The sequence below is a fragment of the Trachemys scripta genome, chromosome 4 (genome assembly GCF_013100865.1).
Source record: "Trachemys scripta elegans isolate TJP31775 chromosome 4, CAS_Tse_1.0, whole genome shotgun sequence".
Taxonomy (NCBI): Eukaryota; Metazoa; Chordata; order Testudines; family Emydidae; genus Trachemys; species Trachemys scripta.
Window position 1 is genome coordinate 55,393,263 of NC_048301.1, and position 72,089 is coordinate 55,465,351.

The following is a 72,089-nucleotide window of genomic DNA, read 5'->3' on the forward strand; positions in this document are numbered from 1 at the left end:
GCAGAGCTCTCCAGCAGTGATGGCCGTGCAATCTCAGAATAGAAAGAGGGCCCCAGCATGGACTGATCGGGAAGTCTTGGATCTGATCGCTGTGTGGGGCGATGAGTCCGTGCTTTCCGAGCTGCGCTCCAAGAAACCGAATGCAAAGATCTACGAGAAGATCTCTAAAGACATGTCAGAGAGAGGATACAGCCGGGATGCAATGCAGTGCCGCGTGAAAATCAAGGAGCTGAGACAAGGCTACCAGAAGACCAAAGAGGCAAACGGACGCTCCGGATCCCATCCCCAGACATCCCGTTTCTACGAGGCACTGCATTCCCTCCTAGGTGCGGCCGCCACCACTACCCCACCACTGACCGTGGACTGTGAGGATGGGATATTGTCCACGGCCGGTTCCTCGGACATGTTAGCGGACGGGGAAGATGAGGAAGGAGATGAGGAGGACGAGGCAGTCGACAGCGCTCACAACGCTGATTTCCCCGACAGCCAGGATCTCTTCATCACCCTTACAGAGATCCCCTACCAACCGTCCCCAGCCGTTACCCCGGACACAGAATCTGGGGAAGGATCAGCCAGTAAGTGTTGTAAACATCTAAACATTTATTTTTAACAGAACAGGAATATTAACAATAACAAAAATGGGTTTCTCATGATTAGTTTGCCCTAGGCGCTTAACGGTTCAGTCCTGGGCAGTGCAACTATTGAAAAAAAATCTAACAATGTCCGGTTTTGCATGATTGTCCTGCCCAAGCCGCTCTACTGTTTAGTCACTGCTAGTGCAGCTAGAGTAAAATGAGGTCTATATGTCCGGGGATAGAGCAGAAATCCTCCTGTGACATCTCGATGAAGCTCTCCTGGAGGTAATTGGAAAGCCGTTGCATCAGGTTCCTGGGGAGAGCGGCCTTATTGGGTCCTCCGTATTATGACACGTTGCCACGCCACGAGACAATCAAGTACTCGGGAATCATTGCTCTGCACAGCAGGGCGGCATACGGCCCTGGTCTTTGGAGGCTTTCCCGGAGCATTCTCTCTTTCTCGCTGTCAGAGATCCTCATGAGGGTGATGTCGCTCATGGTGACCTGCTTTGAATTAGGTAGGGGAATGTTAGTGTTGGGACTGCTTGCCCGTTCCTTTACAGAACTGTAACCGCTGGTTTGCAGCCACGCGGTGGAGGCGGGAGAGGGGCAGCCTACAGGGATCGTTCCTGGGGACAGCCGCGAGGGGGTGGGACAGGGGCAGAGTTCCTGCTTGCCGGATTGCTGGCAGCAGGGACTGACATTGCTTTCAATGTGAAATGAGGCCATTTCTAATATTAAAGTTTTAAGCTGCCACAAGTCTACGGCTTACCATGTCTGCCTGCAACAGGAATTCCGTTGTCCTGCCCCGCTTCTCAAATGTGCTGTGCAAGACCCCAGGCACTGAATGCGAAGGCCGAGAATTCGACCTTGTGCTGAGTGCGCATGTGATAGGTGCTGTACATGGTCTTGTTCACAGAGAAAGACTATGTTCTTTGTTCACAACTACATTTATCTTTCTGAGGAATTCACTCCCTTTTCCCCATTCCCACAGCCACATCTGCGACTGTCTCACAACCTAGCCTGGCATCACACTCCAGAGGCTAGCGCAAATTAGGCGTAGGAAGAAGAGGACACAGGAGGACATGTTCTCGGAGCTTATGGCCTGCTCCCGAGCCCAGGCAGCACAGCAGACCCAGTGGCGGGAGAACTTGTCCCAAATGCACCAAGCAAACATGGATCGGGAGGAGAGGTGGCGGCAGGAAGACCAGCAGGCGACTCAAACGCTGCTTGGACTACTGAGGGAGCAAACGGACACGCTCCGGTGCCTTGTGGATGTTCTGCAGGAACGGAGGCAGGAGGACAGAGCCCCACTGCAGTCTATCTCTAACCGCCCTCCCCCGCCACCAAGTCCCATACCCACCTCACCCAAAGCCCAAAGAAGGAGGGGCGGCAGAGTCCATGCTAACACTCACTCCACCCCTGCAGAGAGCTCTAGTAGTAGAAGGCTCTCATTCCCCAAAATTTGACAAGTTCTTTCCTTCCCGCCTGACACAAGCCCCCATCCAAGTTTCACCTCCCAGTTCCAAGTGTAGTTGATAATAAAAAATACGTTTCTGTTAATTACTGTTTCCATCATGTTCTTTTGGAGGAGGAGGGGAAAGGGGGTTGGTAATTGGACAGGACAGTCACCTTTGGCAGGGTACATAGGCGGGGGCAGGTACAGCAGCAGGGCACATACACAGTGCAGTGACTAGTTACCCTGGTCAGTCTGGGAGGTGGTTTTCATGTTATGTGGTGGGGGGGTGGGTTGCTCTGTGACTTTGTGGCGGGGGAGGGCAGTTACAGATCTTAAGCGGCGGTCCTTATGCAGGATCACAGAGCCACGCAGCAGGGGATCTGTAACCGTCCTCCCTCTGCCACAAAGTCACATAGCCCCCCCATACACACAGTCCCGATCAGGAGGGGTGACAGGCTCCGTTGAAACAACCAGCCCACCACAGCGGAGCCTGTCAGTCCTTGAGTTTAGAAGCTTCATTTGCGTCACTACACTACACCCACTCCCCACCACAGTCTGCATCCCAGTTTTAAAACATTCCCGCGAAAACAGTAATAAAGACAACGGTGTTCATTAACAAACTAGAAGTGATTTTATTTCTAAACGTGTGTTGGAAGGGGGTGAAGGGGGTATGTAACTGGAGAGGATAGTCAACATTAACTGGGTAAAGAAACGGGGGCAGGTTCAGCTTCTCTGTACACAAACTTAAAAGTCACAAGTTACCCTGCTCACTCAGGAACCTAGCTTTCAAAGCCTCCCGGATGCACAGCGCGTCCCGCTGGTCTCTTCTAATTGCCCGGCTGTCTGGCTGTGCGTAATCAGAAGCCAGGCTATTTGCCTCAACCTCCCACCCCGCCATAAAGGTCTCCCCCTTGCTCTCACAGAGATTGTGGAGCACACAGCAAGCTGCTATAACAATGGGGATATTGGTTTCACTGAGATCACAGCGAGTCAGTAAGCTTCTCCAGCTCCCCTTGAGACGGCCAAAAGCACACTCCACCACCATTCTGCACTTGCTCAGCCGGTAGTTGAAGAGTTCTTTTTCACTGTCCAGGGCGCCAGTATAGGGCTTCATGAGCCATGGCATTAGCGGGTAGGCTGGGTCCCCGAGGATGACTATAGGCATCTCCACATCCCCAACAGTTATTTTGTGGTCCGGGAAGTAAATACCTTGCTGCAACCGTCTAAACAGATCAGAGTTCCTGAAAACACGAGCGTCATGAACCTTGCCAGGCCATCCGACGTAGATGTTGGTAAAACGTCCCCTGTGGTCCACCAGTGCTTGCAGCACCATGGAAAAGTAGCCCTTTCTGTTAATGTACTGGCTGGCCTGGTGGTCCGGTGCCAGGATAGGGATGTGAGTTCCATCTATGGCCCCACCGCAGTTTGGGAATCCCATCGCTGCGAAGCCATCTATGATCGCCTCCACGTTTCCCAGGGTCACTACCTTTGGCAGCAGTACATCAACAATTGCCTTGGCTACTTGCATCACAACAACCCCCACGGTAGATTTGCCCACGCCAAAGTGGTTCGCCACTGACCGGTAGCTGTCTGGCGTCGCAAGCTTCCAGAGGGCTATGGCCACTCGCTTCTGGACAGTCAGGGCTGCTCGCATCCGGGTGTCATTGAGCTTCAGGGCAGGGGACAGCAACTCACAAAGTTCAAGGAAAGTTCCCTTCCGCATGCGAAAGTTTCGCAGCCACTGGGATTCATCCCAGGCCTGCAGCACTATGCGGTCCCACCACTCAGTGCTTGTTTCCCGTGCCCAGAATCGCCATTCCACGGCATCAACATGACCCATTGCCACCGTGATGTCCTCGGTGCTGGGTCCCGTGCTTTCTGAGAGATCTGTGCTACTCTCAGACTTCAGGCCCTCACCGCGGTGCCGTAGCCTCCTCGCCTTACTTATCTGCATCTGCCTCAGGGAAAGGTGGATGATAAGCTGAGAGGCATTGAGAGCGGCCACAACTGCAGCGATGGTCGCAGCGTGCTCCATGCTCGCAGTGCTGTGGCGTCCGCGCTGTCACTGACTAGAAAAGTGCGCGAACTGATTTCCTGCCGGCGCTTTCAGGGAGGGAGGGCGGGAGTGATGGACGGATGACGACAGTTACCCAAAAGCACCCTCGACACATTTTTTTTCCCCAGCAGGCATTGGGGGCTCGACCCAGAATTCCAATGGGCAGCGGGGACTGCGGGAACTGTGGGATAGCTGCCCACAGTGCACTGCTTCCAATGTCGACGCTTGCCCCATTAGTGTGGACTCACAAAGTCGGATTACTGTCCTTAGTGTGGACACACACATTCGACTTTGCAATATCGATTCCAAAAATTCGAGTTAAGTAAAATCGAACTACTCTTGTAGTGTAGACATACCCTTAGTGACCTCATTGGCATAACCAACCCCAAAGGAGAGGAGTGTGGAGTCCTTATTCACATGAGTGTTCCCACCAAATTCAAAGAGATTACTCATGTGAGTAACTGCTTGCCAGTGGGAGCAAGGGGTTCACATTCTGGGCCAAATTTTTCAGTTATAATTGGTCATTTCTACATTTACTTGTCACAGAACCTTCATTGAAAAGTATTACAATATCTGATGTTCACCAGTATGGCAGCCCACTGTAAGTCTATAGCCATTTTTTTCATTCTCTTTTGATAATAGCCTAACATTTGTGAAACATACTTTTGGGGCAGGGCTCTTCTGCTGCTTAGGTGCTGCTCTCAGCTGCTGCTCTGACTTGCTAGTAGACCATACTTCAACTCAAGATTGCCAGAGTGCACCACAGTCTAGCTAAGGTTATATTTTAGCTGCTCCATTACCACTAATAGAAATGCCAACTGTAATTGAAAATAATAATAATAATAATTGGCAATACATTGATGCATTTCACCCCAGACCTGAAAAAGAGCTCTGGGTAAGCTCAAAAGTTTGTCTCTCTCATCAACAGAAGTTGGTCCAATAAAAGATATTACCTCACCTACCTTGTCTCTCTAATAACTTGGTATCAACACAACTACCAGAATACTGCATAACAATGTATTTATAATAAGAAGGTCCTCCAATATTTCAGATTGCTGAGCTTTGTTAAAGAGATATCAGTTTTGTTTGTTCATTTGCACAGCACCATTCACCTCTGCACTACAGTTCCTATGGCATTACCCCCTCACTTACTGTTTTATTTTTGTTTTCAAATTTAAACATTGCTACAGAATTGCAGTGGTCTGCTAGTAGTAATAGACAGGAGAGGCTGAAGCAAATGCATGTCTTAAGTAAACAAAAGGCCGCAGTAGAATGAAAATGACTATGATGGGTGCTGATGATGTTTGGCTTCTTGCAGTACACCAACATATGCTGCAGACTGGTTGGCATACATGGGCTGTTGGATTTAGAAGCTTGTTGTTGAGTTAGGAGGATCCGGTATCCCCACTGCTGGCTCTGTCTGGTTAGTGAGAAGCAGGGACAAGGAAAACAAGAAATTCCCATGCTGATTACTGATGTTGTTGAACATGCAGTCTCTGTCCTTGCTATCTCTACAGTTGCTGCTGTGATTATAGCATTTGTCCCTGCAACCTTTCCTGCTCAAAACAGTTTCCTCTACAATAGTCTTGGGCAGGCTTTCCCTGTTGGCTCGTGTTCCCCGAGGTGTTGCTCCTTTCAGACACTGTTGACATGCATGAGCCAAGTCTTTTGTTGTATTTCCTGTGTAAAAATATAAACCCTGTAACAGAGTTTGTGCCACGTGTTATCCCCTGGTGGAGTTCACTGCTGTAGGAGGTCATTGATTCAAACTCTGTAGCTGGTTTTTCAAAGGATGAATAATTATATCACCATTATTAACACATGCATTTATTCAGGTTGAGATAAAGGTAAGCAGATCTCATGCTCAGCATAGAAGGTGATCCCCTGCCTACACGGGTGAGAAAGGACAATATTGCTCAATCTGAGTGTGAGGATTACGGGGTAGGGTTGGCCACCTTTGAATACATATATACTGGTTACTGCAGAATGCAGAAGATGGTACCTGCAAGAAATATATGCTGGAACAGACCTGATTTGCTTGAGTGCTGTTTGGGAGTTATGTGTGTCCAGAATTCTAAAACAAGAAGGAAGTGTGTGGGCTTTTCATTTTCATCTTTATATTGCACTTGTATGTTGATTACTAACATTTCAATAAAAATATTTAAAAGCACACTGTGCCCACGAAATGGCTGACAGATGGAGAGGCAAATAGAGTCCTGCATGATTTCAAGTTTTAAGTGATTTATCTTGCTCAGGCTACATATTTAGTGCAGCTAACCTCTTCAGTTAGACTGATACAGTCATTGTTTCAGTGCTTGTCCAAATAGCCTTTTATGTTGCAATCAAGTAACAGATATAAGATTGACAAGTTACAAAGAAAAGGAGCTTTCAGTCAACAAACAGACTAAAATCCATTATTGTGGAGTGTACACTGTGTCCTGGACCTGTAAACACATCTTCATTGATCCCGTAGAAAGATAGAAATATCTCCCCTTGTATGGTTCAATCAAGCCCCTTTTCACAAAGGCAAAGTGCAAACAATATTGAAAAAGCAGAAAGAGACTGACATTACAGTCAAACAGTAAATAATGGTTGGGCTCAGGAAACCTATCTATAACACTTCAAACTCCTGTCAGCTCAAATGAAATGTATAACCTCTCTGTTACAACCCTAAGAAAGATCAAAACACAGGTACCGTACATTCCTCTTATTGTCATCCCCTCTTTACCAACTGACCAAATCAATAAGAAAAAGAATATCATTTTTTAGTTTTGCATTTTTATGAGTGTCTTGAGGCGGGATAAATCCTTGTGAGAAAGCTCTGCTCTTTGAATGTCTTTTTATTCACATTCTATTTTTAAAAATATCTGCCAAAAAGTGTTCGGGGTATTGTTAGACAAAGTTTTGTGAAGTATCCAGTGTTGTGGTTCTGCAAAGATAAAGGCAGAGAGGACAGCAGATTTGATGATAGATTGTCCTTTATATTGATTTTTTAAAATTTGCTTAACATTGTGTGATATAGCCAGAGAGAGTTCCATTTATTAGTAATAAAGTGTATTCTATTACTTGTAAATATTTAGAAAATATATCACCCAAAATCCACCCAGAGCATGGAATTCACCCCAGTGCAAAGGGCCAGCACTGATACGTTTATTAATAAAGGCTATTTCATTTCCTACTTTAATCTGATGACATGATATTGCAAAACTCTAGATCAGCATTCTTTCTAGACTGGAGTTCTCATATGGTGTGACCTTCCTTCCCCACAGTTATAAAAACGATGTCTTTATTTTGTTTCTTCCTCAAAAAGTAGGAATAATGGGATTACCTTGTATTAAGGTCTCTTCACATAGGGATTCTGCAAGCTCATTCAGTGTAGATGGGGTTTCTGCTAATTTCTATATAGAAGTACTCTAGATTTTTGATGGTTAGATGGTCTGCAAGGTATATGGGTTAGCCAAAGCATTTCCCCATGGACAACAGGGGACTTCCTACCTTCTTTAAGGCCCTGATGCAGCAAAGCACTTACACATGTGCTTAACTTTAAGCACACAAATAGTCCTATTGAAGTGCTTAAATTTCATACTGAATTTACAGCCTATATCTCTGAATCTCTGCTAAATGGACCATATTTAGCCCTAATTTAAGTGGGAGCAACTGCATTGACTTTTCTGGAGTTATGATTATTTACATCAGGACGCACTGTCAAACCACATCTCTTCCACCATATGTAAAAAGTGGTGTTGTGAGGCTATCCCCATGGTTAGAGAAGTTGTGAGATTTAATTAATGTTTTTAGAGTGCTTTGAAAATATGAAGGGGTAAAGTATCAATATTACTTAGAAGTCTCATATTATTAGCTAATGTAGTTCTACTCTGAAAATTGACTACATAAAAATGGCACCTTCTTACTCAGCTGGTCTGCTTCTGATGTCTATTCAAAGTCACATTTCCTTACGTCACTGATTTTAAAATACGTTTTTACTACTTATTACTCCTGTTGCCACTGCAAAGTCAATCTAACTCTGGAACACTGACCTGGATCCCATTTTACCTCGCACACAATCAACAGAGTTGTTAGTTTTGTTCTCCCTGCAGAAACTTTTATTGTTGGAAATTCTGAAGCCTTAACGAACCCAGCTGAACTTTCACATCCCAGGGTGAGTTTGTGGATCTTAGAACAAATTTCATTTCACTTGTAAACTGAGCAGCTTTGATCTGGGAGAAAGGAAACAAAGAGTAGGGTTAGACAGGCAGTTTACAACAAGGCAGAAGGTTAAGCGGGGTGCCCGAAGACTCTTTAGTAGGATCAATTTAATATATTTATTTATGATTTGAAAAAGGGGGAAAACAGTGAGATGGCACAATTTTCAGGTGACACAAAAGGTTAATTAAGACTAGAGAAGAATGTGAGGACTTCAGGGGGACCTAGCAAAGTTAGATAAATAGGCATCACAAACACTGACAAATTATTGCTGACAAATTCAAAGGAATAGTTTTTGTCCTAATTTTGCACATTCTTATGCTATAAATTAACTGTAACAACTAAGGGAAAAGATCGGCACATCAATGTTGGCAGTATAATGAAAATCTCTGTCTGCATTACATATGCACAGGTGTTTGGTGCAATGTTGTACACTGATATTTTAGTATCAGGGGGTAGCCATGTTAGTCTGTATCTACAAAAACAACGCCTGCATCTGTAACTTTCACTCTGTGCATCCGAAGAAGTGAGGTTTTTACCCACGAAAGCTTATGCCCAAATAAATCTGTTAGTCTTCAAGGTGCCACCAGACTGATATTTTAGGTCAGAAAATGGCTGATGTAGAGTTTGTATGCACTGTTAGGATGGTCTTGAACCCCTCAAATGGGCCCTAGAAGATCTGGGTTCAGTTCCCAGCTCTGTCGAGAACTTCCCCTGTGACCATGAGCAAATCACTTAATCTCTGTCTACCACAGCTCCTCATCTGTAAAATTAGAATAATAATCTTTCCTTTCTGCTAATGTGTGTCTGTCTTCTCTATTTAGATTGTAAACTCTTTGGGACAGGGTCTTTCTGCTACTCTGTGTTTGCGCAGTGCCTAGCACAATAGGCTACTGATCTTAGTGTAGTAAGAGTAATGATTAGTTAAAAATGCAGTCAAAAGGTTTGGATGTTTAAGAAATGGAATAGAAAATAATACCTAAAATACTTTGATGTATTACATACTGTAGGACAACCATATGTCCCTTGGTACTTGGTAGCATTATTTACTCAAAGAATTATGTGTCTATGGCCTATTGTCCTGTAGTTTCTTTGAGGTCAGCGTTTTTTCCTGTTATATATACATGTAATTCCCAAGGTCGCAACCAATGGTAGTTGTATGTTCACATCACGGGGATACGGAGTATATCTTTAGCAGGTGTAGCAGGCATTCTGTGAAGCTTTAAGGGCACTGTGACAGGGAGGCTTGCCCCATAAGGGCTGGAGACATGGGGCAAGTCAACCTTAATTACTGAAGGATCTGCTCCAGCACACCTGTGCTGTTTTAACAGCCTTGAGTTGGTCTTCTGGAGGGCAGTTGATGCACCCTTTAAAGGGAAGCTACAGAGAGTGGGGAGTTCTGGAGACTGTGGTGAGTAAGAAGCAGGCTCCTGATACTAGGGGAGTTGAGAAGTCAGAGCCAGGAGCCGAGCTCCAGCCAGGTAAAGCCTGAGAGTGACTGCTGAATTGGGACATGGTTCTCGGAAGAAGAGCTAAGGATTATCTGTGTAAAGGGAAAGAGACACTGAGCTGGGATTGGGGCCTGGAAAGCCAGTGTGTAAGAACTAAATAAACTGGACCCAGGAGGGAATGTTTTAATTACCCTGGACTAAGTGAGTTATTAAGGGGCCCTTAATATTAAGGTGTTATTAAGCAGAACAGAAGCGAGGGGTGAAGATGGCATTTGGCCATAAGTGTTTAGGAGACGGCTAACCCTATTACAAAACACATCTAGTGAAAACACAATAGCTAACTTGAATGAGCACTACGGACAGGAAATGATGTCGGATACAATGTTTCCACAATGAGAATTATTTCATTAATGATTTATATAGGCAAAATAAGAGGATATATTGTCTACAGTAGCTAATAGAGAAAGACAGAAATCAGAGGAAAATTAGGTGGATGCTTAGCAAATTGTAACCAAGCATCTAGAATGAAGATGAGGACATTTTCCTTCACAAGTTTTATTTATCTCTATGAGTTATTGGGCATGATTCAGGAATTACCGGGTGAAATTCTATGGTCTGTGCTATGCAGGAGGTCCGACTAGATGATGATAATGGTCCTTTCTGGCCTTAAAATCTATGCATCTGTGAAATACTTTCTAGTTCTCTTTTATTAAACTTACCTGTTTAAAGTTAATATTTATTCTTGGACAGACAATAATGGGTGATTTTTAAAAAGCCGTCTTTTGTTTAGAAGCCACTATTTGTATTAAATGCAATTACTTTCCCTTACAGCTTTACATTAAGAGCAGCTTCAGATTGAGAGTAGCTTCTATGAAATGTAATCATTTCCCCCAGTGGCTTACATGGTAAAGGCATGGCTATTAAACGAGGGCAGTAAATAAATGGTGGCAGTTTTTACTGAAAACCATATGGGAAAGGTAAGGCTACTAACTGAGGGTCACTATTAATAGAGTAGGTCTTCTAAATGAAGCTTTATAGTAGACCTGGTTTTATTTTCTTATTTTGCAGCCTGTATTCAGGCAGTACTTTTGTTCTTCTGTAGCTTATATGCTGTTGTAACATAGCTCCACTTTCTTGTATCTAAAGCAGCAGCACTTCAAGGTGATTTTTGGACATTCAAAATAAAAAAGGTCTTCTTAATAAGAGGTGAGGTACAAACCTCAGATCTGAACCCCACATCCCCAGAACTTGAATGGCAATTTTTGGAATGTGAACCTGGATCTGAATTTTGCCGTTGCGCCCTTCTATTAATGATAAACCCGCTGATTGTGCTAGCCAGGACAAGCTGGGGTTAAACAACACAAATTCCTTTTGTAGTCCAATTTCTGTTCGAGAGCAATGTCCTTCATGCTTACTCTAGTCAAGATGCTTTCATTAGGGACTTCTCATTTTTCAAAGGCCATAAAAATTCATTGTTTGCTGAAGTGAATTTGTTTCTGTAGCAGATAAAGAATAATAATATGGATTGGTCATCTTCAAGCCAGCAATAGATAAATAAATAGAAACACATAGTGTACCTTTTTATTTATTAGCTTTTTCCATTATGATTCAAAAATGTGTATAGCATTAAAATGTTGTGTAGCATTCTCAGTTCCCCCTGCTTTTGTCTATGTGTTATCTATTTAAGCCTCTGCCCTGCAAAGAGAACCGTATGGGCAAACCCCTGCAAAAACATATGGTTCTTTCTGCAGGATAAGAGTAATATAAGCTATTTGAGACAGAGAGCTGTTTAATTATACATTTATGAAATTACTGTATAAGGAATCATAACAATAAAAAACAGAAATCTCACAAGGAAGTGCCCTGTAGCCCTTCTTCCTTTAGGTATTTCACAGCAATATCTTGCATGTAATCAGAACTTGTATTTATTTATAATTTTATTTTCTGCTCTATGCTAATGTGTTTGCTTCAGTCTTCTCACCACAAGTGACCTTTTCAAGCCATACTCCTAATTAAGAGTTGATGTTATCTACTCAGAGTCTGAGCCAAAGCCCACCTAAATCAATGGCTCTATTTGGTTGACCTAAGTTGGCTTTGGATCAGGCACTCAGAGAACAGAAACAAACTCATCTGACCTGGGGCAACCGATTCCATAGTGTGAATAGCAAATTATGAATGGTGAATGTGCAAAGCAAGTGCTGTGGCAATGCGCACACTGGAATGTGTTTGCATAAAACATTCATTGAATGATTTCAATAAACAAAGTCATAAAAATCTGTCTGGATAATTTATGAAGAGAAAAAGCACTAAATGTATTAAGTTCTGTCCGTCCCTAATAAAGATGTACTGGACCGTTATGACAACAGAATTAAAGTAGAAAAGACTGAAAAATGTGACAAAATATTATACATACATGCAGGTTTATGGAAAAATTACTGACAATGTCCCAGAAATAGCATGTGATCATATAATTATAGGTTATTTTAATGCATATGTACATATGGGCAGAGAAAATTCCATGTGAAAACTTGATGATGGTATTTCCTGACTTTTCAGGGCTTGTATTTGCACAAGGACACTCTATTGTTCTAACATAACTTTTAGATAGATTATTACAAATTCAATGCCATGTGTTGTCCCAACTGGATATGTATGTAACATGTGGTGTTATGTGATGGAAGGTTTATTGTACATATTCTCAGCTAAATTAAATCCAGGCTCATCATGTATAAAGGTCAATATAATAATAAAAGCAAATGATAATACATTTTAATGTATAGACGCCCAAGACTGTCAGACTCTGGTTGCATTAACAATAACTAAAAACATAACTTGCCGCATTAGCAGATTGACGTAGCCAAACAATCTGTGGAACACACTAATGTTAAGGTCAGTCTAATTATTGCCAAAGTACTCAGAGCTTGTGTATGGGCATTATTTTTAATGTTAAATCCACAGAAATAAAGTACAAATGCAAATCAGTGGGAGGAAATGCTATTCTCTACTACTCTGTAAAGGAAAATTTAGAAACTTTAATGGCAGAGATTTTTTAAAACATTTCCCCCCTGTTTTAACTACCGTATTTTCCGGCGTATAAGACGACTGGGCGTATAAGACGACCCCCAACTTTTCCAGTTAAAATATAGAGTTTGGGATATACTCGCCGTATAAGACTACCCCTCTTTCAACGCACACCAAAAAAAAATTAAAAAAACATCAGATTTGATTTCAATATGGTAATTTTAATTCAAATGCTTATGACATGCAGGTACTTAGCAGGAAAACTGTCACTTATAAACATAAGGCTGTTTGTCATCAAACATGTAAACATAAAACAGTGCAAGTGGATTAAACTTTTCCTAATTCACTCTAAAGCTGAAAGGAAGGATAAGACAATAAACCCCTGGGAGCTGCCATGCTGTTTGTTTTCTAAGCTGTCAACCAAACTGGAACTGATGATGATAGGAGGAAGATAACAAACAAGAGAGAGAGAGCAAGTGCCGGGCAAGTCCCTGGCGAGTTAGCAACGCCCATCATAACTGCAAGCTACGGTATTTTTACAGGTTTTGCTGGCGTGACAGTTTCCCTTTAAAAGCCTTCAAAATCCTCCTGTTCGTCATCTGATATCAAAAGTACATCAATGACATCTTGTGATACATTTGTAAGGCAGTCATCGTATGGATCGAATTCCGTATCAGATGGTGTGGTCTCAGCTTCGGCTTCCTCTTCATCTTGCCACAAGTAGTCGTCCTCCATACCATCTAATGAATTTGATATGCCACACTTCTTGAAAGACTTGATTACTGTTTCTGCATCAATATCATTCCAGGCTTTTATGACAAACTTGCACAAAACATCCAACTGTGGAGCACGCATGTTTCCTCCTTTTGTGAATGACTTTTCGCCGCTAACCATCCATTCATTCCACTGTTCTTGAATGCGATCTTTAAATGGCTTGTTTAGGCACACATCCAGTGGCTGTACCAACGATGTCAATCCTGCAGGAATAACTGCCGCATCTGTGTTTAGTCTTGCAAGCATTTGCTTGGTGCTGGGAGTTAAATGAGCCCTGAACATATCCCACACCAGTAGACTACATTTTTGAATAAGTCCACCTGGTCGCCTGCTCCATACATTATCAAGCCATAGCTTTACCCCTTCTTCATCCATCTAGCCTTTTTCATTCACATGTACAAAACAACCAACAGGGAACTTGAATTTTGGCATTGTTTTTCTTTTAAAAATAATCATTGGTCTCAGTTTGGTGCCATCAGCTGTGCATCCTAGTACCACTGTAAAACTGGACTTTTCATGTCCTGTTGTTTTAATTAAAATTGTTTTTTCACCTTTTTGATGGACAGTTTTATTTCCAACCATATCAAAATTCATTGGAGTTTCATCCATATTTCCAATACTACTTAACGCATAGCCATGTTTAGTGCGCTGTTGTATTACGGATCGATGGAAACTATTTACTTTGCTATCAAGATCTGCAGGTAATTTTGGGGCAATTTTCATCTTTTGCCTCAGTACCATATTATGCCTTCCCATTAATCTAGTACACCAGGATACAGTGGCCTTAAATCTGTTGCTGTGATCTGGGTTAGATTTGGCCCACTGAAGTGCAAACAAATGTATTTTATTTCGTGTCACTACATAACCGTTTTGGCGATGCTCATTCACCATGTCTGCTACATGTTTTTCGAGTTCTGGCCAATGTGGAGTGCCTCTTCTTAATGCACACTTACCCCTTGGCATACTCTTTAATGCTTTTTCATTTGCTTTCCAGTCCCGAACCATCTTTTCTGTTACTCCATATTGTCTTGCAGCAGCGCAGTTATTATGTTCCATGGCAAAGTTTACAACTTTAAGTTTGAAACTGGCTTCATATTTCTTTCTTCTTGCTGGTGGAGCCATGATGGGGTTTTGACTGTTGGACATTTGTATACTGTACTGTATGTACTGGTGCTATACTGTATGAACAGGTACAGATACTGGTGCTGTACTGTATGTGGTACCCAGTATACAACAACCAGCCAATCACGGCAAGCGAAGTACCTTACCGGCGATTGGCTGGTTGTTGTATACAAAGCCTGCTTGGATTGGTCAGCTCTCCCTGCCTGCCCAGCCCTCCCTGTCTCCAAGACTATCAGAGCGGTAGCGCAAACACGCCTCTTTCACCCGTCTGGCCCGCCCTTGTATCCTATTACCTCCTTCTCTGCCTCTCAGATCTCGCACATGCGCGCCGCTTCACTGCAGTCCTCAGGAGCGAGATCTGAGAGGCAGAGAAGGAGGTACGGTAATAGGATACAAGGGCGGGCCAGACGGGTGAAAGAGGCGTGTTTTTCTGGGCACAGCGCCGCTCTCTCTCTTTTTTCCATACCCCGGGCGTCCCGGACGCCTGCAGCTTGCTCCGCCCTTCACTTACACCTTCCCGGTGAGGCGCCCCCTCACCTCGTCATCGGGCGGGGATGCGGCCGCGGCCGTTTTTGAGCTCCCCCCACCATATGCGGCGACCGCAGATTCTCCAGTCCGGCTCGGAAGTTTCAGCACCCGCCCTATAAGACGACACCCGGCGTATAAGACGACCCCCGACTTTTGAGAAGATTTTCCTGGGTTAAAAAGTAGTCTTATACGCCAGAAAATACAGTAGTTTATCCTAGTTACTTGACTCCACCCGCTCTCTTCCATTTTGTGGAGGCTTTGATCAAGCACTAACAAACCTTTCCGTATCTCAGACCCACTCACTTTCATTCAATAGCATGTTGTTCACTGCTATGAGACATAAGGCTTGGAAATGGATTCAGAATTTTAGTCCTGGACCAGTGCTGTAAACTGTCCAGTACAGCATGTCAACCTCTAGGAGACAGACACTGACTTAAAGTAATTGATAAATCATTCTTGCTGAGTGGTGATCATTTCAGGCATGCTAGCTACTGTGCTAGCACAGAGAGGATGGAGTACTGGAACCAAGGAACCTGAAAAATGGCTTGGAATTTCATATGTTATCCAAGAACAATATCACTCCGAATAACCAGTGATACAATAAAAATTCTGTTGCTTTCTTTGTGTAAAAAATATCAATCACCTGTGATTGAAAAATGAATCAGTAAACTTAACCTAAGCTGTCAAATTTGATTTATTTAGAGGTAAACAACATTCCAAGAGGATTTAGTGAGCCTGTGTTTGGCAAAAGGGTATGTCCAGGTTGCAGCATTACATAGATTGAATGTCCAAACATTTAAAAACTCTTTCATCATGGGCCTGAATACGAAAATGACAGCCTTCCTTTAGTGACCTTAGAATGTCTGGCTATTTGTTATGGGCTTTCTGTAGTCAGTTTCACCTTCTATCATGCTGGGATTAAACAAACGACAGGTTGTTGTTTTTCTGATTCTTAGATTAATATTGCATCACTGAGGTGTAAATATGTTGGGACAGATCCTTGGCTGGTGAGAATCATTTGAAACAATGGAACTAAGCTGCATTACACTACCTGAGCCATTACTCTGAATAGTATTATTTCTCACTCCCCTATATAATATCTGGCTAGAATGTATGATCAGTATATCACAATATCGTCACTATATTGCGCATCCGCCTTCAAACAGGTATTTATTCTAATTTGTAGCAGGTTTTCTTTTCTTCTTTCCTTTCCTTTCCTTTTAGTTATTTGAGAACCTAATAAAAACCCAAACTCACTTATGAGGAGCGGATTTCCAGAATACTGAAGTCTGACTACACTGTCATCTCAGGGGGGGCCACATGCTGAAAAATGGAGGCCCAAGATCAATTTTGCATCTCTATTTACACATGCAATTAACATAAGTGTGCATGCAAATTAGGTAACTGACTGAATGTAAAAGCAGCTAGCAAGGTGCCTAGCTAAAATGAACGAAAGTAATTACATGCACAAATGGCAGGGTGCAATTGTGCACAGAGCTTGAGCCTCCCTTTTAGATGATTTTAACTTTTGAGACATTTTGTTCCTCACCCAGGCCACTGTATTTCCTTATGATTTAACCCACTGTTGGGAGAAAAATTAATGGCCACAGCGTCAGTATATTCTTTCCTTTTGTTTACCACATGCACCTACTTCTTACTGTCTTGAGCAAAGATGGATTATTAGCAGGAACAGGAGCAAAACTTACACATACGTATCCTAGTTCAAATCTCAAGCATAACGTAGCTCTTTGTTGAATATTTCCAAGCAAACTGCTTCTAATTACTGTTTCCAACTTCTGTGACTGAGTCTCAAACCCATTATACACCAGTTGTGTAAGAACAAACACGTGCTTGGCCTTCTGCTCAGAAATCACAACCTCACGTGGCATTGGCCTTATGGTTCAGGGAGTGGGGCAAGTGGGGCTCCTTCATAAGCTGCTGGGAGGCAATAATTGCTATAAAAGCCATTTAAAACAATCATGTGTAAAATGCAATTGCCTTTGAGACAACAGGTGAGAAAATGTGGTGACTACTGTCTAAATGTCTCATGCGGGTGTTTTAAGTCATTAAGATCTTCCTATATAGAGAAAGGGAAGGATGTAAAATCATTTATTTCTGTTCATTTTTTCATATCTTTAGAATAATATTTTAATGTTTTGGTCAATGATATATCTTTATTCTAAATTTAAATTAGTCATTTATAAGCCTGGCCTAATATATACAAATAATTTCCCTCTCAGAGAATCATGTAATGTGTTTCATTTGTACTCTAGTCCCTTCTTTCCCTGTTAGTTTGGTTACAAAAGACAGCTGTAACTACTCTCTTTATTAACACCATATGTGCTGAAAGTCCAATCCAGATATAAACATATAAAAAGAAATAGTGATCAGAACAGTAGTTTGACTTCTGATGTTAAATGCATCTGGTGGTTTTGTAAAGCAACTACCAAAACTCATTCATTCTTTCCCTGTAAAAGTAACAGTTCCCTTCAAGGGTCTTATTGGGCATACATAAGGTTTAAAACCTTCTTGAAAAAAGTTTTAATGTACTTTGATTAGGAAAAAAGGAGTGGGTACTCTCACAGCATAGAGACCTACATAATTTTAAATGTATGGTCCAAAGTTTTTAAAGGGTTTCTAAAATGCATTTAAAAATGAGTTCATCCATTGGTGTGCATGAAAAATGTTTAATGTTAAAGTGACACATTTCCCCCGGGATTTATTGTTCAGAGTTGCAGTTTTTAAAATACTGCATCTCAGTTTAGTGTTTATGAAACTGTGAGACTAATAGCATTGGCTACAGCCAGGGACACCATTATGGGAAAGTGATTCCCATATATAGTCTATCACGGTATCTAAATCAGGGCCTGCAGAACACATGCCACTCCAATGCTGGGCCTTTCAGGTGGAAAAATGAGAACTAAGAAGGGTCAACAAGACTCTTTTTCAATTGCGGCATGAGCTAACATTTGTGCCATCTGTAGTGCTTCAGAGACTAATGGACACGGTACTTGCCTACGAAGCTACTGCGGCTCTTGGTTTGTTTTCTCATTTTTTTTTTTTAAAAAAGGTTCACAAAAAAATTGAGACCAGATTCTCTATTCACTCCAGTCGAACTGTGCTGATTTACACTAGTTGAGGATCTGGCTCATTTTGCAAGATCCATGGATAAACCTATTGTCATACACATTGTTTTGACCTCACTGTCTGAGGCTGCAAACTCAGGAGACTAGGGAATTGGGCAACAATTCCCTCAGCTTATGCAATAGTGTGCATGGATTTTAAACATCCCATGCATAAAATGGCATTCTGCTAAATGCTTAGGTTTGTAGTTTAATAGAGTTTAAGACCAGAAGGGACCATTAGATCATTTAGTCTGACCTCCTGTATAACACAGACCATTAAGTTTCACCCAGTTACCCCTGTATTGAGCCCAGTCACTTGTGTTTGATTAAAGCATAACTTGTCTTTGGAAATCTGGCTATAGTCAGAAAGGCATCGAGTCTTATTTACAAGATGTCAAGAGATGGAGTGTTCACCACTTCCCTTGATAGTTTGTTCCAATGGTTAATCACTCTGACTGTTAAAATGAGTGCCTTATTTCTACCTAATTTGAATTTGTTTGTCTTTAGTTTCCATTCATTGGTTCCTGCTATGACTTTCTCCACTAGATTAAAGAGCCCTTTAGTACCCAGTATTTTCTCCTCAAGAAGGGGACTTATACACTGTAATCAAGTTATCTCTCTATCTTCTTTGTGATAACTAACCAGATTGAGCTCTTTAAGTATCTCACTATAAGGCCTTTTCTCCAGCCCTTGAATCATTTCTGTGGCTCTTTTTTGCACCCTGTCCAATTATTTGACATCTTTTTAAAAATGTGGACACTAGAACTCTGCATAGTATTCCAGTAAATTGTAGGTAGTATTCCACTATGGTCTCACCAATGCCATATACAGTAGTAAAATCATCTTACTGCTCCCTTGTTTATATATCCAAGGATAGCATTAGCCCTTTATTTTATTTTCAGTTGCTTATCCACTATGACTCCTAGATCATTTTCAAAGTCACCGCTTTACAGGATACAGTCCCCATTCTGTAAGTATGGCCTGCATTCCTTGTTCCTAAATGTATAATTTTGCATTTGGCTGTATTAAAACACATTTTGTTTGAATGGGCCCAGTTTACCAAGTGATCCAGATCACTCTATATGACTGCTATTTTCATCATTATTTACCATGTTGTCAACAGTGTCATCTGAAAATCTTAGCAGCAGCGTTTTTATTTTCCAGATCATTGTTGAAAATGGTGAATAATGTAAAGCATGGTACCATTCCCTGAGGAATCCCACTAGAAATACCCACATTTGATGATTGTCCATTGACAACTACTTTATGAGATCTGTCAGTTAACCACTTCTTAATCCAGTTAACTGAACTATGTATCAGAATGCTGCTGTAGTAACCCACCTAGTGCTGTTCTAAATTTTGTCCCACAAAGCTTGACCCAGTGGGCATTTACACACACAGTGTCAGTGGTCTGACATCTGTTCTGTATGTTTGTTGCAGATGTGAGATGAACTGCCTCCCCTCCCACCCCCACACACATTATCACAAACCAACAAAAATCAGAAGAATGAGTAAATCAAATGCCATCCCCCAACCACTCCCCATATCTTGGAATTAAACAAGAGGAGCACGGGGTAGATGCTCTGGAATTTAGGTCAGTCAGGCAGTCATGGCAAAAGTATGAAGATGAACACAGCTCCCTTCACTATGCTCCTGCTCACGTGTCATACCATCAGTGACAGAGATCGGGCAGTTAACAGTAAAGAACAAAAACTGCAGACAATTCATAGGCATAGTGGTGCCAGTCTGCCTTTGGAGCAACAGATCCACTTACCTGACACAGTGGGATGAGTGAGATGGGTTCCCCTCCTACATAGCCATCTCCTGATCTCGGATGTTTATTTCTACTTCATTCTCAGCTAGGCCCTCCTGCTTCTTTTTCCTGTTGCACTTCATGGCACTTCTATTTCCAGAGGAATTAAACATCAGAAAAATCCTAATCCTCATCTACACATTCCTCGAGAGCAGCGTCAGCCACCTCATCCTCTTTGGTGACAATCTGAAACTCAGCCTCTGGCTCTGTGGAATGTTTTTCTTATTCCTAGGTCTTCCATTAAAGTTCAGTAAATTAGATATATATTTTTTATCAGCAGCTCTCTAAAGGCTGCAGGCAGAACTGCCTGCTTGGGTGGTGGACTGCACTTAGGAAGGTGTGGCCTCTTAATAATAGTGACTCTCTTGGAAAATGTCTTTGTCTTTTGAAAACATATAAGCACATCTCCTGCTTCAGCTCTTTATCCTCCTCATTTTGTGAAGAAACTCTTTGATACTGCAACAGAACAGAGAACTCTAGTCTTTCTCAGGGGCAGAGTTGCTCTTATAGAATAGTGTAACCCACACATCTCCTGCATGTGGTACTCTGGCCCATATAGTGGCACCAAGACCACTTTAGAGAGAGATTAATGAGTCTGCTATAGCCTTAGCTAAGGGCCATGTGGTAGAGGTTCATGCATTTAGCTCCAGAGGTCCCAAGTTCGATTCCCACCCAATGACGGGGGTCTGTCAGTGTTACAAGTGGGACAGAGCACCACACCCAGGGAGTGTGTGGGTTACAATAGCAGACCAATAATAAATGTGAGGGTTATTTGGAATTTCAAGTACCAGGGAAGCATCAGTAAAGAGAAAGGAAGTTTTAATCTGTTTCTCCAGTTAAAAAATCAAGTGAATTAAACTAAAGCAATAAACTCCAATCACTAAATTCCCTCAGGTCAAGGAAAGATTAAACAAACCAATGGCCACTCAGACCTCCATCATTTAACAGACACTATGTAAAGGGAAACTAGGTGGCTGGGACTAATTCCTTTATTTTCCAAGTACTCTAACAGCAGCTTCTTTCCTGCAGTTCTGTGAAGATGTAGTGATAAATGTCCCGTGCTTGGAAAATTGGTTGTATAAAATGGAGGAAGCAAGTTATATGAGGCCTCTAAAGAACATTTAGGAGGAAGAACTTCTGCATTAGAAAGGCAAATCTCATTGAACACTATGGGAATTTTGTCACTGACTTCAGTGGGAGCAGGGTCCACAGTCTAAGGTTCCAAGTTTTGTTTCTTTTGCTGATAGAAAAAATAACTTCTTACAAGACCTATGCTAATGGTTCTCAACCTTTTCCATACTGCAACCTCCCTGGGATCTCCTTCCATCTAGTGGGGACCATTCTTCCATTTAGCAGTGTAAGAAGAACAGGATGGTAACAGCCCCTAATATTTTCTGACACCTCCCCCCCAGGTCGAGAACCCCCAACTTCTGCAATACCTTTGCAAACAAGTCCCCTTGGCTTCTTTTTCATTCTTGACCACTTCATCCAGCAGTGAATGCCAGGCAGGCTAGTGAAGAAGATACTGGCAGGCTGGTGAAGAAAGTATTGTTTCCACAATATCCTCAAACATATTAATTGCTATGAACAACTGTTACCAACAGTTAGCTGGGTTACTTTCTCCTCTTATCACTCTGGACCTCACCAGCACCCTCACAAGAGGTGTTTAGGCTATTTATACGCAATCAATATTTTCTTTTCTGTTAGAAAAGGGTTACTAGACATTCTGTATCATACTGAATTTCCCATATCTCAGTGACATGTAAGAGTGTATGTCTCATAGGGGACATGTGAAAAAAGAGCTGGATGACATCCCTAGAGTCAGCTAGCTCATTAAAACAAGGAACTAAGTGGGGACTACCTGGGATCTTCTATCCAGTTAGGTTATCATCAGTCTCCAGACTGAATTGTGCCAGCTGACTGCAGTGTGGGTAGATGGTGCCATCAGGCTAGGATGGTGTGACATGTGTTCCTCTGCTGGCTCCCAGTTCCTTTTACCTCCGTCCTTCTATACACCCATCAGTTTCCCCACCTGATGCAGGGAGGGATGAACTGGGCGTAGGCTCATACCTCTCCCTCACCCTTATGTGGCGGGGTGCAGTGCAAGGTGCACAAAGTACTAATCCTTGCAGTGCCACAGTTGACCTTATTTTTAGATTTTAATCTGGCAACTGAATTTTCCTTCTTGTGCCCTTGACATAAAGGAGCTTCGCCACCCATTTATTTCACAAGGGCCGTGCAAATAATCCACAGGGACCTTCGATTTATAATCTGTTGTAGAAACCAAAACCAAAATAATAGAGGGCATTATTTTTTCATTATCCACATTCATTTGTGTACGGATCTGTGCTGTCTCTAAATCAACCACTTGTAGCCCTTTGCACTATGAATCCCCTCCCCAAGTCAGATATAAACCGCATGGTGTGGCATGCATAAAAATGGCCTTTTTTTAAAAAAAAAATCCCAGACGCTTCAGGAGATTCTTTGAGAACATGGCTGTTTAGGGTCACAGCACAAAATACTGGGGTTTGGTTTCATTTTAAGTTTTCCAAAGTCCTCTTTTTTTTTTTAATTTGAACATGCATACACGAATTTTAAAGGGATTATTTTCAGCATTAGTTCCGCATTTTTCAGCATTATCTCACTTTATGATAATATATACTGTCACATAATGTCTAAATGGAATAAATTGCCAGAAACTCAGGTAAAATGCTGCTAAGTGTTCTACGAATCCTAAATCATTCAAATTTCCATTTCCCCCCTAAACAGAAAGTTAGAAATATATAATGGTGTTCAAGTTCATTTCAGCTATTTAGAACCATCCATCCAGCCCTACTTCGACAGTATTTTGGATTTTTCTCTGACATTTGAGAAAACTAACCAGATTTTGGATCGATGAATAATCCTCGTTTAAGAGAACCAGCTGGCTAAAGCAGAAAGAAAACAATGCTCTAGTTTTACATCCATACATCAGGATTCTGTTTCATAGTCTGAGAGTTCAACAGACCATCCCAAAATGCACTGAGATACGCAGATGGAATTTAATGTTTTGATGTAAGAAAGAAACACAAAGTCAGACACCACTTCTATAATCTAAACTGGAAAAGGCAGCTAGTGTGCAATTTGCTAATAGTTTTATTTAGGCAGTTTTTTTGACAGTATAGATCTCTTAATTTACAGTTAACTTTATCACATAATCTATATGTGCATATACAATGAGCTTAGTGTTTTCAACCCAGTCCCTCATGGACAGTAATCTACATCATAAAGACACCATACATAATTTACCTAAATTGGCAGTCTCGCCTTAAAAGAGTCTTGCTTAGAATTGACCTACAGCAACCCCATAGCTGAATTGCCTTCATCCCATCCCTGCCGCCTCTCTTTAAACGTGTGGTCTGTCCTGACCGAAGCTGAGATCAATGGCAGGGCAGTGTAAAGTGCTGTTACTAGTATGTCCACTTGCTCTTTCTCTGGTTTGAGGATGAATAAACAGCCATCCATATTAACAGTTCCTGATTATACCCTGAACACAGCATGTATTTAAAAATGTTTTTCTCTTATTATTTATATCCATGAATGCTTGTTCAGTGACTTGTAGCTGTAAAGCACTACATGAGTGCTAAGTACGGTATAATTATTACATAGGCACTACAATAATACTAATAATGATATAGCGCTGTAAGTGTATAGGGTGCTTTGTAATAAGTAGAATGTGCCAAAGAACAGAACCTGTGCCATTAAAACTTGCAGTCCCCATGCTACCCTCCTGTAGGGAAGTCCTTGCATGGGAAAAAGTCAACTGAAGTCTCTGCATCTTTGAAGGCACTGATGTCTTGAACCTATTTTACCTGTGTGAGGGATTGGCATCATTTGGTGTAACCTCCTAAGCCACATTGTCATGTGAGTGGAAGTGAAGAGAGAGAGGATCAGGTTTCAAGAGGAAACTAGATTAGGCACAAACCAGAGGCTCAGGAATGCAGGAATGGGACAAGCTGCAGAGCCTCAGCATGTAATACTGGCCTCTCAGCATGTTTAATAAAGCTCTGTTTAACATAGCTCTGCCTGCTTGTCATATCACCTACTGCTAGTAATGAAACACACATGGAGCCCCAGAACCGGCAGGTAAATCAGGATTTATATCAGTGGATCACAGGGCCTCCACAAGGAGGGCCTGCCCTACCATGCTGCTCTGCAGACCTCTCCCAGCTGGTAGCACATCTATCAAAGGGAGCCATGCTGTCATTTAGATGTTCTTCTCCTCATAGTTACATAGGAGAGGAATAGAGGCAACACTGAAGAACTTAATACTGTTTTTAGCAATATCAACTCCTGCATAGATTTCTGATGAGGAATCCCAAAGCAAACCTGCATCTGATCTCCAAGTCCACCCCTGAAAGTCAACAGAGCACCAAACACATGAAATAGATGGTATCATACTTACCGTAGATGGCATGCCATGCTGGCTTAGTTCCTACCAATTCCCAAAAGAACCCGTTCTTTCCTGAGTCATATCACAAAGGAAGCCATGAACGCTTAACGACAGATTTTGATGCTAAATTTAATTTGTCTGTTTAGGATTCTATGCTGCCTTGGCGGTTACTGGTTTTTATAGGAGATAGGTTCATTTTAGCTTTTAGGGTGAAGTCTTCGCTCCATTGATTAGTCAGTGCAAAACTCCCTATCACTGAAGTCAGAGGGTCCAGGATTTCACTCTTATTGGTTTGTGCTTTCCAGAATCCAGAGTCTGGAGACTCATGTCCTGAAATATATAGTTTTACATTTTTTTTTCATAGAATATACTAACTGGAATCTGTATTTATAAAAAAATCCAAGTAAAAATGTAATTTAACTATCTTAAAACAGTGTGTAGACTGAAAATGCTATAAAGTCATGTGGCTTTCAACAGATGTAATCCATAAAACTATTGTGTAGAACATTTATAGAAAACTCACTGTAAAAATAGTTGGGGGAGTTGCAATCAGATCATAAATTGAATGACTTTATTTACTTGCAATAGTCCCTGACAAATTGCAGTCCATAGGAAAAAAATCCATAATTTCAAACCATTTTGCACAATTGACAGCCCCAGGAGAGGCAAAGATTAAGGAACAGAAAGATTCCCTAGCTTGCTAGTACCGAAGACTCACTTGTTTTCCCTTTGCTTACAGTCATTAGACTGGAACTACAGACTGTATTATTCAATTAGTGTATATCTTTGGTAAAGTACCTAGAGGTGTCTCGATATTTTTTTAAAACACCATGTAAACTGGAATTAGTGTTGCACCAGGTACTTGCTTATTATTGCACTTAGAAAGTCTTTTGTATGGTTCTATTCAATGCACAATACTTAGAAAAAATCATAGATCATGACTGACATTTAATCCCTTTGGTGTATATAGCTCACAGTGTATAATGTAAGTGCTTTCCATATGGCCTTCTGCACAAACACGATGGCCTGTGCCACTCCATTGTTAATACTGGGACTACCTAAAAAGAAGTAGACCATGGAACATATGTGGTTTTCCTCAAAGAACATTCAAAATCACAAATTTTTTAATCAAACCAGGAAATATCTTTTTTGAATACAAAACATAGTCTGTGCTTGCAAATAAAGCATTTTCTCCAAGGCACTTTCTGATTCCTAGTCATAAAAGGTCTCCTCATATGATAGTAAAAAGAAGAAAAATCTGTCTGTATATTTAAAAATTTGTTCTAGATCTCAAAGATTCTGATTTATATTAATAATTTTACCAGGACTGGCTCAATACTGAAAACAGTGTCTGCAAACAAGTCTTTTAAAATGTGAAAATTTTTACATTCACCTATGTTAGTTATTTAACATTCACAAGTATTTTTGTGTGTTCATGGGAATTTTTGAGAAATGGCTGTTTATGGTACAAATATGTGCATTTGTGTGTGAGAAAATACATTCATGAACACGAGTACTTGTTATTCATTAGTTACTCTTTATTATTTGTTAGTCTTCTGTTTGAAACATTGTGATAATCAAAAAGAGTCAAAAACAGTGACTCAGGTGACCAGTCTTTATGAAGAACGTGTTATTTTGCAAATAACCTACAGCCTATAAACTCTAACTAATAGTTTTGAATAAGAACTATGATAGCAGAAATCGGGGTTGGTTTGTGGAAAGAAAAAAGTCTAAATTGCATTGAACATTAGTCACAATGAATAATTCAGCTAGCTTTGATTTTTACATCCAGATCCAACACTTTCTGTTTGAAACAGATGTATAGGTTAGCCAGGCTGTATAATGAGCAATGACAATGAATGTTGTTCGAATATGGTCATGGACACTGACTGTCTTAGGCCACATTCTGATTGGCTGGTTAGGACTTTATGATGATGTTTCACCTTTGTAACAGCTTCCAACAGTGAAGAGCTAGGATCTCATTACTGAAAAACACACCAAAAAATCCCTGTACTCATATTAAATGCATTAGCAGACATATTGTCCTTGGGTAACCTAATAAATAGCATATGCAACTAAGAATGTGGTTAAAGGGAACCAATGAGGGAATAGTGGGAAAGTAGGGGTACACAAAAATGGTTACTTAGAAAGCTTCCTCCAAAGTACCAAGCTGCTCTTGTACCAGCAGTTTATGGCCCTCCAGACTTTTAGAGTCAGATACACTGGTTTACACCACTTGAATATCTCTAAATTCAGTGGGGCTACACCAATTAATACCAGATGAGAATCTGGTCCATCATATTGTGAAAACTAAATTGGGAGATGTTCATTATTCTAAATGTCATTTTCACAATGTGTAGAAGAATAGCTGTGATCAAAAATGCAGTTGAAAGGGCAGTGAGGGGTTAAAAGAGCAATGGAGAATAAGTTCAAATAATCTACAGTACATTAAAAAAATAAGAAGAAAATGGGGGAGGGGGGTGTCTACACAGGCATAAAATACCTGTGGCTGGCCCAGGTCACCTGACTCAGGTTCATGGGGCTTGGGCTCTGGGGCTGTTTGTACAATGCATAATAGAGAGAGAATCTGATCCTATTTGGGGCCCTCTGGACACTAGTGGAATGAAATAATAATAATTATCCCTAACCTAATTCCTTCATCCAAAAGGTTTTTTAGGAAACACATGAGAATAGCAAAACTATGCATTTTTAGACCATCGGTGTCCTTGGGTGATGGAAGACATTCTGTGTTTGGCTACCATATTGCACTAGTCATGCACCAATAGCTTGCTAATGGTCATCCAACTCTCGCTTAAAAATTGCAGGCACCAGGTAGAGGTTCTTATTAATTATTATTTGTACACTTCCCCCACCCCCAGGTCCATGTTGTTTCATTTATTTTGTGGAAAACTGGTTGGTTAAGATTAGTAAACCACTAATGCCAATCTACAAAAGGGACAATGTAGATCCTACTTTGAGACAGCAAGAAGTCCCACAATGAGTTTTTTATTTTAAGTTAGACACTTAGACTATAGATTACATGATGCTCATTGTCATGCGGATGGCATGATTTGCATATAATGCTAAGTAGAAAAAAAACTAGCATATAATACTAATGAAACAGAACCTACAAATCAGTTTCCCAGAAATGAGAATTAATATAACAAGCAATAACATATTAATTTCTGCAGGACAACTAGAATAACACTTAAAAACATTCCACATTACCAGATAAATACACCGTTCATTTTCACAAATGGAGTCTGTTTCAATTCTCAGCTGTTGGATGATGATTTGACTTGGAGCAAAGGCAGCATAATTGGGTAACAGCTGAAATGTGCTTCATCTGAGAAGGGCTGAAAGATCCATTGCTGGATTTCCAGGAGTGTGAATTACAATTCCAATAATATCAGAAGCAACTAATTCTATTCTTTAGAAGTGAGGACATAAAAGAAGTTTTAGGTTTTCTTATTTCAAGCTTTAATTGAGATCTAGGTTGTAACTCATTTTCATCCCTGAATGGGTGGTAAAAACATACACAGCAGGTAATTCACACTATCTCAAAAACTGTTGGTGCCGTAAGAAGACTAATCAGGGTAAGCTTCCAGTAGCAAATTATCAGCTACAAATTAAAATCTTGCCTCATGTCTGCTATAAGCAACCTTCTCCCCCCCCACCCCCCAACACACACATGTCAATATTAGTAACTGTTGGATTACAGCAGGATATGAAGATTGGGGTTTTCTGCTTTGCTGTATTAAAGATAGCACCAAAAGAGTGAGGAATGAATAGCCCTACAAGACAGTTACATTTGAGAAGACAATATGAAGCTGTGGGTTTTTTTTAACTTTCTGAATTATGGATTACACTTTTAAAAACGTGTTTGGTGAATTTTGAAGTTGTGAGACAAACTGACAAAGAGGCAGGATTTTTTAACAATAAATATTATTTATTCACTTTAATTTAAAATGGACCTTGCCAGGGCTTGATGGAAGGGGCAGCATGTTTGGGAAAAAACGACTACTCCTTCCCCACACACACTACCCTGGCCCTTAAGTATAATATACTGTGGCACTCATATCCTCCACCTCAAATGAGCTGTTTCCCAGTGGCCAGGTGCCCCTGCTCTTCCTCTCTCTACAGAAAGTGAACTAACTGCATCCACCACACAAGCCCCTCCCTCTTCCTACGGGCAGATTAGTCAATAGATTGAACTCTCTTGCCAAGAGCCCTGTAGTGCTTTGGAAACCAAACAACAAGCCCGTCTCTACCTCCAGCAGTGTCCCACCCAGAGATAACACGGAGCTCCACCTCTCCTTGGACTATGCCATTGATTTTATCCCCCTACCCCCCGCTCCAAACCCTTATCTTTAATCCTCCGTCTGCACCTATCATAGTATTCAAGTCTGCACTAAATTCAAAGTTAAAGGAAAACTTCAGTCTTCACTCACATCCCTGAGGGGAGGCGATGTGGAAAAGGCACAGTGGGCCAAGTTAAGAATCGTGTGCCAGATATAACATAGAATTTCATTGTTTTGTTATTTTATAACACAGCCTCGATTTTCACATTTTTGGGGTACAATTCCTTTCTCTCTTTCATCAGGGCCTTTAGTTTTTTTAATGGAATATTTCAAATCAAGTTATCAAATGTCCAATATATTATTATGGTGGGAGTCATTAGATGGCACTGTTGCACATAATCTGGCTAGTGGTTTTTCTTAGCATGGATGCAGTGTACCATCTTTAAAGAAATCCTTGTATTGTTTTAGTTTTGTGATGTCTTTTTTGGGGGAGGGAGTTGTTGCATACGGCAAGAGAGTTTGCTCTTTGCCTTAGTCCCTCCAGCTAGAGTCAATTCAGAGTGCAGACTAGTTTCATGGAAACAGGGACTGGTATTTGGGTTGAGATTTCCGAGAGAAGGGAGTGCCTGCATGCTGTTTGTGATCACCTCTGTTTATGGATTGGTGTACATTGTGTGAATAAATAAGTTACAATAAGAAAATACCCTGGCTCTGTGTCACTAACAATCATTTTATCATTTTATTTCTGAGTCATATAGGCCCTGATTCACCAAAGCACTTAAGCATATGCTAGTGCTTTGCTGAAATGGAGCCATATTCTGTAGCATAGCATATTGATGTCTTTTAATTAGAGGAAGCTGATCAAATGAAACCTTACCCAAACATTCACCCAAACATTAATCAGAAGCCAAGCTGACATTTGTTAGCACCAATTAAGACGCTTTCCCCCTGGTATCTTTCACTTTCAAATGCTTTTGCGCTGTTCCTGATCAGACTGAATACAAAAGGGCTAAAATACCACAACAGGGGTCATTTTTGTACTATTTCCCTTACATCTGGATGCAGGTAGTGCCAGAGATCTCATGAGATTTCTAGCCAAATTCAATGGTGCTGGAACAATTTTTATAATGAGGGTGCTAAAGGCGGAAACCATGTATTTGGGTTATTACTACTTCAAGCCAGGGGTTGTGGCAGCATCCCCAGTACCCCTAGTTCCAGCTCCTGTGGCCAAATTTAGCAGATCAAAGAGGTTCAACTAGGTTAGATCAGGTCCTGATAAGCATCTGAACTTCAGGATTCTTCTTTTAACCAAACTTAAAATATCTTGGGGTTTTTCAATCTCTACTGAGTATGAAAGAGAAGAAATGTCCAAATTGGTCATCTTATATTTGGGCCAAAGTGAAGCCTAGGCAATCAAAGAACCCTGCAATGTCTGAGTTTTATTTTCAAGGTTCGTGACTGTTCTCCATGAGAGTTAAGTTGTACATGAATGCTCATTAAATCCACTAAGATAACTGTTTGATGTGTTACTCAATAGATGAAACATAAAACTGTTCTTTAAAAATCAGTTAAATTGCTTGGAGGAACAACAAATTCATACATCAGCCCATGCTTTATGTTCTAAAGTGCAATTTACAGGGCTAAACTAAAGCAAATGTCATACCTTTAATTTCGTAAAAAGTTATGTACAAGTCTATTATTCAAAATAATCACATAACTGGGAAATTCACTGAACAGCTACCTTTCTGCTCAGCAGGGTGCCATTTTATAGACTTTAAAATTCACTAAGTTCAAGCGGCTTTCGTTCTCAATAATACATGTGCTAAATATGTCACATTAAAAGTGCTTTTGGCATGTAAATGATCCGTTTTCACATAGAAATGCTTTTAAAAAATCTGAGCTCACTTTTTTGGAAATTATAAGTGCATTGAATTTCATTGTCCTACAGAACCATGCAGAGTTGATCGAAGTGAACTACAATGACAAACCAACCCTTGTCAGCCCTTATACTTATCTATCATTTGAACTGTCAGGAGTATATATAGTTCCGTTTGCTCCTACATATTTTCTACTCAGTTCAGAAAAATAAAATTTGGTGTATGTATGGGGAGGGGGAGGAGAGGTCTTTTCTAGGCCTAAGTGTTAGCAAGCAGTTCTGTGGATAAAAAGTTAACATTTCACTGCAAGACTCGTGGTTACATGTTAAACTGATTTCCCAAGCTTGTTAATTTTTTCTTAGAACTCAGCAGAACTTCTACCATTGCTTTAATGCTGAAAGATAAGGCAAATGTTTTACAGGTGATTTAGGATGCTTATCCTCCGAAGAACGAATTCTGAATTCTTGTGCATAATATGAATAAGACTGTAGGCATAATCCCTATCTCTCCCTGCTTCATTATTCTAATGCATACTGAAGAGATTCTCCATAGTATGGATACTGCAGAGTGAGATTCTTTCATGATAACTTATAAATTGATTGTACCTGTTCCCTCTTTCTGTAACTCCATGTAGAGGAACTTGATAATGTCAGCTGTATCCTGCTTTTAAATATATTTTGTTCTTTCTTATTATAAGTAGTAAGGGAACTTGAATGCTGTTTGGAAGTCATTCCGTTACTTTTCCAGTTAACTGTAATACAGTACATGGCTCTAGGGTTTCACTAGAGTTTTGTTTAAGAAAACAAATAGTCAATAATACTTGATTCTTTCTTTAAATACAGAAACAAAATTTGTGGGATGCCTAAAATAAATGGAAAGGATTGGTAGCAGGAAAGGAAAAGAAAAAGAATGGAAAACAATTATATATTAGTCTTGGTCTGCATTAGGAAATTAGGTCAGTTTAACTATGTTGCTCAGCATTGCAGTTAAATTGACCTAACCACTGGTGTAGACAGTGCGAGGTCAATGGGAAAATTCTCCCATCGACCTAGCTACTGCCTTTTGGGGAGGTGGATTACCTATGCTGATGGGACGATCCCTTCCATTGGCATAGGTAGTATCTTTGCAGAAGCACTACAGTGATGTATCTGCATCAGTGCAGCGGGGTCACTGTTATCTAAGTGTAGAAAAGCCCTTGGTGTCTTCGAAGGGTGTTTGATAACCTTTCTTATATTGCACCATATCAAAACATTAGATAGAAAGCATTTTTATTCCTATTATTGGACAGGTGACTACGTTTCAATCCAGGAAATTTAGGATTTTCCACATTGCTATGTGGTATCTAATGGCCAAGTCCCAGCCCCGTTTTCCCAGGGGCCCAAAGCCCAAAAGAAAATGCAATGCTTTCACTGAAAGAGAGTCCATGCAAGTTTGAAGAAGAGGGCATTGTGGGTGGAGCAGGGTTGTGGTCAGTGGGTCCACACACAGCATGAATCCACTTGGCACGTGTGATGGGATATCTACCCCACATTCTCTCTGAAGGGGTTAATGGAGGCCAGACAGGCCAATTAACCTATTAGGCTGAAGGCTGAGCCGAAAGCCCTAAATAGGGGAAACTCACCTGTGCGGGAACAGGTGGGGCTTCTATAAAGCCAGGGAGCTGATCGAAGGAAGGGGGCTGCAGGGAGGGAGTCTGCAGTCACTCTCTGGGAGAAGGGACATGTGTTTGGGGGCTACAGAGACAAGTAGCCCACAGTTGCTCCCATGGAGGAGAGAATAGAGAGGCTGACAAACCCCAGAGAGCAGGGAGTGCTGGGGTAGGAAGCAGTCCAGGGAGTAAGCAAAAAGGTTGGAGACTCAACAGAACTTGGCTTGGTGTTGTAGGGTCCCTGGGCTGGAGCCTGGAGTAGAGGGCAGGCCCAGGTTCCCTACTCACCACTGGGGAAGTGGCACTGGCGGGGCAGTGAACTGGAAGACTGCCTGGCTCACTAAGATTCGGATGCTCTAGCTAGATGTGAACAGCTGGGGAACCCTCCCACCAGCGACTTGGTTCCTAGGGGTAGAGTGTGGGGGAGGGGAACTGGGGTAAGAAGTTGGGGGAGCAGAAGGGACTGGAGGAGCAGGGGAGGAAGATCTGGTGGACTAGGGGGCAGGACAGGTATGTGAAAGATGGGGTATCATCCAGCTGCAGGGTGGGGTCATACATAGGGGAGCCAGTACTTACCAGAGAATATGACACCAAGCACTTCTTCCTGGCTCCTGTCCTGTGGGCCTAGCTGGGATTGGCTTGCTGCTCTGGGCTTTGGGACCTAGTGCATGGGTCACAGGCCACTAAGGTTTGGCCCACCCCACCTGGCACATGCGGTTGCAGCCCCACTTGCTCAAATTTGGCTCGGCCGTCCCCCTGCCCTGTCATCATGACAGAGGAGAAGCTGGGCCAAACCTGAGCGGAGTTGAGACCTCGCGTACTAGAATGCAATGCCTGGAGCAGGGAGCCGAGCCTAGCTTTCCGGTGACCTGAAGGCCCAGAAACCCTGGAAAGACCTAAACTCAAATGAAATGGAGTATGGATTTCCAAAAAGTGGCATCCTTATCTACTCGTTATTCACGTATTCCTGTCATAAACAAGTGTAGCTGTGCCACTTTTCACGGGCACCAGATATTTCCTATATGGAAATGCCACATAGGCTATAATAGCAATGCAGCCAATAGGATTCTACCGAAATTACTCTAAAGTTCTGTAGTATTTAACAGAGAATATCTTTTCTACAGGTTTTTTTTTAATCCTCTGAGAGAATTCTGTAGTACGGATATAATTCCCTATTACATTCTGTAGTGTAGCTAGATAACTTATAGAAAGTTAATCATTTTCAAATACATTTTATAGAACTTTAATAATCAATGCACAGAATCCTCCATGATGCAGGGTCAGAAGGAAGCACAATGCGTATCGTACATGCTTTTATACCTTGCGGGGCTAATTCAGTAATCTATATGTGTAGTCAACATCCAGAAACAATATGGGGATTTGTAACACTTGGGCTGTAGGTCCACAGAATATTAATTATACTCATTCATTAGTTTTTCATTTGGAATAGATGTGGCATTGATAATGTTTCTTTTATAACTTCCCCAAGTGTAATTTAATACAACAATTTTAAAAGGTAATAATTCTGTGTAAATTATGTGACCTCCATTTGGTGTTTGCCAGCTCCTGGAACTCTGGATTGAGCATCTAGGGCAGAAGTTCTCATACTGTGGGCCAGAGCTGAAACCCGAGACCCATGACCCGGGGCCGAAGCTGAAACTCGAGCCCCACTACCCAAGACTGAAGCCCGAGGGGGCTACAGCCCTGGGTGGCAGGGCTCAGCTTACAGGCTCCCTACTGGGGCTGAAGCCCTGGGGCTTCAGCTTTTGCCTCTCTGCCCAGGGCAGTGGGGCTATGGCTTTGGCTTTGGCCACCCCACCCAGGGCAGCAAGGATCGGCCTTTGGCTCAGGATTCGGTCCTCCCTCCTGGAGTCGTGTAGTAATTTTTGTTGTCAGAAGGGGGTTGCGGTGCAATGAAGTTTGAGAACCCCTGATCTAGGGGGCCCTACCCTATGGACTACAATACCAATGGCTACCAGAGCTCTCTGACACCATTTCCCAGCATGCTTGGAATCAGTAATGGACACAGACTGGACTAGAAACTGCTGCTGAGGCTAATAGGGAGGCTTGTGTGTGGGGTGACTGGAGAGGAGCAGGACAGCTCAGAGAATCTCTGATTAACTCCACAAAGGAAATCTTTGCACTGCTGTGGGATCAAGTGCATGGGTCAGGCAGGTCCAGCCTCACAGAGACCAGCATCCAGACTGGCAGAGATCCAACCTGGCACAGGCTACTCAGAGCCAGATGATACATCCACATTGACATGGGACATATCACTATATGTTACTGACAAAACGATAGATAGATGTACCCTCAAAGCAAACTGCAAAAATAAAGTAGGAGTCTTTGTATTTACTGTGCTACTGGGTGGGTGCATGGTAATGAATAATAATGTTGATGAATGTACAGCAGCATCCAAGTCATGTAAGAGGTATACACTTAACAGAACTAAAGCTGAGAGAGAGGCCTTCAAAACAATTTCAAGGCAGTTTGGGTATGTCTATGCTGCAGTAAAGCACCCGCAGCTAGCCCACATCAGACGACTTCGGCAGCTATAAAATTGCAGCATAGATATTCGGGCTCAAGCTGGAGCCCGGCTGTGGCACCTTCCCTCATCACAGACTCCCAGAGTCCAGACTTCAACCTGAGTCCAAACAGCTACACTGCAATGTTATACCTTGGAAGCCCAAGCCCCACGAGCTGAGTCAGCTGACATGGGCCAGCTGTGAGTGTTTTGCTGCACTGGAGACATACCCTGGAGATATTGTCTATAAATCTTTTCTCTCCATAGAGAAACAATGAACAAAACTCAGAAGAGTTTTCCATCAGTGGCATATGATGGTATCACACTTTCCTCCTTGTCAAGAGTAGCTTTTTAATAACGCAGGGGATAGTTTGAGAGGATTAATTGAATTGATGGTGTTGCTGACCTTATGAAACAGAATGTTATAGCTCTGCTGATATGGCTGAAGATCTTAATTGCATATAAACAATTTCCTTTCCATACAAAAGGTTGCCAGACCTTCAGTGAATTACAGAAATCTTTATCTTACTTTTTTTTTTCCGGCTCCAAAAGTTCTAATGTACCTGAATGAAACTTGATTTCTCTTAAGCTGCTATATTTTTAATTGTTCTCAGCCCTCCCCTTTCTATGGAGAAATAGATCTGAAACTGCAGCTCATACCAAACTATCATTGTAGTTACTACTTAATGTTAGGGGATTCATCAGCTAATGAATAGTGTTATTGTTCTTTATTTACAGGATACATCCACCAAAAGAATTTGAATGGCATGACTGGACAAGACAAACTACATGAGCCGTCCATTGGATGAATCATTCACCTGAATTTTACAAAAGGCTGCAAAAATCAGCACCTGAAAAGGTGTTTTTAAAAGAGTCCTTGTGGGACCGTTCTAATATTTTAAAGTAGTAGTCTTCAAAATAGCATATTTTAGAGTCACATATCCACGTCTATGTTATGGGAACTAATTTTAAACTGACACATTTATCCACAATAGAGTCTATGCAAATGAAAAAGGGACAACATGCTTTAGGCACCCATTGTGACTCCACAGATAAGACTGAGTTGAGTTTTGCACTTAATGAAGAGATTCAACCTCGTCTTTACGTGTGAAGAATACAGCCTATCCTCTCCCAAACCCACAGCACTTGCTCTTTGGACACAGAGTGAATTTTCTGAGAATTGATGATGATTTGGTTAGGAATGCTGCTGACAATGGCATTGGTGTTTCCATAGATGGCACTCTTCCCACTGGCTAATTTTAAATACTATGACAAGGTGTTAAGTGGCACCATGATACTGGAAAAGGAGGGGGAGAATCCACATGACCCCAGGATATCCCCAAGTGGTACAAAGCCAGCATAACTGGCTCTATGCCATCCATTTCCAAACTCTGTTTAGAAGCTTGGAATAACCAGGAGTGGCTGTGCCAGGGCAGAGGAGTCAGGGTAGAGTGCATGGCTCTACCACATTCTCAGCCAGCACAGCAGCTAATTACTTATATTGTAAATTCTTTGGGTTGGGCACCATTTTTTGTTGTGTTTGTACAGTGCTTGGCACAACGGAGTCCGTGACAGGAGTTATTAGGTGCTACTGCAATACAAATAGTACAACTAGGACTAATAACAGTGGCTGGCTGCCAGTGTTGCTTAGAGTAGGTTTTTTGGGGGGGAGCGGGGTGCATGGATACTCCAGGACCTCCAGTTTAGCGCCATCTTTCCACCCCATGGTTGTCTCAGCTGCACTGAATGTGAACTCAGCATACCACAAGGCTGAGCCCATTGTCTTTCAGATCATGTGAAAATAAGGTCTCAAACACTTAGATTCATTAAACATCCTATGGCTGATTTTGTAATAGTAGGGTTGTCAATTTCTGTGTCCTGTTGCAATTTAAATCTGGGTAACTTATATTCTGCCTACCCAAATTTTTCTTGATGTTTCAATTGGATGTTTATATTTCTTCACCTCCTGTTTTAAGCTTTTGAACAGTGTTTTTGCAGGCTGGAAAACAGCTGCTGTGCTCCACCCTAGAGGTGGCTGATTTTAATAGTGATGAAGTGTTTCCTTCATAGCTAATATTATTAAATGAAAATGAGACACACTGTGAAAGCTCATCCCACTCATTTTTAACATGATGGCAATTTTTTGCATTTTAAAGTTACCCATTTTGTTCTTGCATCATTTGCAAATAAGGAAACATGTATTTTTAAATAGGTCAAAATATGAAAAAGGTTAGACAATGTTTTTACCTAATGTACAAAAAAATCCTGCTAGATTAGTAAATGTTTTGAAGGTACCCAAACATTTTCCGGTGCTTCTGTTTTGAAATACATTATTTGCCTGCTTTCTGTTTTCTTCTTGCTGCATAATGACATCTGCTGGAAGAGGAAGAGGTCACTAATAAAAAGGTGTTAACAACTGAGATACAAATTGAAATCCAATCTGGACAAACGTATGTTCTAGTCTCTACCAGTTACTGCCTGGAAGCATCATGTGCACTAGATAGATGGTAGGTGAAAAGAGTATAAAGAAGGGTACCAAAAACATGTGGAAAAGCAATATTTAAAATTTCTGGATAAAGAGGATATGTTCTATGGGCTTGGATTCAAGTAAGTTTCCACAAAAGTATTCATCTATGGTGGGGGAAAGTGGGGACTTTGTATACCAGCTTTACATTTTAGCCTTCAAATGTATAGGTCATTGCTTCTGAGCAAGGTCAGAGCATTAAAATAAATGAGAATTATTTATTTATATTCTTATAGAACCTAGAGCCCCATTAAGGTTGGGACCACATTGTGCTGTACAAACATATAGCTCCTGCCTGAAAGTGCTTACAATCTAAATAGACAAGACAGACAGCCAGTGGAAAGAAGGAAGTTATCATTATCCCAGTGTTACATATGGGAACTGAGGCACAAAGAGATTAACTGACTTGCTCAAGGTTATACATGAAGTGTGTGACAAAACAGGAATTAAACCCAGACCTCCTGAGTCCCACTCCAGTGCCTTAGCACAAGATCACCTTCCTTTCCGCAACACGAAACTTCTTTTGTGATTAGGGAATGAATAGAACTGAGGGAAAGAAATAGATTAGAATGACCACAGAGAGAAAAAGGTAGCAAGAGCATTTTTGAGTAGTTATTAGGAAAGTATAGAGACAGAAGGAGACTAGCTCCTGTAGCCCATCTAGAGTTCACTATGCCTACATAATATCCCAAAATATTATTTGCTTTCTTTTTTGCTTTTTCTTCCTAGCACTGTAGTAAATTTACAGTATTCTTCTAATTACATTATATGCATCATTCTTCTGTCACTTGTGAGAGTACAGTATATTCTCTTTTCATGTTTTCAGTTCTAACTTTGTTCCTCCTCTCTTGAATTGCTTAGTAGTGATCAGGGAACCACAAAAGGTTCACAGTTCAGGTTCAATTTGGATATGCGCCCCTATCCCCCCAAATATCCACATTTTATCTAATCTAATCTTGTAATGTCTTTTTTGAGATTGACCTCATTCATCTTTGATCTTCAAGAGGAACCCCAAGCCTCTCTTTCATGCCTACATCTTCTCTTAATGTTTTCAGGGGAGACTCTCTACAAGAAGCCATTTTTTGTGGGTGGGAAGGTTTGAGAGGCCATGGCTTTTGGTGTCCCACCACATAAAAGGGAAAAATTCTGATGCCAGATGCTGAGGAAATGCCTAGAGGAGACCTCCCCCTTAGCCCACAGAATAGCTCCAGAGCCATCTGTGGAAGCTACTTCAGCCCAATGGCTGACATGGCCCACATAGTACATTATGTGTTCTCCTCACCATGGAGAGTTGAAATGTTGGGCAAGTAGTAGATCCTCCTGGTACACTCATGCCCTGTCTCTTCCAGTCCCCTGTGCAGTACCACACAAGGAGCTGTGCAGAGGGGGCTGTAGGTCTCCTCCACATATAGCACCCCCCTTACATGGTGGAACTTTACCCTTCTGCTGCACTTGGCCTTCTGTGGCCCCAGGAGAACTGGGTTAGTTTTGCCATTAAGAGCTCAGTGATGTTCTTTGTCTGAGACAAACAGATGGCCTGAAAAAGTCAGTGTAACTCTTCTTGTAGTGAACTAAGTTCTGAACCCAATGAACAAAGGGTGTTTTCAGAGTTACTTAACACTGTTCTGGCTTCACACTGTCAATTAACTTTAACAGATTCTGCTATGTTAATACTTTTTATCAAAAAATTCAGCAATATACAAATAAAGTGGAATGCATGGTTACCAAAAAAAGTAGATAGAGTGGAGCTTAAGATAAAACATTAAAGGTCAAAAATACACAGAAGAATAATAAACATCTCAGTGATACAGGAAACAGTATAATGAAGATAATATATACTGTACTACCAATAGAAGAGTAGTTAACACCACAGAGGTATTAATCAAGAGGGATCATGGTTTATGACTGGATTTGCCTTGAGATAGGCTTATATCTCACTCTATCTGTGTAATATATATTTGTTTTTAATAGTTATTTACAGCCATTGATATGAATATTTAATAAAACAATTAAACACTTCCTCTCCTTTTGGATACAATATAATGATTAAAAACACAGAGGGCAAAGGCCCATCACTATTTCAGATTTGTGGGAACACTTATTATTATTTTGACATCAAGCCTGAGTTATTTTTGAAAGCAAATAGAGAAACAAGGACTCAAAGCACTTGGATTTTTCTTATATTGCTCTCATTGTTACTGTATGCTCTGTGGCAATGAAACAGCTGATAGATTAACATTCCTAGAATCATATAATTTGTAATATTTCCTTTAAGAGTAACTTTTTTTCATTAGGACATATTTAATTTCCCCTTTTTGGTATTTTTAGTTTCTATGATGTACTGGGATTGAGGGGTCCATGAGAGTTAGATGTCTCCTTTTGGTACTTCCCTTTCTATTCCTTATCTGTCACTTACAGCTGTGCTCTTTCCCTAAGGTCTTTTGTTTTTCCTCAAAAAACAAACCCAAACTCAGAACTAAGTAAGGAGAGAGACAGAGAGAGGAAAAAAATGAAACTACTACACCCATGATCAGGAAGTTTCTGAAACACCTACTTAAACAATGCTAAATACTGCTAACCCTCAACTTCACACAGCTGGCTGTGTTTAAAGACCTTCAGGAAATGATTCAGCACCTAGCATAAGCCAGGCATTTCCAAAGGGCAAATGATGGAAAGTCCTTCAGAGTTGAAGGTGCATCACTAGAGGACTTGGGTGGTACAGCAATTCCGTAAACTGGCCTTGATCTTTCTTCTTTAGGAACCACCTGAAAGTAATTTTAAGACAGTTAGAGGTGACAAAAATGCCTTCTCAGGCAACCAGTTTAAATTTAGAAAGGAAATAAAGTTAGGTCATCTCAGGCTGCTTGCTAGTGTGCTATGATAATCCTCCTACTTTTACAGACTCACATAAAAAAGGAAACAGCAGAAGATTAACAGGGGTGGTTGCCACCAGTTGTAGCCAAGAAAATATTGTTTACAATAAACAATCCAGATTTTTCATGTGTGCTTTGTAAATGACGCAGATGGATACTTAACCTCCAATCAAGAGGTTTAGCCTTTAAAATGTGAGGCATGACTTTAATCAGACCTTATCAGCACTTTCCTAACTGGTCAAGGAAGATGCCAAAAGAAGCATTCCTTATTCAATGTTTGCTTTGAGGGCTCTTTTTAACTCTCAAACACTAAAGAAATAAGTAGCCAGCATTAAATATAAGAATGGCTCTTTTCTCTTTTTAATTTTGAAGAATGTCACCTTAAATTCACAATTGTTTATGTTATAAAAACAAACATGCCAGTGCAGATCTGGAGTCCAGTATGAATATTTCCTTTCCAATGAGACAGTACGTTCAGAGGAATATAGTACTTGACAGTGCTTTGCAAGCAAAGAAGTCCATTTTTCTCCATCCCTAGCATGCTTTCGCTTCAGTGTAAAACAAGAATTGTCATTTCACAATTGAAGGTTTCTCAATAGAGTTGAGAAAATCATTTTTAATTACTGTCTGATTAACACTTTTGAAGAATAACAGGTGGGGAAAGAAGGTGAGAAAATTGAAAGAATTAGAGACAATTCTTGAATTAAATGCTATCTTTTGTTTGTTAGGTATCAATGTGCCCTAATACTGTGAATTTTAAAACACTTTGTCTGTAAGTAGACACATGATGTAGATTCTCATTAAACATTGCTATGCTTATCAATTTAGGCCATAATCCTTCAATAAGCTCTACTTGAGTGCATGCCATTGACTCCAATGGAGTGCCATGTCTATTTAAAAAAAATCAAATGTGACTCCCAATTATTTTCCATAAACAAGGACATGTGGCTTTGGAGAGCTAGAACTCTGACCCATATGTATCACCAGTTCCTTGTGATCCAGTTAGAATAAACATGTGCTGTGAAAATGAGTGTAACAAGAAGGTTCAGTCAAGTTAAATTGAACAGAGGGAAAAATCAATCTAAACAAATGGTGATTTTTAATAAGAATGTGTTTTTTAAATGAAGTGCCATTTAACTCATTTTGTCTTTCAGGCATTAATAACTCACCTTTACTAAAATAATTAATTACTAAATTGTAGAAATAAAAATTAGTGGTAACTAATAACAGTGCACTTACTGCAACAGAAATAGGAAATTACCATTAATTTCTCAGTATCAAAATTCACACTTTATTACACTCCATTAGTGTTTTCTCTTAGTTTCCTCAGCATTTCGTAAATATATCAGTCATCAGAGAAATGTATAACAAAGTAAATGGGCCAAATTAATATCTGCTCCAACTCCACCAAAGCCAATGGCATTACACCATGGATGAATGTGGCACAGTGTATTTTCACTGGTAGTTGCTAAGCATAGTATAATCATTGTAGTGCTATAACCTTTTACTTAACTGCTCAGTCTTTGGTCTATTCATTATTAGTAACTGGAAATATAATTTAATCAGGAGTCAATTAACCTCTAATGTATCTGTGTACATTTCCTTCTAAAAGAACCCTATGTACTAATAAAAAAGAACTCTACAATATTGTAGAGTTTCAGAAAAGATATTACCATACCTATGTACGTTTTACAGGTAAAACTGGATTAGTTATGCAAATATTGTCTGCACTGTGAATGTTTTAGCAGGAATGCATTTAAAGTTTGTGTATCAGGAAAAGAGAATGAAGGGAAGTCACCAAGGCCAGCATCTGCAATGAAAAACAGGCACTTAATACTATTGCTATGATATACACAAAAGCAGACCCTTCCCCAAGATTATTTCCCTTTGTGATTACATTGCCACTACTAACTCTTTCTATTACACGGTTGTCTTCTTATATGAACTTTTCCCCTGTATGCTTTTCTGGCCCTTTAAATTTGATGGAGCCAAGCAGCTGCAGCCCTATGGTGGCCATTTTGCAACTGACTGTTGCATCTCCTTTCCTTCTAGCTGGTAAGTGCTCTTAATTCCTGCTGTGGATTTGTTTAGCTTCTTTGTTTCCTTTCTGATTTCTGAGAGGGGTGGCACAGTTTCCTTTTTGAAGTGCCTACAATTATTTTTAACTAATCTCTTCTAGCACTGGTTCAGGGCAGTTATTATATTACCCCATTTTACACAAAGGGAAGCTGAGGCCAATGTTAAGGGCTATACTTTCAAAAGTGGGTCTAGTTTTGGATGCCTCAGATTTAGGGCACCTACTCAGAGCCATCATGGGCATGATTTTGTCAGAAGTGTTTAGCATCTCCAACTCCTTAAAAAGCTACTAGGATTGGTAGGTGCAAATTACATCCCACGTGTCTGAAGTTTGGCACCCAAAATCAGAGATGCCTTTTGCAATGTTGAGCCCACCACCTGCTTTTTAGAGGTGCTAAGCACCCACAGCTCCAGTCCATTTTGCTTGCATTTAGAGGTGTCCACATCTCTAAAAATCATCACCTAAGTGCCTAAAATGAGATCCCTGTAATGATAGTACACTTTTTGAAATGTATACCTATATAATTTCCCTGAGGCTGAGATAAAACTACACTCTCTGCACTCAGAGGTTGTAATTGCAGAGTGTGTAGTCATACCTGAGCTAGATTTAATCTAACTAGTTCTCATACCAACAGCAGTGAAACTGTGGCATCATGGACTTCAATGCAGGCTGTACAAGCCCACCCAGGACCCTAAGTAATTACTTGGGCGGCTAACCTGCATTGAAGTCTGTGCTGCCACAGCTTCACTGCTATCAGTACATGAGCTAGCTAGATTAAAGCTAACCTGGATATCTCTACATGTACTGCAGTCACAGCCCTTGATTATGGTATAGACATACCCTAGTCATCTTGTGGGACATAGCGTTCAACTCCCTGATCACTGCTCTAGGACCCCTAGTAAATTACACTAAGGTCTGCTACTAGCCTGAAAGGAACATGTTTGTAGATGGATTTTGGTGACCTTTGAGTTTTGAAGCCACATGCAGACTGTATAGAGGGAGAAATTGGAAGCTGAGCCTGTCTCCTTTACATGCTGTACATGGGCTTTCTGAGCAATTTGACATGGAGGCTCCTGGAGAGTTTGGGCTACACATGCAAAGTACTTTTATATACCTTTGCAGATCTACCAGTGCAGCTCAGAGACAGCTCTTTGTGTATAGTGTGCTGTAAGGACTGTGGGAGGCTGCTGCTCCCATGAAGAAACTGACTGTCTGAGAGTTTTGAACAATGACAATATTTTAGTTAACACAATGATAAAAAAGATGTGTGTCATGTAATCACCTAGAGCTTCTGTGCATTTCTACTGTAATCGGTCTGGCCCCTGACATGCTGTTATTCACACATGCATTGAATGTTCTACCTGCCCAAGTCTGCCTCATCCCATATTCTTGCAAGTTTTTCATCATCCTATATAGAGCTATATTTGAACTGCAAAATTTTGAATCTGTGTGAGCAGTGAATGTTGGGGAAGGGATTAATTGATGGCTAAGCATAGAAGGTGCAGTACCATTTCTAGCATAACCTTGTGTAGTACCATATGCTCTTCTATGCTATGAAAATGAATCTTATAATCACTGTAAACTGGTTTTTATCTCCTACTGGTGGAGCATAAGAAATACAAGTTAATCAGGTAACCCTTGGTCACACTGTAATTCACTGCTCTGTACTTTATCCAGTTCTGTTTAGTAAAATAAGAAGCTACTTTATCATCATTTTTTTTTATCTGCATCTTAAGGTTAAATGACAGCTCATGGAGGTATTTGGCTTAATATTTCAGAAAACCTCACATCCTGCCATGTAAATGATAGCATTTGCTGACCTTTTTTACCCTTGATAAAGGCCATTGCTTATTGGTTGGTCCTGGAGCTTTGAAAGGATATCATAGAATAAAGTGCAATGTGTGGAGCTAGAACTTTGTCTGTATCCTAGGGTGGAATTTATGGAATTAGAAATACGACGTCTCTGCAAGACTGGGAATGAAGCAGGATGAATATTACATTGTGAATCGTTATTCTAAAATGTTGCCGTTTTTTCTTTGCAAATTGTCCCCAAACTACTTACAGTTTTCTAAAATGCATTTATTTGAAATTGCTCATAGAATTAATAGTACAAATCATGTTTGGTTGTAGCTCTTTTTTTAAGCAGTTCATTGTGAGTATTCAGTATTTGAAATTCAAAATTCCAGCTGGTGGGTTAGTTTTGACTGGACACATAGGTCTCCCAGCATGTGTCTACTCCTGAACTGGGTGAGCATAGCTCTTAGGGTCATGTTTCTGGTCTGACTATTCACACCGATTAAAAACTTTCCATAAATATTCTTCATTACTCAGTTAAAATTCACAGTTTCTGCAGACACTCCTGCCATTCAAATTGTTCACTGGGGTCTTTTGAACCATTCTCTCCTTCTCCCCCTTATACACCATGAATAGTGTCTATTCTAGGCCAGATTGTACATAATTGTCCTCTTTCAAACTCCTTTTTTTCTGTGATGCCTACAAAAAAACTTGACAGGAGTTAAACAGTTGGTGCTTTGAGACCTCTGCCTATCATACTGACCAATACTGTCTTATTGTACTCCCTTGTCTGTCTATATCCATCTGTTGTCTCTTGCCTTACACTTAATTTGGAAGCTCTTTGGGGCTGAGTGTCTTTTTGGATGTGTACGGTACCTTGGACATTGGGGTCCTGGTCCATAACTAAGACTCCAGAGTGCTACGGTAATGCACATAATTAATAGTATACAGTATTCACTTTGTGCTTTGTTTTTTCCTTTCCCAGTAAAAACATATGCACCGTCAATTTCCCAGGCACACTAAGTGACCTAAGATTGGTATGTTGGAGCCTTTGTTTCAGACTGCATATCATTAGAGCAAAAGAGATTGTTATGCACATGTGACCTTTCACACCCATTTCCAAATATGAGGAAAGAGTGAGGCGGTAAAATATCTCCAAGCCAGGCAGCTGTAAGATGATTTAGAATTTAAAGAAGTCAAGGACGATACAGAGTAGAGTTTCTGTTCTGTTTCCTGACCCATTACCCTGCTGTGTTGCTCACAATAAGTTCTTTAGCAGTGCTAGCTCCAGTTATTTCGAAAGTTTAACTATCTCAAGGAGACAGCAGTAACTTAAAGTAGTTACATTAGTGGTAAGATGGAGCATATAAAATATGTGGGCTGAGGGGTATTTGCACTACCCGCCTAACCTAGGGTACGAAGACTTAGTTTATGTTTATGGTGAGAGAGGCACAAGTTTCCTTAGCCTCTGAACACAGCATTACTCCAAGCCTCTCTGGTGCAGCCTCTGATGTTCTCATGCATATGATTTGACAAGGGATCAGTTCAGTCTCTGCATATCCTGAAAGAATTAGTTCAGAAACATCCAAATTATGGTCAGTGTTTCAAAGCCCTCTTTACTTTGTGGAATATTGGGGCCCTATTGTGCTATACACACACATAATAAAAAAGGCTGTTATTGCCCCAGTAGCTTACAACCTAACATAGGATGAGAGACAACAGGTGGATAAACAAACAACAGAGGTGTGGAGACCAAAGTAACAGTGAAATGAACATATCTGGTATAGGAAGCAGCAGTCCCTTCACACTGCTGAGTCTAGACTGCTTACACAGACAGAAATCAGGTTAACTTTATTTTGACTCCACAAATTTACATCAGAGACATGGAGATCAGAAACTGGCCTTAAGGATCTTATATAAGAACTTCCTCACTGTAGCTGCTGTATATGGGGAAAAAAAATTCATGTGAAAAAAAAAGAAGTATATGTTTTTGTTGAACAGCAATTCATGCTCACCTTCGGTACCATTCCAGTTCGCTCAACAAACTCAGCTCTTTTACACCTGTTCATTTTTTCCACATATTTTACCCACTCATCTATGTAGATACTTACACAGTTCCCCTCATTGTTGTATCTGATCTTCTAGAGTCTCTAGTGGCCAGCAAAAATTTAATTTAGAAACTTCAACCTATGTTCAGTTTACAGGAGCAGAAAAAGAAGCAACCCAAACCACCCATTTCCATTTATTTTTGGCTTGTTTGTATCTTTTAAACGCAGCCAATTTTTTAAAGGAAAATAAAATCCCTTCTGGAGCTAAAACTTTATCTCCTAAGATTCTGCCCAAAGCAAAATCTTATGGTTTATAATAAATAGGGGTTTATAATGGAATTACTGATACAACCTGAATATATCCCTTACTGAATGAGGGAGGCAACCTAGTGACAGAGGACAGTGGAAAAAGCTAATGTACTCAATGTTTTTTTTTGCCTCTGTCTTCACAAACAAGGTCAGCTCCCAGACTGCTGCACTGGGCAGCACAGCATGGGGAGGAGGTGACCAGCCCTCTGTGGAGAAAGAAGTGATTCGGGACTATTTAGAAAAACTGGACTAGCACAAGTCCATGGGGCCGGATGAGCTGCACCTGAGGGTGCTAAAGGAGTTGGCGGATGTGATTGCAGAGCCATTATCTTTGAAAACTCATGGCGATCGGGGGAGGTCCCGGATGACTGGAAAAAGGCTAATGTAGTGCCCATCTTTAAAAAAGGGAAGGAGGAGGATCCGGGGAACTACAGGCCAGTCAGCCTCACCTCAGTCCCCGGAAAAATCATGGAGCAGGTCCTCAAGGAATCAATTCTGAAGCACTTAAAGGAGAGGAAAGTGATCAGGAACAGTCAACAAGGGCAAGTCATGCCTTACTAACCTAATTGCCTTCTATGAGGAGATAACTGGGTCTGTGGATGAGGGGAAAGCAGTGGATGTGTTATTCCTTGACTTTAGCAAAGCTTTTGATACAGTCTCCCACAGTATTCTTGCCAGCAAGTTAAAGAAGTATGGGCTGGATGAATGGACTATAAGGTGGATAGAAAGCTGGCTAGATCGTCGGGCTCAACGGGTAGTGATCAATGGCTCCATGTCTAGTTGGCAGCCGGTTTCAAGCGGAGTGCCCCAAGAGTCGGTCCTGGGGCCGGTTTTGTTCAATATCTTCATTAATGATCTGGACGATGGCTTGGACTGCACTCTCAGCAAGTTTGCAGATGACACTAAACTGGGAGGAGTGGTAGATATGCTGGAGGGTAGGGATAGGATACAGAGGGACCTAGACAAATTAGAGGATTGGGCCAAAAGAAACCTGATGAGGTTCAACAAGGACAAGTGCAGAGTCCTGCACTTAGGACGGAAGAATCCCATTCACTGTTACAGACTAGGGACCGAATGGCTAGGAAGCAGTTCTGCAGGAAAGGACCTAGGCGTTGCAGTGGACGAGAAGCTGGATACAAGTCAACAGTGGGCCCTTGTTGTCAAGAAGGCTAACGGCATTTGGGGCTGTATAAGTAGGGGCATTGCCAGCAGATTGAGGGACGTGATCATTCCCCTCTATTCGACATTGATGAGGCCTCATCTGGAGTACTGTGTCCAGTTTTGGGCCCCACACTACAAGAAGGATGTGGAAAAATTGGAAAGAGTCCAGCGGAGGGCAACAAAAATGATTAGGGGTCTAGAACACATGACTTATGAGGAGAGGCTGAGGGAACTGGGATTGTTTAGTCTGCAGAAGAGAAGAATGAGGGGGGATTTGATAGCTGCTTTCAACTACCTGAAAGGGGGTTCCAAAGAGGATGGATCTAGACTGTTCTCAGTGATACCTGATGACAGAACAAGGAGTAATGGTCTCAAGTTGCAGTGGAGGAGGTTTAGGTTGGATATAAGAAAAAACTTTTTCACTAGGAGGGTGGTGAAGGACTGGAATGGGTTACCTATTGAGGTGGTGGAATCTCCTTCCTTAGAGGTTTTTAAGGTCAGGCTTGACAAAGCCCTGGCTGGGATGATTTAGTTGGGGATTGGTCCTGATTTGAGCAGGGGGTTGGACTAAATGACTTCCTGAGGTCCCTTCCAACCCTGATATTCTATGATTCTATTCTATGATATGACTTATTGATGGAGAAACTTCCAGGCAAAGTTTAGATCCATTCTTGTTCTCTTTATTAAGATAAAATACAATTAAAGGTTAGTTTTCAACTGTTTTGGACAGTTTGAGTAGGATTTTCCTGGTCCAAAATTAATCAGTGGCAATTTGGGTTTATCTGAGGGTAGAATTTGTCTCTTTGTCTTTCAATAAGGGGACCCATTTAACATGATTTCCTGCCTTTGCTAAGTTTGAGGTGGACATTTTGAGCTTATTCGCAGAGAAGTGTGTAACATTGTCTCAGGATATGAATGCTTGTATCTGCATTAATATCTTTACTTGTTTCAGTTCTTAAAACTGTTCAGATTAATTTAAATGATGAGTATTGAAGAAATACAAGGCACTATTTTGGCTTTTTCTTGATAAAATGCACAACTCATGATAACTAAGAAAAAAGTGTTGAAGGTGTGATAAAGATAAAACATCAGTCTAAGCAGCTTTTAGACACCGTCCAGAGCACTTCTTTGTACCTGTGCACCCAGACAAAGCTAAGTAGTTAAATTAACACAGGTATCAGCTAGAACATTAGTTGCCACAATGTACCCTTGTCGGTCTGTACCCAAATATTTATAGCTAAAATGAACACATCATGTTCTCATGATACCAGGCATAACGCAGTTTTCCCTTTAGTTGTTGGATTGAGAACACGGTGCAAAACACATATATAGCAGTATCCATTACCCCTTAGGGCTGAAGTTTGGTTTTGCTGATAATTGCATGCTTTGCAATGATGAAAACCAAAGTGTTCATCAGGCAACTATTTGTGCAATCCTTACGTGCTGATTCAAGCACTGATTATGCAGTTGTTACACATGCAGACATTACATTATATATATTGTTTTATTATTATCATGTCAAATTCTGGAGTCCATGTTCAGTTTCTACTCAGACTTTAGGTTTGACCCACTGTTGAAAGCTGACGGTGTTCTCAAAGCCTTTGATTTCAGTATAATGCATTGGTGTTGCTTACCTCTTAAATAATTGTACACAATGTGAGCTAAGTTTAAACCAATGTAGAGTGTACATAGACAAAGTTGCACCAGTTTAACTAAATCAGTGCACCATTGCACCTTTAATTAAAAGTGTGCAATTTCTGTGTATGTTCCAGGCCTAAGACCACGATCCTTCAACAATTTTCATGTGGGAGGGCTTTCACCAACATGGAATCACGTTGACTTCCTTGGGGTTGTGTGTGGCATAGAGGTCCCTATGTGTGGAGCGTATTGCAGGATAACCTAAAACATTTATTTTACTGTTCTTAAACTCACGTTATCACTCTGGAGTCCACATAGCCCTGGGACAGCAAACTGGACTCCATGCTGGCACAAGCATCAGCAGAATTGTTAAGAAAGTTCTAGTTACAGAATGTATTTGTGGGTGATGCAAAGAGCACAGCTTTATTTTCACATTTCATGCTGAGTTTGCAGTACTGGCACTGAGTCAAAACATCTTTTTATTTGTAAATTGCACAAATTGTACCTGGAAATCAGCGAAAGATGATAAACATGGAACACGCAATATCATTTTCACATAGTCACTTTTCAGCGTAGAACTATTCGTAAGTACATTGATCTATAAAAGATGTCTGGACAGTACAGTTCTGACTGCTGATGTGCATTAATTTACTTTTAATGGACAAGCTCACTCATTAAATGTTTTAAGATACTGTGTTACCCAAGTATAATACCAAAGAAATACAAACAGTCAAGTAAGACAATTATAAGATTTTCACAGTGGGGAAAAAATATCTGAAGCCCAGGTTTCACAACTTCTGTGTTACAATCAGGCTTTTTTTAACCAGCTTTTATTAAACTTTGTTCAGTCATTTAAAAAATTTAAAGTAGGCACAGAGAGACCGAACAATATAATAAGCAAAAAACTGAACGTGGATACTTTGTGCATACACCATAAGGGGTCTATCCTGTTACTTATTGGACCTGTTCTCTCTAGTGCAGGGGAAGTGGTAACAATGCCTCCTTACATTTACATACACCTACAAAAGCAGCAGTAGTTGTCACAGATATCCAAAATGGCAACAGCTCCATGCACAGATTCCCCATGCAGATTACTCCCACCAGAAGCATACTGCGGGATCCACTGTCAGAATTAGGCTTGGAAGGATTAGATTTTTATTGGTAAGTGTCAGTAAATATCAATTTTTACTGTATCAGCACACAAACTGATGACAAAATATTTCCATCAATAATAATTGAAATTTACAGATAGGCACAGTAAGAAAAATGCTTCTTGAGAACTTATTAGAGTTTGATTTAAGGATATATACTTTGTATGTTTTGATGTGAGGTTGACGATTTGTATGTTAACAGTTATAAAGTTTTAACTTTTGCCATTAAATAATTGTTGGCCCCCCCTTCATAACTTCCTACAGTTGTGAAAATGTAAATTGATAAAAATAGGGGAGGGGAAAATCTTAAAACCGATAGTTTTGTGCAACTGTAAATTTAAATTGGTAAAATCAGAAAAAATGCTTAAAAATAAATATCAACATTATTCATTGAAATTATATAAAAAAATCAAATTCTGCCAAGTCTAATCACAATCAGTGGAATTGGCCATACGAGGCCACTGTTCCCTGGAGGACTGTTGTTGAGGGGACACCAGTGGAACAGGGAATGCAAGGAGTCAGGCTGGAAGCAACTCAGCCACATGGACAGAGCAGTGCACAGAGTTATATTTTACTTGTTCAACTTAATCTTAATAGATTGATTGGAGAGACAGGGAGCATAGGCCCATAAACAAATTGACCAAAGTCTTAGTTCATATTTTACACCATATGTATTGCACTGCATGAGACATTATAAGAACAGTATACATTCTTAGCTATTTTCACAATAAATCGGATCAAAGCTATGCACCACAGAAGTTACTCTAACAGTGATACATTCAGGCAGTTCAGAGTTCATTTGCCTGCAAACTCACACTGAACCTGTATAAGTGGAAACTCCTAATATCAGACAGAATATTTTAGGGATAAGCAAACTGTAAACGTCCATGTTATAAAGTGCTTAAAATTTGAAGAAAGCATATGCTGATGTCTGAAAGAACTAGCATTGAAAATCTCTAGGTGGTACAATAAAATGTGATTTATGGTGATTTTTAACATTTTATCATGAAGAAACACTAAACAGCAAAGATTGAGATTTTACTTATCTGTTTATTTATTGTTTCAATTACAGCAGTGTCTAGAGACCCAGCTGAGATGGGAGCCCATTGTGCTAGGCACTGTGCCAGCATAATAATGGATGGTCCTAGCCCCAAGGATCTTGTAGTCAAAATAGCTTGCAGAAAAGGGGAGAGGGCAAACAGGAGCTCAGAGAGGGGGAGGTGACTTGCCGAAGGTCACCCACTGAGTCAGTGGCAGAACTAGAAAGATGACTTGGGAGTCATGATTCCTATGCCCTTGTTTGTTAGATCATTCTCCCTCTCAGAACAAATTCCTCTGAGCTGACTTTTATCCTCAGTATTCTGTCTTGCTCTCGCTCTCATTTCTTCACTTTTTCCTCTTTCCCATGTCTCGCTTCCTCAACCCTAGCTCTCCTTTCCCTTTTCTCCTTTCCTCCTCTCCCATCACTCCTACAGTATGTCTATACTATTCATTGTCTGTGGATTATTTGAAGTAATCAAAGTTACTTGATAATTGTTTAGTCTTGGGCCAGTGGAGAAATATTTTTTAAAAGTCTGAATAGAACTGGAGGCTGTTTGCAAATAATGAAGTTATAAACATTGTTTCCTGTGCTCATGTTTAAACAGCTCTTAAATGACTTAATCTCTTATCTCCAGTGTGCTCAGGCATGTCCTCTTCATTGAAGTATGTAATACAGGGACAGCCATACTGAATCAGACCAGTGGTTTGTCTAGTCCAGTATTGGGTCACTTACAGAGGGCAGTACAAGAAGATTTAGAGAAAGGGACAAGAATTCCCATAGCGGACAATTATGGAGAAAGCTGCACAGAGGGGAAATTTCTTCCAAAGCTGTATCATTTTGTGGTTGTCTTATGCCCTGATTTATGAGTGTTTATATCTTTAAAAAAATATAATTATTATCCTCTTGAAATAGATGTGTGGATGTTGTGATGGGCTGTACAGACCTAGTCCTTGGCTGGCAGGGGAAGAGTTAACCCCTTTCTACTAGGAAGGGCCACAGCTGTTTGCAGAGGCAGACAGGAGTGGGTGGAGGCAGCTTGGCCCAAGGGAAGTTTTCCCTCCCACTCCACATAAGAGATGTTGTCAGAAGACAGTAGAGAGGAAGAGAAGTGTGTATCAGAAAGAACACCCATCCCCTCCAAGGGCGGAAGGACTATTTTAGCCCAGGGAAGGGGGAAACCGAGAGAAAGGATTGGTAAGACTGTGTGAGCTGTGGGAAGGGTAGATGGACTGATCTGAGAAACCCTGCTGACTAGGGAAGGAACTGGTTGTGCTTTGGGTGGTTCATTTTCTCTTTGTGGCTTAATAAAGCAGACCCCAAGTGGAGAGAATTTTAATAGGATCGTCTATTGCATGGCATGAGTATTTCTGGATCACAGAAGGAGAAACTGGGAGCCAGTGGCACACTGAGCGAGGGAAGGGAGCAGTACCCTGCCATGGACAGTCTAACTATCCGTGTACATATTTAGTCATTTATTAAATCCTATCCGCTCCTGACCTCAGTGATATTTAGTGGGAATTACAAATATTACCTAACCCACCACGTCTCTCTGATATCCTGTGACTGACATGGCTACAACTACACCACATACAGATCACTGAACCCCAATTAGAGTCCTGTAGCTTAAGCAAGGGAAAACTAGTATTGATATTTCTAAGGTAAAAATCAAGGAGAAAAAATATTTCAAAAGGAGGAAATAGACTTTCAGATTGTTTTTATATACCATAAAGATGCCAAAAGAGAGCATAAAGACATTTCTTTTCTTTGTAGGTCACCTTTAAGTAACTGTTGGGTCATTAGATTACTGATCTCTCTCTTATATACAAATATCCTGAAGGTCTTCTGCCCCCACTGTTAGTTCTCAGCTAGGGGTGAGAACTGCATTGCTGTTTATGTTGTTTTTTAACTTGTTTGATCAGTGCTTACATTATCAAGCCTTGTAATAAATACAGTTGTAAATAAGCCTTGTTCCTGTTTATTTATAACCAGTGGATGTGTGGCTGCTTTAAAGGTACCAAAGGTTAGTGTTAGCCTGAAAGATCTGCTTCAGGCATGTTAAATTAAGAGAAGTGTTACACCACTGTCAGAAGGAGGGGTGTCTAGGCCTCTAGAGTTAAAGCAAATAGACACTGGTGGCAGCAGAATGTGAATGTGAAGACAACCTAATTTGTCAGGACCTAGCCAGTACATGTGGGGGACATCTATGGCAATATTGCTTCAGGTTAAGTAGTTGTAACGCTGTGTGGCGGTGGTTTTTTTAAAATGATACATGGGGTATATAACTAATATTTTCTGTTTCTGATTTATATTCTGCCATACGGGGTAAATACTGAAGTATGGATACGTTAGGAGTATTAAAGTATGGATATGTTGCATGCAGAAAACATTCATTTTTGCCATGGAATTAGCAATTGCACATGCAAAACATGCATTTGTGTCCATAATTACTACAAATGATCAAATAATGCAAAAATACTCTCAGCAAATCTTTGTTCACATTTCAGCTGGCTGTTTGGATCATCCAGGTGCACACTTCCTTTTATTCACCACTCATGAATGTTTGCTCATTCAGATCTTTGTCTGCATGAATGTTTGAGGAATGGCTGTCCTTAGTACAAATGGTTATATTCATTCTGCATAAACAAGAGTGTTCATTATGCTATCCGGCTACTTACATGGCCTTAATCACTGGGGTAGCCTCACAACACCTTTGTGGAGGTAGGGAAGTACTATCCCTGCTTTTTACAGAGGGGGAATTGGACCAAGGCACAAAGTTGATAAATGACTTATTCAAGGTCATGCAGAAAGTTTGTGGCTAAGTTCCTTTGCTTCCCAATCCACTGTCCTATCCACTAGTTCAGACTTCTGACCCTATCCTTGCTTTCTATTCACTGTTGTTTGCTGCTGTGGGGGAAGTGAAAGTTTCCTCCCGTTTTGACAGAGTCTATCAGTCTGAGAGTCATTCACTCACATAGGGTAGAATTTTCAAAAGTGCTTAAGTGAATTGGAGCACAAGGTCCACTTTCAATGGGATGTGTGCTCCTAAGTCACTTAGGTACCCTTGAAATCTCACATAGACCTCCATTCAACAAGGCACTTAGGCACATGCCTGAATTTAAGCACGTAAGTAGTTCCACTGATCACAAGCATACTTAAAGTTAGGCACATGCCTATGTACCTTGCTGAAATGGATCCATAATGGGGAATACCTCTAGTACAACTCAAAGCTGCCAGACTCTGGGGAGAGGGGAGGAGGGAGAAGTGTTTTCAGCTTGCCTACTGCATTCATCACTATTCGCCTTTTTAAAAAAATGTATACTCTAGTCAAGAAGCAGAAGACAATACCTACCATATGACTGGGAGGATATATGAAGTGGGGTCCTACAGGGGTCTTTCCTATTGGTACTGATCAATATATTCACTACTTACTTGGATGATGGAATGGAGGGTATGCTTATAAAAATTTTGGACGATATGAAGCTGGAAGGGGTTGCAAGCACTTAGAAGGACAGGATTAGAATTCAAAACAACTTTGGCAAATTGGAGAATTGGTCTGTGTAGCCAGGCAGTTACCCTGCTCCTGAGAGAAAAGACTAGGTGGATTGGGGAAGCAGCCACAGCTGGGGCCACGCCACAATCAGCCCACATCTGGCTCTATAAAAGGGCTGTGAGCCAGGCACTAAGTCATTCTCTCCCTCTAGCAGTAGAGAGAGAAGGACCTGGCTGCCTGGGAGAGAAGGCTACCTGAGTAGAGAAGTGCTGGGGAAAGGCAAGAGGAGCTGGGGAGCTCCAGCCTGGTAACTCCCTAGGCTGCAGGCCTTGTGCAAGGCCTACAGAGGTACTGGGGCTGCAGAGGTGTAGCCTGGGGTTAGACAGAGGCAGCTGGTCCAAACCCCCCTTGCCAGGGATGAGTGGTTTACAGACTGCAGTCTGCCCAAGTGAGCAGGGGCTAGATGATGACTGGTGGTAAACACTGAGGCAAGGTGGGGATAGAGGGTTGGGGGTTCCCCTGGGAGGGGAGACCTTGAGTGTGGGGGCACTGCCAGGGGGAAGCCCCCCAGGTAAAGGAGCACTGGGCTCTGAGAGGGACACAGGGGCCAATGGCAGGTGAGTGCCAGGAGGAGGCACTCCATACACTGGAGAGCTAATTCCTGAGATAACCAGCAGGAGGCGCCGCACCGGTGAGTCGTCGCTTCGCTACAGTCTGTAATCAGGAAGATGCAAAGTACTGCATTTAGGAAGGAAAAATCAAATGCACAACTACAAAATGGGGAATAAGTGGCTAGGTGGTAGTACTGCTGGAAAAGATCTGGGGATTACAGTGGATCACAAATAGAATGAGTCAAAGTGATGCATTTGTGAAACAGACAAATAATAAATGGGATATGTAAACAAGAATGTCATATGTAAGGCATAGGAGGTAATTATCCTGCTCTATTTGTTACTGGTGAAGCTCAACTGGAGTACTGCATCCAACTTCGGGTGCCACATATTAAGAAAGATGTGGACAAACTGGGAAAGAGTCCAGAGAAGAGCAACAAAAATGATACAAAAGTTTAGAAAACCTGACCTATGAGGAAAAGTTTAAAAAAAAAAAAAAAAAAACCCTGGGTGTATTCAGTCTTGAAAAAAGAAGACTCTTCAGAACTTTTTGAAATCCCTCATCTGACTGGTAAGACTGTAGGTATGACTTTGCTTTGTCCAGTTGTTCCATTGCTCCAGATATCACGGTCAACACCTTGGAGTCTCTTGCTTACAACATTTATTTCAAACAGTATGTCATGCCACAACATTAAGCCACATAGAAATTTGAAGTTATGTATGTTTCTGGTGATTCCATTTCCCTCTGCCACTGTTCTCCCAGGAACAGTTCCTGTCATAGCATTATCCTCCATAATGGCAACTATGGCATCATCTCTCTTCCCAATTTGGTGTTTGATAGGCTTTATCGCCTCCACTCGACTTTCCCATCGTGTGGCACTCAGTGTTTTCAGTGTCAGAGAGGATGTTTCCAGATGTTGCTTCAAAATTTGCCATTGATGAGTTGATGCAGAGAAAAATACATAGATGCTTTGAATTACATAAAAAAATTCAGCAGCCTCACTAGAAGCTGATGCTGCATCACTGACCACCAAGCCCAATGAATAAGAACTGCATGGGACAAAAAAAGCTCAAGGGTTTAACTCTGGGATCAGTGTCTGCACTCCTCTGTTCTTTCCTCTCATGTTGGCACCATTATTGTAGCCCTGACCTCTCATGTCAGCTATCGCAATTCCTGTATCTTCCAGCTTTTTAGGAAGCGCATTTGTCATACCAGCTCCTGTAGTATCATCAGTGTCAATAAATTCTAGAAAATGCTCTCTGACAGTCACGATTGCATGGACATTTTCACAAGGTTCTGTTGTTGTTACAAAACGCACCATTAAAGCCATTTGTTCCATATAGCTGATGTCAGGTGTGCAGTCCAGAATAAGAAGAGTAATATCTTGCTGACTTCAGATCTGCCATAATCTTCTGTTTGACTTTTGTTGCCAGTAACTGTAGGATCTCATTTTGAATTTTTTTCCAAGGTAGTGGTGTGTGTACATTTCTTGGGTGGGAACTCTTCTTAGATGCTCCTGGAGTACAGTATCAAACTCAGCCATCAGCTCCACAATTTTAAGGAAGTTTCCATTGTTTGGCACGTACAGCTGATCCGAAGTGCCATGCAGTGCTAAGTTTTGGGTAGCAAGCATTCTCACAATGGCAATGAGCCTTTTCAAAACATTTTGCCAGTAAAGAGACTCTAATGCAATCTTCTCTTGATGCTGATCATCTATGGTGGCCTTTAACCTTAGTCTCATCTCAAGCTTTTTCCACCTATGGAATGCTCTCTGGTGATTTGCTGCCTTCTCATGGCATGCCAGATTTCTAGCCAGATTTTTCCAGTCCTTTGTTCCTGAAGAACCCAATGTGGCTGGAACATTAGACTGGAAGAGTTTGCAACAAAAATAGTATGCAGCATTCTGGGTTTTTGAGTACATAAGCCATGGCCTCTCCACTTTGTCACCATTGGGGATTTCACACCAGTAATGTGTTGGATGTGTTCGTGGTCTTTGGGGAACATGAAGCTTTTCACTTGCTGTGGCCCATGCAGTACAAGGAAGTCCCTCAGGCTACTGCTCAAGTGGGTCCACAGTCCTGGATCATCTAGACTTTAAGGAACTAAACTCATCAGCCGTTGTTTCTTGCACCTCCACCACACTCTTCTCTGATCTACACTTTTCTTCAGGAATGTGCACGGTTACATCCATTTGAGATGGAGATATGAATTCTGCAGTAGCTGCCAGGTCACCTGCACTCTGACTAAGTGGAAGATCAGGCTTCTCCTCACCATTCACATTTTCACTGGGGCTGGATGGCTCACCATGAAGATTCATGTCTATGTATCTCAGGAGAGCTCCTTCCTGCTTAGATAGAAAGGCTTCCTTTGCTTTCGTTCTTTTTCTGAATGCTGCCCCAGAGGGGAGTTTTCTTCTTTCACTCATGACTGCTGTTCTGAGCCTGCTATAGTGGCTCTCAATACTCAATTGAAGGGAACAAATAAGCAGGCTGGTAGCAGGGCCCGAGTGAGGGACGATATCAGCGTCTTTAAGGGCCTAACTGGCTCCTACTACTTCAGTTGACTGCCTGTTCTCCTCAAGTGGGTTCAGGGAAGCAACAGGAAACAGGAAGCTCCCTGAGAAGCTGATGTTAATCAGTCCAGGTTCCTGGGGGGTGCTAGAGAGGTACATAAGAGGCTTCTCCTCCTCGCTCTTCCTGCAGCTCCTGCTGCTTTCTGTTTATTCCCTCTCACCTTTTCTCCTGTCTGCCTGTCTCTTGTGCCCTCCTTCCTCCAGCACAGCACTCCACCATCTCTGTGCATCTAGAGCAGAGAGAATACATATGCACCAGCAGCAGACACAATTTTCTACACTCTGGGTCCTTGTGGCACCCCCCCCCCCCATCAACAGTCTGGCACCTGAGGCATTTGCCTCATGGTAAGGCCATCCCTGGACTAGATGACCTTTTGAGGTCCCTTCAGCCCTATATTTTTATGATTGTTACGTTGGTGGCTAATCCAAATTTAAATTCACACACCATAAATAATGAACAGTAAATTGCCAATAATGAAAATGACTATTTTGTGAACAACCCTTATGATAAAATTTGTTCATCTTAACTATTCAAACCATACTGACAAATAATGAGGAAATCAGTACTTTATGAGCAAAGAGAGAGGGCTCAGGTATTGGATTGGTTACACTAACAAGTATCCTTTGTCTAGCTGAACCAGACACTATGGCAGCAGCTCAGAAATGGTTTTAACTGCCACCTGGATCATCTTGTTGGGTTGGTGATGATTAACATTCACACCACCTGGCCATAATGAAGGCATAGAACCTCAGTTGTAGCCAAGGAACCGACTCTAGTGTGGGTGCTTGCAATGCTGTATTAAAGCTGATTTTGAGCCCAGGTTGCATACCACCAGCTTTGGGAGCTGCTCTAAACAGGTACTGACTGTGAATAGCTTCAGAGGGCCAATTACAGAAGCCGAGAGAAGTCTCAGCCGTGTCCCCCTTTCCCTGGCTGTTCCCCCTACACCAATAGCTGTATAAGGGGTGACCTTAGAGCTACTATGTTGGCCTCACACCACATGAGGACCCCAACACACAGAGAAGCCAGTCACTGTTTCAGAACTACCTTCCACATTCTGGACATCTGCAAAAGAGAAAACAAAGTCAATAGTTAAATGTTACGTAGTTCTCATGCACCCATCAACTAACTTACCTCAGGTTTCTCTAACTTATGCTGGGGAGTAAGAGACAGACAGACCCCAAACTGCCCAGGACTACAAGGACGCACAGAGGTAGATTAAAGCCATCTTTACTCCCCCGGTCAGTTTTTGTGCCAAGCAGTATCCGATCTCTGTCCTCCCTATGTGCTTCTACAATGCACAGCAAAATGGAGTCCCTATTTGGAATCATTGGGGCTCTACATCAACACGACAACAGGGAATTGGGGATAAAGACCATCGCTGTTCTAATGATCTATTTATCCATTCAAAATGTGTTGCTTCTCAGATAATGGATATCAGCCATGTTGTCTGCTACTGTTTCATACTTGGTAAACTACTGCTATCCTGATCATTGCTGGAACACAATCGCCAGCAGAGCTCATATCTTATGACAAGCCAATGGTGACTTCCTATTCTGATTAGGAGAAGTGAAATTACCTGATCATAATTTCAAAATGGGTGAACTGTTTGCTTTTTTAGAAAACAATAAGATGTTTTCTATGGCCAGGCATCAAGATTGATCTTTAAACCATCAAGTTCAAACATCTGATTAAAATCCATTCTAAAATGGGAAGCCTGTATGAAAGTGTAGCATTCACAGGCCTTCGTTACCTTAACGATGGGACACAGTGTTAACAGATTCTGACTACAAATGCTTTGTAGCATGTGCAAAGAATGTGGTATACAAACACACCTGTCTTAGAGGTTGTGATTTCTGTATGTTTACAGTAAGAAGCGAATCTTCAGTTCATTTGGTTGAATGAATGCTGTGCATTTTTTAGCTTTACCTTTTCTTTACATGCAATAATAGGAACAAGGAATATATAAAAGTTGTGATGTGTGAAAAAGCATATATAAAGATGCAGGATTATATGGGTATTTGCAAAGCTTGTCCCAGAAAACAGTTAAAATAAACTGGATTTTATAGCTTTGTGAATTTGCACCTGTCTTTAAACATTAGCTGTGGACAGCTGTAAGCAAATTTCTATGTACTTTACTCTTAAATTCAAGCATGGTCCTTTATATTAAGATTCAGATATGCGACACCATAAACAGCTAAATACTGTGGGCTTATGAAGAGTCTGATCCAACTCCCACTGAATGTAGTAGGGGTCTTTCCATTGATTCAAATAGGTGTTGAATTAGGCCCAGAATGTAAAGTTAGTAACAGATGCATATAGTCTACTTTCTTAAATATACTTTCATTTCCAGTTTTATTGCTGCTGTAGACTTTTTGGATTTCACCATATGTAGCTTTAACAGAAGAAGTGTGGTGGATAATATCCGAAGATTCCTTCCAAGTTCTCATTTTCCTCTTTATATACATACTGAACATTCTCTGTGTGCGAAACTGTTGCCATTGTCCAAACTCTATCCAACAGAGCATGCATACAGTCTTTCTTTAAAAATGCTGTTCCCTAAATCAATGAGGAAGAAGTTGGCGTTCATGTAGTAGATGCTTGTCATCATCACCTTTTGCCTTCTCTGCCCCCTTCCCCACAGATAATCTATCATGTTCCTGAGCAGCATTGGGTTAGAAAATAAAAATCCCTTGAGGAAAGCTTCTACAAACATGTTCTGACCACCTGCCAAATAAGGATTGCAAATGATAGGTTGACCTGATAAGGTTTGAATAGGCCAAATTAGGTGTCAAGCAACCTTAACAGTTACCATCCAGAAGCTAGTTAGCTGAAAGACAACCCACTAGGCGATGAACTACTTGTGACCTTTCCCCTTTTTGCAGATTCTCATAGTTCTACAAAGAAAGAAGAGAAAATACAAAAACTATCAAGTAGCAATACTGTGTCAGGAGAGCAGGTCGTAGGCAGTCAGGCCTAGTGGTTGGAGCCAAGGGTTGATTCAGAGCCAAGGGTCAGAACTGGATTACTTCAAGTCATGGAAGGCAGGAGCAGGACTGGTTCCAAGGCAGGAGCAATGGGAAATGACTAGAAGAAGGCCCGTTGCAGGGCATAGTCTAGGCTGGAGCAAGGCTTTGAGTGAGATGCGTACAGGTAGGCATAGAATCCGTAGGCATGTGCACTGAGCAGCGGTTGATCCTCTGCTGATCTTAAAAGCAAGCCACCTGACTGCCTTAACCAATCTGGTGATTCTGCCATGGCCCAGCTGCACTCATTGGCTGCCTGATGATGGGGCAGGTGCAGCTGCAGGCCCTTATTTCTGACATACAGTAAATATCTTCAGGTATCTTTTCAGTTAAGATAATCACTGTGTTCTTACAGCTGAAGGGAGGAGAGGATTTGCCCTTCAAGTCAACCAAAAGTCTAAGTCTACTGCTTTAATTCCTTATTGCTGCATTTTTTTGGGGGGTGGGGAGGAGCTTTAGCATCAGTCACAGTGTTTACCAGAGAAAATCCAAAACCATACAGCAAATATCAATTCAAGAGTTACTTAATCTATAGAAAAGTAACTGGGAATGCCTTTGTTTGACTGAAGCACTGTGGGGTACTAAGAAATAGACTGACAAATTAGACAAAAGATATTACTAATCCTATTCACTGTATACTGTTAAATATATATGAAGTGGATTTATAACCTGTTTCTGAAGTTACTTTATCCTCAGCTTCATTTGTAAAGAAAAAAAGGAGAACAATTTTACCACAGACTTTCTTTTGTATTTTGCTTCCAAAGTTTCACATTCATTTACCTGTGTTCTGTCTCCCATTGATAGAGGAAATACCATACTAGAGCCTGCCAAGCAGCAGTTTATTGGCTCTGTTAGAATCATGTTGTCAGAACTTGCCATTATCAAGTTTGCCTCTCCTGCCCAAACATCAGCTTAAGCAAGTGAACAGATATCTTGAAACCAAAATGCTTTCTGCCCAAACGTGTTAAATAAGCACAGGCAAAAATGGCAGAGGCAGATTCCTGTTGCTCTATGGCTTGATCAAATATCAAAATGTACTGTAAGCATTCACTGTGACTTTCCATTTAAATACCTGAGTATCAAAAAGAAAGAAGTATACCCCATATGTTAGATAAACTTTGGTGTGTGTGTGTGGGCTTGCGTGCGCACAATGTGGAGCTGGGTGCTATGGATCTATAACACTGTATAAGCAGATTAATTATTTTTGGTTATTATCCTACAGTCCTTACTCGGACAAAGTTCCCATTGAAGCCATTCAGAGTAGGGAGTTAAGAATTTGGCTCTATAAGGCCCTGATTCTAGGCCCATTGAAGCCAATGAAAAGATTCCCTTTGACTTCAGTGGGCTTTGGGCTCGAAGTTTACAGTGTTTTATAAACACACACAAAAAAAGGGGGTACAATTTTCAAAAGTGACTTAAAAGCCTAAGTCTCAAAGTCTATGGGACTTATGTTCCTGCATCATTTAGGTGTTTTGGGCCATTTTGCTTATGGTCCCTCCTCTCAGGATCTTATATAGTTGCACTTTCTATCCAGCGCCACCGAAGGAAAAAAAGAGAATGCAAGAACTCAGTGGTCTCTGTGTTAGCAGATATTCCAGCAGAGATTTAAATTGGTGTCTATCAAAGTTCAGCCAGATGAATTAAATATCAGTGCAAGCACATTATTCACAAAATGCAATGCTGCTTTTTTCCCAAAGAAGAATCCCTATCACTAAATCAAAAACAACTTAGTTTCCATGAAGCAGCCCCATCTTCCTTCATTTTAAAGAAAATTAGAATTACATACGGTATCACCAAAATCACTTACTGCTTTGCCGGCTGTTCCAAGTAATTCTGAGAATGGGGAAAATGTGCAATTTTAGGTTCTCATCCAGATATCTTTGAAATTGCTGCTCTTTACAATATGAACCTCTGTGTCTAGATGTACTGTGAATAAAGGAATGTGGGTTCCATGGATGCTACTTTGAGTCAGCTCAAAAAATGAAAAAAGAACTGTTCTTTTTGTCCCTTCAGTAGATTTGGTAGGGTACTGTGTTATTGTTAACATGGCATATAGCCCCCAGAATCAATATGACATCCTGAAACTTTCTCTCAAATAAGGTTACCTAGAAACATTTATGTCTTACATGATTATGCCTCCAAGACATGTGATAACATTTGCTCAGTTTCTTTTGTTTTCCTGTTAACATTTTCATTTAAAAGTTTTTGATAATTTTCTGCTATCTTTCCCTTCTTTGTGTTTTTCATGTACTTCTTTTTCAGATAGTCTAGGTGAATTAACTGAAGAATAAAACTATAATACAGTCTTATTATAAGCAGAACAAAATGAAGATGATCTGATGAGATAAATCACTGAAGGTTAATAGCTTTTTAAAAATCAATCTTCCTTACAGAGGAAAAGGGTAAATGGCTTAGTGGATGAAACATTGGCCTCTCACCTTTGTGACCATAGTTCAAGTCTAAACTGTGAAGGCCCTGTGTTACATGAGTTTATTGGGCTGAGATCAGTCTCCAGTGGGCAGGAGTCTGCATTACAAGGTTCCTGCATGTAATTTGCCATATAGGCAGTACTGATGCATGAAGTTAATATAGACTGGGTGAAGTGAGATGGACAAACCAGAATTAACATCGCTCTAAGCAAAATGTGAGAAAATTCCCACTGAAGTCCTCTTGTTCTATGTCGGTGCTGTGGATTAATTAAGGACATGAGTTTCCAGAGCTGCTTTTGGCCTTTTGTCAGCCATAAATATAGTCCCATACTTTTCACAAACAATTATTATGAAAAATATGAAACTTTTAACAAATTAAAAGAGAGGTTTAATAATTGTAACTGATCATTTTTAATACCAAGTTCAGTCAAAGAAATAATTTATCTGAGCTGTTATTTTAGAGAATAAAATAACTGAAGCATCAGAAGTTTAAGCAAAAGTGGGGAAAATTAAAAATAAAAAACAATATTTTAGTGCAATTTATTAGCATGCTAATCAAGCTTCAATCAGATATTAGTCTGATAATGTGTTTTCCCATCAGTCATGCACATGCAATGACTATTAAATGGGCTTCTTTCTGATTTAGTTTTAATAATATGTTTTTAATAGAAAAGTACAATGGGTTTTGAATAGAATAAGAGAGACACAAACTGTTTGCTGAATGAACACATGTGGCACAAGAAACTTGTCAATTAAGGAAAATGTAGTAAGCTTGATTTTATAAGTAAAGATGTGTTCACTTAGAAATAAAATAAAAGCAGAAATGTTTTATCGTATGAGGAGAGTTATTTCCTAAGACACAACAATGTAGAGGAATCCTCTTATATGAATGGGAAAGGAAAGTGTTTTTGGTTTAGTCGGTTGGCTTTTGCAACAGGATGCATGCAGTCTGCAGCACAGGTGTGTGTTGTGAGAATGCATGTGTGTGTCTGTATATATATGTAATCAGTTATGCATCACCATGTGAATGTATGGTGTCTTTACAGACAAAAATAGATACCTTATATATCTATTTTTGTCTGTAAAGACACCATACATTAACATACCTTATATATCTATTTTTGTCTGTAAAGACACCATACATTCACATGGTGTTGCATAATTGATATACAATACATATAGGAAATATTATGCATGCCAGAACTTAAAGAATGGGTTCATGCTAAAATGTTTATCCTCTCATGACACTTTCATACTCATCCCAATGATTTATTTATGATCATTGTTTACTGCTAATTCAAGCCAACTGCAAATCCCTTTGTTTTGATCAAAGCATTTTTCCTTGCCCAAGATTGATGGATGGCTTTGTCATTTGTGAGGTAATATGTTAAAGGTCATGAGTTAATATGTCCTATGGAACTCGGTTTTCCTCTCATCTTCCTTTCCCAAATGGGTGGAGAGAGAGAGAGCTCCATTTCTTTGTAATACCCATTTGTAACTAAATTAAAAATGTGTATATGCATGTGTAGTCATATATACACGCATAGTCACCTTTAAAATAATTTTATACTAAAAACCTTTTTGTAATAATCTATCGCTGCCTAAATCAAGTATTATTATTATCCCTTTTAAATTAAACTATCCACAAAACATGCATTTACTTTCAGTTATAGAAAATGCTAATAATGCTTTTAGAATGGTCTTTAAAAAGTCTAATTATATCATTTAAAAATTGAGAGACCAAAGGGCAAGCTAAATTCTCCTAACATAAATCAGACTTTTTTATTTCAATGACTTTAAAAACCTCAAATGCAGTAATTTTAATAGCAATGAAAGAATGAATAAGTCATAACTCCGCCTGATCACATAACTGTCTATAACTGTTATTAAATGCTCCAAAATAAGTGAACTCATTATGTTTCTGCACTGCTTTTAGCTAATCTAAGATTCTGCTCACTTAATCATGCAGAAGAGGCTTTAGCAGTTTTAGACCCTCAGCAAGGTCACTTCAATGCCTTTTTTTCTGTTCTGTGCTGATCATTTAAGAACAGTACTTTGACCTGAAACTGATGATCTCTCATATAAGCGTGAATATTTAACCCCGAAAGGGTTATGTTTCAGATGTACATTTGTACAGCCTATTGTCATATTTGCTGCAAACTGAGCCAGACACTCTTTTCAATAAAGGAGGAAATGCCCATCAGAATTTGTAAATGTCCTGTGCCTGATGAAAGTACATTTTATGATACCTTCAGAGTAGTGATTTTTAAAACACGTGATCCCACTATGAACTCTTTAATGAGTTCTAATTGGCTTTAAAAGTATGGTGATTAAATGCTGTTTTTTTACTATAGGTTTCTGTCAGACAATATATAAATCTAACTTGTAGAATTTACCTAGCAATATAATTAGCTTAGGCATGATAAATGGAGCCCACTTTAGGCAAACTTTACATGCAGTAAAAAAACTATAAATGCATTCAGAAGCTGGGAACTTTATGAAATAAATGTTATGCCCTTTTTTGTGCGTGATGTCTATGCTACCAAACAAAGCATTTTTAAGGCTGCATCAACGCTATGAGCTAGCTCTGTGATTCCGAGCTCATGTATGTATATATGTATTAGTGCTCACTGAGCTAGCACAAGTAGGAATAGTAGTGTAGCTGCAGTAGCACTGGCAGTGGCAATGCTAGCACGGCCAAGTACAAACCCACCTGAAACCAGTGGGTACATACTCAGCCTGGCTAAGCCATGCCAATGCTACTATTTATACTCCCACTAGCTCTCATTGAGCCAGCACAAATATGTGGATGTGAGCTGGAAATCGTACCCCTTGCTCATAGGGTGAACGTAGCCTGGATGTCAGGAAAAAGAGTGTCTTCAGAAACTTCTACTAAGCGTCAAGTTCTTCTCTTCTGAAAACTCATTGCTTCAGTGGGAACAAGATTGGGCTCTATAATAATTTAATCATAGACTAAGGCTACCATTTTCTGACACTGGCGTGCATGCTTAACTTTACTCACCTGAGCAGTCCCACGGATCTCAATGAGATGTCTTTACATGAGTGAAGTTAAGCAAGTGCATACATGTTTTCAGGATTGGGGCTCAAAAACCTAATCCTGCAAACACTCACTCCCCAGCATAATACTTATCGCTGTGAGTAGTCTGATGAAAGCCAATAGAACTGCTCACGGCAGTCAGCATCAGCCTGGTAGGGTCTGGAGGATCAAGCCCTAAGGGTTCAATTGTGGCTTTTCACCACTGCCCCTCACTGGATCTCTGACTCGGAACTTGTGGTGAGCAGCCACACTCTGGCTCTTTCCAGGGCTGCATCGTTTGCTCTGTCCTGTGCAAAGCCAGCTTTGCTAGATGATGTGGAAAGGGAGTTTGGGACCTCGCGTCAGAGTTGCAGGATTTTCCTGTTGCCCCACTCTATTAGCAAGTATTGGAACCCAGCACAGAACTACAGGTTAATTATGGCTTACTTTGTGGGCCAAATATAGTGCATTAGAATCCCCCTTCAGTAAAAGGGAGGTGCGATTAGCCTTCTGGCAGACGGAGCTAAGACTTGGGACAGACAAATCTTAAGAGAAGAAATATTAGAAGCAGAAGACAAGGTGGAGGGTACATCTAGTTGTACGTAGATCTACCTTTCTGTCGGTGAGCCAAACCCCAGGAGGAGTGACTTTTTGACTCTGAGCTTTTTGTTTGGAGCTGAGTGGGGACTCCATCTCCCAGTCCTTTTTGACAGGCTAGTGGCATTGTGGGTGTCAGCCTTGCAGAGCCCTTGCCCCAGATTCAAGATCTCTAATTGTGCCCAGCCCCTGCAGATGCTCTTTGGTAGCTATTCCCCATTTGTGCACCCATGCAGGGTGGGCCACAAAAAGTTTTATCGTACTATGAATATGGATGTTTTCGGGCACACTATAAGGTGAAATATACCCCTGTGCACCACTTAGCCCTTTGTGCAATGGTGACCATAAATGAATAGTTTAAGTAATGTTAATATAATGCCAGAACTTATTTTTGGAGAAATCTGTTGCTTTTTATTTTTAATATTTTAAAATAAAGGGGGTCACATTTTAACAAAAAGCCATGGCGGGGGGGAGAGACAGTGTGGAATGTGTTAAGATCTTTCTTCTCCCATTAGTTTAGGCTTAAAACTACAAAAGCAAGTATTTAAAAAAAAAGAAGTAAATTAATTCATTTAAATATAAAGAGGGTGTGGAAAAGGAAATATAAAGAAAATAAATCCTAACCAGTGAAATGTTCCCATCCACAACCACTGCTGTGCTCCGTGGAGTGTGTGTGATACTGGCATTCAGACTGAGTGCCAAAGTGTGGATCCAGTATCCTTTTCACAGACAACCCCACATTTGGCTGCTTCAGCCATCCCACTTCCTAGGCTGTTGACTAAAGCCATGCTAAGTGCCACGGCAAGGCTTGCATTGGTCCTCTATGTTTTGGTGAATCTCACCCAAAAATGAAATTGTCTTTTTTGCAATGGCATCCCTGGCTGTTGCTCAGCATCTCTTGGGATTAGGGCCATGATTAAAGGAGGTCTAGATTGTACCATTAAAGCAATTCCTGAATGGAGAGTGGTGGAGAACTATGCTACCCTGGGGGAACAGGCACTCAGAAAAGGATTGTGGCTAATGATGGCACCCTTACTTCTCAGGCTTCCTGTGGTACAGCACGATGTGTAAGTGGCAGCATCATTCCCATCCTGTTTGGGATGACGGGCACTTCCGGGGACAACTGAAGGTAGCAGTCCCCGCACTCCCTTAAAAACAGGGACTGTGAATGTCTCCGTTCCTTACATGGCTACACACATTGCTGAGGGCTAGAACTTATTGCTTAGATTAGATTTACAGAGTTTGGAATGTAAGCTCTTGAGGGCATGGACTATCTCTTTGTTATATGATCAGTGCCTAGCACAATGGGGCCCTGGTCTCTAGGCACTACTGCAATACAAGTACATAATAATAATTAATAATTGCTTCTGCATTGGCACAAAGGCGAGAGGCAACGTGGCCTTCCAATCCGTGCAATGCTTTGACATCCTAAAACAAAAGGTACTTTAGAAGTGCAGCGTTATTAAAAGAATATTAGAAAGATATTTCCTGTACAAAATTGTATTTTGATACATGATGAATTAAATATATTGCTGATCTATCTTAGAAGATGCATAGAAGTTCCATCCCACACATATTTCCAGATGGGTGAAGCTGGGGCATTTTCAAACACACACAAAAATTAATAAAAACAGACTGCAAAATAGCTGTTTGTGGGTATTTATAGATGGACGAGAGAACAAATTAATAATATCTTAATATTATTTGCTTGGAGACAATTAATATTTAAATAAAATGTAAGTTGTGGCTTGTGCTATTTAGATAAATGGTTGAGACTTAGTTTTCCTTTTCTCGTTTTAGATAAGTAAGTGTACAAACACAGGTTCAAGGGAGACAAACTCAATTCTGCCTGAGTATGGAAAGGAATTTACCCAAATCTCACTGGAGGGTCATTGTAGACTTAGTTCTATTTTTCTACATTTCTTTTCCTTATCTCAGACAGGGGATCTCAATAATAGAACAAAAAGGTAGAAGCTGAATTGTGTGATTGCAGATTGGTAGAGCCCCTTAGTGTTGTTGCTCTCCTGGCCTGTGTTCTCTCTGTGAAATCAGGCCACAGAAACACTTAAACAAGTCAGGTTCATGCAGCATTGCTCTAACTATGATAAATTGTTGTGACATCATGGTACTGCCACTGGGCAGTGCCACAAAATCACTGCTGTGAGGAGAAAATCTTTAATAAAAAAAAAAGTATATGTTCTCTTCTAAACAGGTTACTTCCATACTAGGAAAACAACATCCAGCTGCATATTAACAGCAAAAGTCACATCCTCACACTGAAGATATAAGAACAAAATATTACTGTAAGGATAACAAATAAAAAATATTGACTAGAGACATGCATGAACCAAAACTCCAGTCATGCACCCTGAGCTTTAGACATGTTCCAAATCCATATGTGGGTCTGGATCAGAGTCCTGCCTTTATAATGTGTTCCGTCTTTATAATTCATCAGATCAAAACACTGAACTTTGGGGTGGTCATAATCCACATTTTTGCAGCTTGATGCCATCTCTGAGATTTAGGAAATGTTTCAGAGATGATCCATGAGTAATTTTGCAAGCAAAAGTGCTGAATTCAGTTAGCAATGATTTGCGAGATACTATTATTCATACATACTTGGTCATCTGCCAAGTGGTAGTGATCATGTTTGTAAATCCCCACAGCTTAACAAATTTTAGCAAGAACTACAATGTGTAAAATGTGCTATAAAATTTTATTAGTCATTCATTATCATTCTCTTTCAAATCTTTCAGTCACTCAGTCAGGTGCTAGAAAATAATACCACATGACTTGGGTGAGCAGTCACACAATATAAAGAACTAATACCAAATACTTGAAACAAAAAATTCATGACCAATCCATACACTGCAAATTATTTGTCAGAATAGTTTGCAGGTACTTACATCTAACAAACACAGTCCTAGAAATCAGGATCGACTCACTCAGGAACCAAAAAAGGAACAATGGCCTGATCCCTCATTGAACTGGTAGGAGCATTGACTTCATAGGCACAGTATCAAGCCGTACATTTGTAATTAATCTTATTTTCAAAGGTTTGACCAACCCAGGCGGGGTACTTCTGCCTGGACAACATAACTACTTGCAACTTTTTCTGCTAATTTCACACATAGTTGAACTGGGGGTTCATTTCAGAAAAATTCTAGTGGGGGCAAAGTTTGCTTTTCTAATGACTATATCCAAAGTCTGGGCATGTAGAAAAGGCAAAAATGGAAGACATAATAGAGCATATAGACCTATGGAAAGTCATCATTTTTGTCACCTTTCAGGCCAATGACAGTACACATTGTGCGGAAGCATACTGTGTTACTGTGTGAAACCCCTGTTTGGAACTGCCACGTCTTGTTTAGGATGCAAAATGTCTGTGTGGAAATATGAATCCATATAAACCCCTTCTTATTTCAGGCCTGCAAACAATTCAAAACTCCAACTAGGGCCATCAAGGTTTGTGCGAACATTTCAAGCAAATGTTGGGCCCAGTTTTAAGTGAACCTAGGCTGATTTATTTGCAGATCTCAGAAACCAGATGAAATTGTCATTTTTGACAGTTTCATTCATATATTTTGCATTTGTTTACAGCCAAAATATAAATCAAATCTCAGAGGCTACAAAGCTATGTAGATCAAAACCAAAGGAAATACTCACAGGTCTCCTGAGAAGTGAAACCTCACAGCTCTAGTTGATGACAACCAGCAAAATAAATGGAACATGCACAATAACTATATATAGTAAGAGGCAACAAAAAGGTGAATAAAGTTAAAAGAAGATGCAAGAGCCAAATCATCTGCTGGAACTTCCAGAGCTGCAGAGATCTCCTTATGGAAACAATACAGAGAGAAATACCTTGAAACACACACCACTGAGATATAGATGGGGTAGGGATGGCTACATTTTTCAAGCATAGACCCACATAGTGTCTGACATACTCTGCAGACAACTGTATATTTATTTTAAAACTGTCCGTCAAATGGCAAAGAAAAGACAAAAGGAATGTGTCTTCAGCTGCACCCTGTAGGTTTCTAGGCTTGCACTCTGTCAAGCTCAGCCAAGGGGAGCAAAAGTTTTGGAGGTGTCTAAGGGAATAGTCCTCTTTGTGCTTTTAGTTAAAAAAATAATGTGCAAGGTGCTTCTTTAAAAAGTCAGAGCAAGAATAAATACTGATTTCTTGTTAGGAAATTTTTGACCAATTCTGACTAATTGAGCTAATCGTCTAAAATATGTACTAATTTACCAAACTCTTTTTTAAGATGACCATTTCAATTTTAAAATCACACACACACACACACACACACACACACACACACACACACAGAGCTTCTGAATGGAAGGAGCCCTATACAATACGGTGTAGAGCTGTGTGAAACTTTCAGGCCAAAACCTGAAATCAGGAGAAATTTATTTTTAAAAACAAAATTCTTCAACATTCATAAACCTCAGAAGGGAGTCGGGCCAAGCATCTCTTGCTAATATTCCCATCCCCTTCATTGTCTTTTGACTGGCAGTAGTCCGAGGTGGATACCCTGTTTCCAGCTGGCCCCTTCCCAGAACATTAGAGGCTATTGGCTGGCTAACTTGCTTTCCCATCTGTCTAATTGTGGATGTGGTAGGAGGTGCACAGAGTGGGTAGCCCTACTCCCCACCAAATCCCTATCTGCAGTAGCAGTATGGATCAAAAAAGAACAGGAGTACTTGTGGCACCTTAGAGACTAACAAATTTATTAGAGCATAAGCTTTTGTGGACTACAGCCCACTTCTTCGGATGCATCCAAATAAATTTG